Source organism: Semicossyphus pulcher, unplaced genomic scaffold (genome assembly GCF_022749685.1).
Source record: "Semicossyphus pulcher isolate SPU_LCO1_2020_fin unplaced genomic scaffold, fSemPul1.0.p SCAF_14, whole genome shotgun sequence".
Lineage (NCBI taxonomy): Eukaryota > Metazoa > Chordata > Actinopteri > Labriformes > Labridae > Semicossyphus > Semicossyphus pulcher.
Window position 1 is genome coordinate 15,206,936 of NW_027211648.1, and position 72,089 is coordinate 15,279,024.

Consider the following 72,089-nt stretch of genomic DNA (forward strand, 5'->3'; position numbering starts at 1 on the left):
AGGATGACACATCAGGACAACAGGTATAATGACGCAGTAGGATGACACATCAGGACAACAGGTATAATGACGCAGAATGATGACACATCAGGACAACAGGTATAATGACGCAGTAAGATGACAACCAGGACGACAAGTATAATGACGCAGTAGGATGACACATCAGGACAACATGTATAATGACGCAGTAGGATGACACATCAGGACAACAGGTATAATGACGCAGTAAGATGACAACCAGGACGACAGGTATAATGACGCAGTAAGTTGACACATCAGGACAACAGGTATAATGACGCAGTAAGTTGACACATCAGGACGACAGGTATAATGACGCAGTAAGATGACAGCCAAGACGACAAGTATATTGACGCAGTAGGAAGACACATCAGGACAACAGGTATAATGACGCAACAAGATGACAGCCTATACGACAGGTATAATGACGCAGTAGGATGACATATCAGGACGACAGGTATAATGAGACAGTAAGATGACAGTCAAGACGACAGGTATAATGACGCAGTAAGTTGACACATCAGGACAACAGGTACAATGACGCAATAAGTTGACACATCAGGACAACAGGTATAATGACACAGTAAGATGACATCCAGGACGACAAGTATAATGACGCAGTAGAATGACACATCAGGACAACAGGTATAATGACGCAGAAAGTTGACACATCAGGACAACAGGTATAATGACGCAGTAAGATGACAGCCAGCACGACAGGTATAATGACGCAGTAGGATGACACATCAGGACAACAGGTATAATGACGCAGTAAGTTCACACATCAGGACAACAGGTATAATGACGCAGTAAGATGACAGCCAGGACGACAGGTATATAGACACAGTAAGATGACAGCCAGGATGACAAGTATAATGACGCAGAAGAATGACACATCAGGACAACAGGTATAATGACGCAGTAGGATGACACATCAGGACAATAGGTATAATGACGCAGTAAGATGACAACCAGGACGACAGGTATAATGACGCAGTAGGATGACACATAAGGACAACAGGTATAATGATGCAGTACGATGACAGCCAAGACGACAGGTATAATGACGCAGTAAGGTGACAACCAGGACGACAAGTATAATGACGCAGTAGGATGACACATCAGGACAACAGGTATAATGACGCAGTAGGATGACACATCAGGACAACAGGTATAATGACGCAGAATGATGACACATCAGGACAACAGGTATAATGACGCAGTAAGATGACAACCAGGACGACAAGTATAATGACGCAGTAGGATGACACATCAGGACAACATGTATAATGACGCAGTAGGATGACACATCAGGACAACAGGTATAATGACGCAGTAAGATGACAACCAGGACGACAGGTATAATGACGCAGTAAGTTGACACATCAGGACAACAGGTATAATGACGCAGTAAGTTGACACATCAGGACGACAGGTATAATGACGCAGTAAGATGACAGCCAAGACGACAAGTATATTGACGCAGTAGGAAGACACATCAGGACAACAGGTATAATGACGCAACAAGATGACAGCCTATACGACAGGTATAATGACGCAGTAGGATGACATATCAGGACGACAGGTATAATGAGACAGTAAGATGACAGTCAAGACGACAGGTATAATGACGCAGTAAGTTGACACATCAGGACAACAGGTACAATGACGCAATAAGTTGACACATCAGGACAACAGGTATAATGACACAGTAAGATGACATCCAGGACGACAAGTATAATGACGCAGTAGAATGACACATCAGGACAACAGGTATAATGACGCAGAAAGTTGACACATCAGGACAACAGGTATAATGACGCCGTCAGTCGACACATCAAGATGACGGGTATAACAAAGCAGTCAGTCGACACAACAGGACGACAGGTATAACGACGCCATCAGTCGACACATCAAGACAGCAGGTATAATGACGCAGTCAGTCGACACAGCAGGACAACGGAAAAACGACACAGTCAGTCGACACAACAGGACGACAAGTATAATGACGCAGTCAGTTGACACATGAAGACGACGGGTATAACAAAGCAGTCAGTCGACACAACAGGGCGACAGGTATAACGACGCCATCAGTCGACACATCAGGACAACAGGTATAATGACGCAGTAAGATGACAACCAGGACGACAGGTATAATGACGCAGTAGGATGACAGCCAAGACGACAGGTATAATGACGCAGTAGGATGACATATCAGGACGACAGGTATAATGAGACAGTAAGATGACAGCCAGGACGACAGGACGACACATCAGGACAACAGGTATAATGACGCAGTAGGATGACACATCAGGACGACAGGTATAATGACGCAGTAAGTTAACACATCAGGACAACAGGTATAATGACGCAGTAAGATGATAGCCAAGACGACAGGTATAATGACGCAGTAAGTTGACACATCAGGACAACAGGTATAATGACACAGTAAGATGACAGCCAGGACGACAAGTATAATGACGCACTAGCATGACACATCAGGACAACAGGTATAATTACGCAGTAGGATGTCACATCAGGACAACAGGTATAATGACGCAGTAGGATGACACTTCAGGACAACAGGTATAATGACGCCGTCAGTCGACACATCAAGATGACGGGTATAACAAAGCAGTCAGTCGACATAACAGGACGACAGGTATAACGACGCCATCAGTCGACACATCAAGACAACAGATATAATGACGCAGTCAGTCGACACAGCAGGACAACGGAAAAACGACACAGTCAGTCGACACAACAGGACGACAAGTATAATGACGCAGTCAGTTGACACATGAAGACGACAGATATAATGACGCCGTCAGTCGACACATCAAGATGACGGGTATAACAAAGCAGTCAGTCGACACAACAGGGCGACAGGTATAAAGACGCCATCAGTCGACACATCAGGACAACAGGTATAATGACGCAGTCAGATGACAGCCAGGACGACAGGTATAATGACGCAGAATGATGACACTTCAGGACAACAGGTATAATGACGCAGTAAAATGACAGCCAGAATGACAGGTATAATGACGCAGTAGGATGACACTTCAGGACAACAGGTATAATGACGCAGTAAGATGACAGCCAAGACGACAGGTATAATGACGCAGTCAGTTGACACATCAGGACAACAGGTATAATGGCGCAGTAAGTTGACACATCAGGACAACAGGTATAATGAAACAGTAAGATGACAGCTAGGACGATAGGTATAATGACGCAGTAGGATGACACATCAGGACAACAGGTATAATGACGCAGTAAGATGACAGCCAAGACGACAGGTATAATGACGCAGTAAGTTGAAACATCAGGACAACAGGTATAATGACGCAGTAAGTTGACACATCAGGACAACAGGTATAATGACACAGTAAGATGACAGCCAGGACGACAAGTATAATGACGCAGTAAGATGACACATCAGGACAACAGGTATAATGACGCAGTAGGATGACACATCAGGACAACAGGTATAATGACGCAGAAAGATGACAGCCAGGACGACAGGTATAATGACGCAGTAGGACGACACTTCAGGACAACAGGTATAATGACGCAGTAAGATGACAGCAAAGAAGACAGGTATGATGACGCAGTAAGTTGACACATCAGGACAACAGGTATAATGACGCAGTAAGTTGACACATCAGGACAACAGGGATAATGACACAGTAAGATGACAGCCAGGATGACAAGTATAATGACGCAGTAAGATGACAGCCAGGACGACAGGTATAATGACGCAGTAGGATGACACATCAGGACAACAGGTATAATGACGCAGTAAGATGACAGCCAGGACGACAGGCATAATGACGCAGTAGGAGGACACATCAGGACAACACGTATAATGACGCAGTAAGTTGACATATCAGGAGAACAGGTATAATGACGCAGTAAGATGACAGCCAGGACGACAGGTATAATGACGCAGTGAGATGACAGCCAAGACGACAGGTATAATGACGCAGTAAGATGACAGCCAGGACGACAGGTATAATGACGCAGTAGGATGACACATCAGGACAACAGGTATAATGACGCAGTAAGTTCACACATCAGGACAACAGGTATAATGACGCAGTAAGATGACAACCAGGACGACAAGTATAATGACGCAGTAGGATGACACATCAGGACGACCGGTATAATGACGCAGTAAGATGACAGCCAGGACGACAGGTATAATGACGCAGTAGGATGACACATCAGGACAACAGGTATAATGACGCACTAAGATTACAGCCAGGACGACAGGTATATAGACGCAGTAGGATGACACATCAGGACGACAGGTATAATGACGCAGTAAGTTGACAGATCAGGACAACAGGTATAATGACACAGTAAGATGACAGCCAGGACGACAAGTATAATGACGCAGTAGGATGACACATCAGGACAACAGTTATAATGACGCAGGAAGATGACAGCCAGGACGACAGGACGACACATCAGGACAACAGGTATAGTGACGCAGTAGGATGACACATCAGGACAACACGTATAATGACGCAGTAAGTTGACATATCAGGAGAACAGGTATAATGACGCAGTAAGATGACAGTGAGGACGACAGGTATAATGACGCAGAATGATGACAGCCAAGACGACAGGTATAATGACGCAGTAAGTTGACAGCTAGGACGATAGGTATAATGACACAGAATGATGACACTTCAGGACAACAGGTATAATGACGCAGTAGGATGACATGTCAGGATGACAGGTATAATGAGACAGTAAGATGACAGCCAGGACGACAGGACGACACATCAGGACAACAGGTATAATGACGCAGTAAGATGACAGCCAGGACGACAGGTATAATGATGCAGTAAGATGATAGCCAGGACGACACGTATATAGACGCAGTAGGATGACACATCAGAACGACAGGTATAATGACGCAGTAAGTTGACACATCAGGACAACAAGTATAATGACACAGTAAGATGACAGCTAGGACGATAGGTATAATGACGCAGTAGGATGACACATCAGGACAACAGGTATAATGACGCAGTAAGTTGACACATCAGGACAACAGGTATAATGACGCAGTAAGATGACAGTGAGGACGACAGGTATAATGACGCAGAATGATGACAGCCAAGACGACAGGTATAATGACGCAGTAAGTTGACACATCAGGACAACAGGTATAATGACACAGCAGGATGACAGCCAGGACGACAAGTATAATGACGCAGTAGGATGACACATCAGGACAACAGGTATAATGACGCAGTAGGATGACACATCAGGACAACAGGTATAATGACGCAGTAAGATGACAGCCAGGACGACAGGTATAATGACGCAGTAGGATGACATATCAGGACGACAGGTATAATGAGACAGTAAGATGACAGCCAGGACGACAGGACGACACATCAGGACAACAGGTATAGTGACGCAGTAGGATGACACATCAGGACAACACGTATAATGACGCAGGAAAATGACAGCCAGGACGACAGGTATAATGACGCAGAATGATGACACTTCAGGACAACAGGTATAGTGACGCAATGAGTTTACACATTAGGACAACAGGTATAATGACACAGTAAGATGACAGCTAGGACGATAGGTATAATGACGCAGTAGGATGACACATCAGGACAACAGGTATAATGACGCAGTAAGATGACAGCCAGGACGACAGGTATAATGACGCAGTAGGATGACACTTCAGGACAACAGGTATAATGACGCAATAAGTTTACACATTAGGACAACAGGTATAATGACGCAGTGAGATGACACATCAGGACAACAGGTATAATGACGCAGGAAAATGACAGCCAGAACGACAGGTATAATGACGCAGAATGATGACACATCAGGACAACAGGTATAATGACGCAGTAAGATGACAACCAGGACGACAGGTATAATGACGCAGTAGGATGACACATAAGGACAACAGGTATAATGATGCAGTACGATGACAGCAAAGACGACAGGTATAATGACGCAGTAAGATGACAACCAGGACGACAGGTATAATGACGCAGTAGGATGACACATCAGGACAACAGGTATAATGACGCAGTGGGATGACATGTCAGGATGACAGGTATAATGAGACAGTAAGATGACAGCCAGGACGACAGGACGACACATCAGGACAACAGGTATAATGACGCAGTAGGATGACAGCCAGGACGACAAGTATAATGACGCAGTAGGATGACACATCAGGACAACAGGTATAATGACGCAGTAGGATGACACATCAGGACAACAGGTATAATGACTCAGTAAGATGACAGCCAGGACGACAGGTATAATGAGGCAGTAGGATGACACTTCAGGACAACAGGTATAGTGACACAGTAATATGACAGCCAGGATGACAAGTATAATGACGCAGTAGAATGACACATCAGGACAACAGGTATAATGACGCAGTAGGATGACACATCAGGACAATAGGTATAATGACGCAGTAGGATGACACATAAGGACAACAGGTATAATGATGCAGTACGATGACAGCCAAGACGACAGGTATAATGACGCAGTAAGATGACAACCAGGACGACAGGTATAATGACGCAGTAGGATGACACATAAGGACAACAGGTATAATGATGCAGTAAGATGACAGCCAAGACAACAGGTATAATGACGCATTAGGATAACATATCAGGACGACAGGTATAATGACGCAGTAAGATGACAGCCAGGACGACAGGACGACACATCAGGACAACAGGTATAATGACGCAGTAGGATGACACATCAGGACAACACATATAATGACGCACTAGGATGACAGCCAGGTCGACAGGTATAATGACGCAGTAAGATGACAGCCAGGACGACAGGTATATAGACGCAGTAGGATGACACATCAGGACGACAGGTATAATGACGCAGTAAGATGACAGCCAGGACGACAGGTATAATGACGCAGTAAAATGACACCAAGGACGACAGGTATAATGACGCAGTAGGATGACACATAAGGACAACAGGTATAATGATGCAGTACGATGACAGCCAAGACAACAGGTATAATGACGCAGTAGGATGACATATCAGGACGACAGGTATAATGACGCAGTAAGATGACAGCCAGGGCGACAGGACGACACATCAGGACAACAGGTATAGTGACGCAGTAGGATGACACATCAGGACAACACGTATAATGACGCACTAGGATGACAGCCAGGTCGACAGGTATAATGACGCAGTAAGATGACAGCCAGGATGACAGGTATATAGACGCAGTAGGATGACACATCAGGACGACAGGTATAATGACGCAGTAAGATGACAGCCAGGACGACAGGTATAATGACACAGTAAGATGACAGCCAGGACGACAGGTATAATGAGGCAGTAGGATGACACTTCAGGACAACAGGTATAGTGACGCAATGAGTTTACACATTAGGACAACAGGTATAATGGCGCAATGAGATGACAGCCAAGACGATAGGTATAATGACGCAGAAAGTTGACACTTCAGGACAACAGGTATAATGACGCACTAGGATGACAGCCAGGTCGACAGGTATAATGATGCAGTAAGATGATAGCCAGGACGACACGTATATAGACGCAGTAGGATGACACATCAGAACGACAGGTATAATGACGCAGTAAGTTGACACATCAGGACAACAAGTATAATGACACAGTAAGATGACAGCTAGGACGATAGGTATAATGACGCAGTAGGATGACACATCAGGACAACAGGTATAATGACGCAGTAAGTTGACACATCAGGACAACAGGTATAATGACGCAGTAAGTTGACACATCAGGACAACAGGTATAATGACGCAGGAAAATGACAGCCAGGACGACAGGTATAATGACGCAGAATGATGACACTTCAGGACAACAGGTATAGTGACGCAATGAGTTTACACATTAGGACAACAGGTATAATGACACAGTAAGATGACAGCTAGGACGATAGGTATAATGACGCAGTAGGATGACACATCAGGACAACAGGTATAATGACGCAGTAAGATGACAGCCAGGACGACAGGTATAATGACGCAGTAGGATGACACTTCAGGACAACAGGTATAATGACGCAATAAGTTTACACATTAGGACAACAGGTATAATGACGCAGTGAGATGACACATCAGGACAACAGGTATAATGACGCAGGAAAATGACAGCCAGGACGACAGGTATAATGACGCAGAATGATGACACTTCAGGACAACAGGTATAATGACGCAGTAAGATGACAGCCAAGACGACAGGTATAATGATGCAGTAAGATGACAGCCAGGACGACAGGTATAATGACGCAGTAAGTTGACAGCCAGGACGACAGGTATGATGACGCAGTAAGTTGACACATCAGGACAACAGGTATAATGACGCAGTAGGATGACATGTCAGGATGACAGGTATAATGAGACAGTAAGATGACAGCCAGGACGACAGGACGACACATCAGGACAACAGGTATAATGACGCAGTAGGATGACAGCCAGGACGACAAGTATAATGACGCAGTAGGATGACACATCAGGACAACAGGTATAATGACGCAGTAGGATGACACATTAGGACAACAGGTATAATGATGCAGTAAGATGACAGCCAAGACGACAGGTATAATGACGCAGTAGGATGACATATCAGGACGACATGTATAATGAGACAGTAAGATGACAGCCAGGACGACAGGACGACACATCAGGACAACAGGTATAATGACGCAGTAGGATGACACATCAGGACGACAGGTATAATGACGCAGTAGGATGACACTTCAGGACAACAGGTATAATGACGCAATAAGTTTACACATTAGGACAACAGGTATAATGACGCAGTGAGATGACACATCAGGACAACAGGTATAATGACGCAGGAAAATGACAGCCAGGACGACAGGTATAATGACGCAGAATGATGACACTTCAGGACAACAGGTATAATGACGCAGTAAGATGACAGCCCAGACGACAGGTATAATGATGCAGTAAGATGACAGCCAGGACGACAGGTATAATGACACAGTAGGATGACACATCAGGACGACAGGTATAATGACGCAGTAGGATGACACTTCAGGACAACAGGTATAATGACGCAATAAGTTTACACATTAGGACAACAGGTATAATGACGCAGTGAGATGACACATCAGGACAACAGGTATAATGACGCAGGAAAATGACAGCCAGGACGACAGGTATAATGACGCAGAATGATGACACTTCAGGACAACAGGTATAATGACGCAGTAAGATGACAGCCCAGACGACAGGTATAATGACGCAGTAAGATGACAGCCAAGACGACAGGTATAATGACGCAGTGAGATGACAGCCAATACGACAGGTATATTGACGCAGTAAGATGATAGCCAGGACGACAGGTATAATGACGCAGTTAGTTGACAGCCAGGACGACAGGTATAATGACGCAGAAAGTTGACACATCAGGACAACAGGTATAATGACACAGTAAGATGACAGCTAGGACGACAGGTATAATGACGCAGTAAGATGACAGTGAGGACGACAGGTATAATGACGCAGAATGATGACACATCAGGATAACAGGTATAATGATGCAGTAAGATGATAGCCAGGACGACAGGTATAATGACGCTGTAAGTTGACAGCCAGGACGACAGGTATAATGACGCAGAAAGTTGATACATCAGGACAACAGGTATAATGACACAGTAAGATGACAGCTAGGACGACAGGTATAATGACGCAGTAGGATGACACTTCAGGACAACAGGTATAATGACGCAGTAAGTTGACAGCCAGGACGACATGTATACAGACGCATTAGGATGACACATCAGGACGACATGTATAATGACGCATTAAGTTGACACTTCAGGACAACAGGTATAATGACGCCAGTAGGATGACACATCAGGACAATAGGTATAATGACGCAGTAAGATGACAGCCAGGACGACAGGTATAATGACGCAGTAGGATGACACATAAGGACAACAGGTATAATGATGCAGTACGATGACAGCCAGGATGACAAGTATAATGACGCAGAAGAATGACACATCAGGACAACAGGTATAATGACGCAGTAGGATGACACATCAGGACAATAGGTATAATGACGCAGTAAGATGACAGCCAGGACGACAGGTATAATGACGCAGTAGGATGACACATAAGGACAACAGGTATAATGATGCAGTACGATGACAGCCAAGACGACAAGTATAATGACGCAGTAGGATGACACATCAGGACAACAGGTATAATGACGCAGTAAGATGACAGCCAGGACGACAGGTATAATGAGGCAGTAGGATGACACTTCAGGACAACAGGTATAGTGACGCAATGAGTTTACACATTAGGACAACATGTATAATGACGCAGTGAGATGACAGCCAAGACGATAGGTATAATGACGCAGTAAGATGACAGCCAGGACGACAGGTATAATGACGCAGAATGATGACACATCAGGACAACAGGTATAATGACGCAGTAAGATGACAGCCAGGACGACAGGTATAATGACGCAGTAGGATGACACATAAGGACAACAGGTATAATGATGCAGTAAGATGACATCCAAGACGACAGGTATAATGACGCAGGAAAATGACAGCTAGGATGATAGGTATAATGACGCAGTAGGATGACACATCAGGACAACAGGTATAATGACGCAGTAAGTTGACACATCAGGACAACAGGTATAATGACGCAGTAAGTTGATACATCAGGACAACTGGTATAATGATGCAGTAAGATGACAGCCAAGACGACAGGTATAATGACGCAGTAGGATAACATATCAGGACGACAGGTATAATGAGACAGTAAGATGACAGCCAGGACGACACATCAGGACAACAGGTATAATGACGCAGTAGGATGACACATCAGGACAACACGTATAATGACGCAGTAGGATTACACTTCAGGACAACAGGTATAATGACGCAGTAGTATGACACATCAGGACAACAGGTATAATGACACAGTAAGATGACAGCCAGGACGACAAGTATAATGACGCAGTAGAATGACACATCAGGACAACAGGTATAATGACGCAGTAGGATGACACATCAGGAAAACAGGTATAATGACGCAGTAAGATGACAGCCAAGACGACAGGTATAATGACGCAGTGAGATGACAGCCAATACGACAGGTATAATGACGCAGTAAGATGATAGCCAGGACGACAGGTATAATGACGCAGTAAGTTGACAGCCAGGACGACAGGTATAATGACGCAGTAAGTTGACACATCAGGACAACAGGTATAATGACACAGTAAGATGACAGCTAGGACGACAGGTATAATGACGCAGTAAGATGACAGTGAGGACGACAGGTATAATGACGCAGAATGATGACACATCAGGATAACAGGTATAATGATGCAGTAAGATGATAGACAGGACGACAGGTATAATGACGCAGTAAGTTGACAGCCAGGACGACAGGTATAATGACGCAGAAAGTTGATACATCAGGATAACAGGTATAATGACACAGTAAGATGACAGCTAGGACGACAGGTATAATGACACAGTAAGTTGACACATCAGGACAACAGGTACAATGACACAGTAAGATGACAGCCAGGACGACAGGTATAATGACGCAGTAAGTTGACACATCAGGACAACAGGTATAATGACACAGTAAGATGACAGCTAGGACGACAGGTATAATGACGCAGTTAGATGACAGCCAAGACGACAGGTATAATGACGCAGTAAGATGACACATCAGGACGACAGGTATATAGACGCAGTAGGATGACACATCAGGACGACAGGTATAATGACGCAGTAAGTTGACACATCAGGACAACAGGTATAATGACGCAGTAAGTTGACACATCAGGACAACAGGTACAATGACACAGTAAGATGATAGCCAGGACGACAAGTATAATGACGCAGTAGGATGACACATCAGGACAACAGGTATAATGACGCAGTAAGATGACAGCCAGGACGACAGGTATAACGACGAAGTAGGATGACACATAAGGACAACAGGTATAATGATGCAGTAAGATGACAGCCAAGACGACAGGTATAATGACGCAGTAGGATGACATATCAGGACTAAAGGTATAATGAGACAGTAAGATGACAGCCAGGACGACAAGTATAATGACGCAATAGAATGACACATCAGGACAACAGGTATAATGACGCAGTATCAAATTTCAAATCAAATCAAATCAAATCAAATCAGATCAAATTTTATTTGTATAGCGCCAAATCATAACCAGGGTTATCTCGAGACACTTTACAGAAAGAGCAGGTCTAGACCGACTCTTTGTTAAGTTATTCAAAGAGAGGCCCAACATCAATCCACCATGAGTAGCACTTAGCAATTCGGCACATTGGCAAGGAAAAACTTCCTTTTAACAGGCAGAAACCTCGAGCAGAACCAGACTCATGTTGAACAGCCATCTGCCTCGACTGGATGGGCCGAAAATGGGATAGAAGGAGATGCAGGATAGAGACAGGCAAAGAGAGCAACAACAACATATGTTCTTGTTACCACAACAACATATGTCCTTGTTACATGAACAACAACAGACACATACTTATGGTTACAATGCCAATAATAGTGGTAGACTAGGGTGAAGATTGGCTAAATAAATAAATAAATAAATAAATTAGCGAGAGAAGCAGAGTAATGATAAAGGCTGAGGTAATCGTAATAGTAACAGTTGAAGTCAACAGGTCTACTATTAGCATTAGCAGCAACAATAATGATACTATGGGGAAGGCTGATGTTAGTAGTTGTTGCAGTCGAGCAGGTCCACAGCAGCAGGTGGTCTGCAGCAACGATCCTCAGGAACCTTCAAGACAAGGGAGCACAAGAACTCCCGGGAAGATATGTGGTTAGTAATGTTAATGGGACCAGAAAATACAGAGTTAATGAGCTGCATTAATATGACAGATAGAGAGAGAGAGAGAGTCAGAGAGAGAGGAAGAGAGAGAGAGAGAGAGAGAGTCAGAGAGTCAGAGAGAGAGAGAGAGAGAAGCTTGGTGTGTCAGATCCCCCCGGCAGTCTAAACCTATAGCAGCATAACTATGGGCTAGTCCAAGCCTGAGCCAGCCCTAACTATAAGCTTTATCAAAGAGGAAAGTTTTAAGTCTACTCTTAAAAGAAGAGAGGGTGTCTGCCTCCCGGACCTTGACTGGTAGATTGTTCCAGAGGAGGGGGGCCTGGTAATTGAAGGCTCTACCTCCAACACTACTCTTAGAGACTTTAAGAGACAGAGACTTTACTAGAGACAGTAGTATGACACATCAGGACAACAGGTATAATGACACAGTAAGATGACAGCCAGGATGACAAGTATAATGACGCAGTAGAATGACACATCAGGACAACAGGTATAATGACGCAGTAGGATGACACATCAGGACAACAGGTATAATGACGCAGTAAGATGACAGCCAGGACGACAGGTATAATGAAGCAGTAGGATGACACATAAGGACAACAGGTATAATGATGTAGTACGATGACAGCCAAGACGACAGGTATAATGACGCAGTAAGTTGACACAACAGGACAACAGGTATAATGACGCAATAAGATGACAGCCGGGACGACAAGTATAATGACGCAATAGGATGACACATCAGGAGGACCGGTATAATGACGCAGTAGGATTACACATAAGGACAACAGGTATAATGACGCAGTACGATGACAGCCAGGACCACCGGTATAATGACGCAGTAGGATGACACATCAGGACGACAGGTATAATGACGCAGTAAGTTGACAGATCAGGACAACAGGTATAATGACACAGTTAGATGACAGCCAGGACGACAAGTATAATGACGCAGTAGGATGACACATCAGGACAACAGTTATAATGACGCAGGAAGATGACAGCCAGGACGACAGGACGACACATCAGGACAACAGGTATAGTGACGCAGTAGGATGACACATCAGGACAACACGTATAATGACGCAGAAAGTTGAAATATCAGGAGAACAGGTATAATGACGCAGTAAGATGACAGTGAGGACGACAGGTATAATGACGCAGAATGATGACAGCCAAGACGACAGGTATAATGACGCAGTAAGTTGACACATCAGGACAACAGGTATAATGACACAGCAGGATGACAGCCAGGACGACAAGTATAATGACGCAGTAGGATGACACATCAGGACAACAGGTATAATGACGCAGTAGGATGACACATCAGGACAACAGGTATAATGACGCAGTAAGATGACAGCCAGGACGACAGGTATAATGACGCAGTAGGATGACATATCAGGACGACAGGAATAATGAGACAGTAAGATGACAGCCAGGACGACAGGACAACACATTAGGACAACAGGTATAATGATGCAGTAAGATGACAGCCAAGACGACAGGTATAATGACGCAGTTGGATGACATATCAGGACGACAGGTATAATGACGCAGTAAGATGACAGCCAGGACGACAGGTATAATGACGCAGTAAGATGACAGCCAGGACGACAAGTATAATGACGCAGTAGAATGACACATCAGGACAACAGGTATAATGACGCAGTAGGATGACACATCAGGACAACAGGTATAATAACATAGTAAGATGACAGCCAGGACGACAAGTATAATGACGCAGTAGAATGACACATCAGGACAACAGGTATAATGACGCAGTAGGATGACACATCAGGACAACAGGTATAATGACGCACTAGGATGACAGCCAGGTCGACAGGTATAATGACGCAGTAAGATGACAGCCAAGACGACAGGTATATAGACGCAGTAGGATGACACATCAGGACGACAGGTATAATGACGCAGTAAGATGACAGCCAGGACGACAGGTATAATGACGCAGAATGATGACACTTCAGGACAACAGATATAACGACGCAGTCAGTCGACAAAACAGGACGACAGGTATAATGACGCAGTAAGTTGACACATCAGGACAACAGGTATAATGAGGCAGAAAGATGACAGCCAGGACGACAGGTATAATGACGCAGAATGATGACATTTCAGGACAACAGGTATAATGACGCAGTAAGATGACAGCCAAGACGACAGGTATAATGACACAGTAAGATGACAGCCAGGACGACAGGTATAATGACGCAGTAGGATGACACATCAGGACAACAGGTATAATGACGCAGTAAGATGACAGCCAGGACGACAGGTATAATGAGGCAGTAGGATGACACTTCAGGACAACAGGTATAGTGACGCAATGAGTTTACACATTAGGACAACAGGTATAATGACGCAGTGAGATGACAGCCAAGACGATAGGTATAATGACGCAGAAAGTTGACACTTCAGGACAACAGGTATAATGACGCACTAGGATGACAGCCAGGTCGACAGGTATAATGACGCAGTAAGATGACAGCCAGGACGACAGGTATATAGACGCAGTAGGATGACACATCAGGACGACAGGTATAATGACGCAGTAAGATGACAACCAGGACGACAGGTATAATGAAGCAGTAAGTTGACACATCAGGACAACAGGTATAATGACGCAGTAGGATGACACATCAGGACAACAGGTATAATGACGCAGTAAGATGACAACCAGGACGACAGGTATAATGACACAGTAAGATGACAGCCAGGACGACAAGTAAAATGACGCAGTAAAATGACACATCAGGACAACAGGTATAATGACGCAGTAGGATGACACATCAGGACAACAGGTATAATGACGCAGTAAGATGACAACCAGGACGACAGGTATAATGACGCAGTAAGTTGACACATCAGGACAACAAGTATAATGACACAGTAAGATGACAGCCAGGACGACAAGTATAATGACGCAGTAGGATGACACATCAGGACAACAGGTATAATGACGCAGTAAGTTGACACATCAGGACAACAGGTATAATGACGCAGTAAGATGACAGCCCGGACGACAGGTATAATGACGCAGTAAGTTGACACATCAGGACAACAGGTATAATGACACAGTAAGATGACAGCTAGGACGATAGGTATAATGACGCAGTAGGATGACACATAAGGACAACAGGTATAATGATGCAGTAAGATGACAGCCAAGACGACAGGTATAATGACGCAGTAGGATGACATATCAGGACGACAGGTATAATGAGACAGTAAGATGACAGCCAGGACGACAGGACGACACATCAGGACAACAGGTATAATGACGCAGTAGGATGACACATCAGGACAACACGTATAATGACGCAGTAAGTTGACATATCAGGAGAACAGGCATAATGACGCAGTAAGATGACAGTGAGGACGACAGGTATAATGACGCAGAATGATGACACATCAGGACAACAGGTATAATGATGCAGTAAGATGACAGCCAGGACGACAGGTATAATGACGCAGTAAGTTGACAGCCAGGACGACAGGTATAATGACGCAGTAAGTTGACATATCAGGAAAACAGGCATAATGACGCAGTAAGATGACAGTGAGGACGACAGGTATAATGACGCAGAATGATGACACATCAGGACAACAGGTATAATGATGCAGTAAGATGACAGCCAGGACGACAGGTATAATGACGCAGTAAGTTGACAGCCAGGACGACAGGTATAATGATGCAGTAAGTTGACACATCAGGACAACAGGTATAATGACACAGTAAGATGACAGCTAGGACGATAGGTATAATGACGCAGTAGGATGACACATCAGGACAACAGGTATAATGACGCAGTAAGATGACAGCCAGGACGACAGGTATAATGACGCAGTAGGATGACACTTCAGGACAACAGGTATAATGACACAGTCAGTCGACACAACAGGACGACAGGTATAATGACGCAGTCAGTCAACACAGCATGGAAACAGATATAACAACAAAGTCAGTCGACACATCAAGACGACAGGTATAACGACGCCGTCAGTCGACACATCAAGACGACAGGTATAACGACGCAGTCAGTCGACACAACAGGGAGACGGATATAACAACACAGTCAGTCGACACAACAGGACGACAGGTCTAACAACACAGTCAGTCAACACAACAAGACGACAGGTATAATGACGCAGTCAGTCGACACAATAGGACAACAGATATAATGACGCAGTCAGTCAACACAGCATGACAACCGATATAACGACACAGTCGGTCGACACAACAGGACAACATGTATAACGACGCCGTCTGTCCACACAACAGGACGACAAGTATAATGACGCCGTCAGTCGACACATCAAGACGACAGGTATAATGACGCCATCAGTCGACACATCAAGACGACAAGTATAACGAGGAAGTCAGTCGAGACAACAGGACAACAGGTATAATGACGCCATCAGTCGAACCATCAAGACAACAGGTATAATGACGCAGTCAGTAGACACAGCAGGACAACAGGTATAATGACGCCATCAGTCGAACCATCAAGACGACAGGTATAATGACGCCGTCAGTCGACACATGAAGACGACAGGTATAACAATGCCGTCAGTCGACACAACAGGACAACAGATATAACGACATAGTCAGTCAACACAAAAGGACGACAGATATAAGAACGCCGTCAGTCGACACAGCAGGACGATTGGTATAACGACACAGTTAGTTGACAAAACAGGACGACAGGTATAATGACACAGTCATTCGACACAACAGGACGACAGGTATAATGACGCAGTCAGTCAACACAGCATGGAAACAGATATAACAACAAAGTCAGTCGACACATCAAGACGACAGGTATAACGACGCCGTCAGTCGACACATCAAGACGACAGGTATAAAGACGCAGTCAGTCGACACAACAGGACGAAAGGTATAATGACGCCGTCAGTCGACACATCAAGACGACAGGTATAACGACGCCGTCAGTCGACACATCAAGACGACAGGTATAACGACGCAGTCAGTCGACACAGCAGGACAACAGGTATAATGACGCCGTCAGTCGACACATCAAGACAACAGGTATAATGACGCAGTCAGTCGACAGAGCAGGACAACAGGTATAATGACGCCGTCAGTCAACACATTAGGATGACATGTATAACGACACAGTCAGTCGACACAACAGGACGACATGTATAATTATACAGTCAGTCGACACAGCAGGACAACAGGTATAATGACGCAGTCAGTCGACACAACAGGACGACATGTATAATGAAACAGTCAGTCGACACAATAGGACAACAGATATAATGACACAGACAGTCGACACAGCAGGACGACATGTATAATGAAACAGTCAGTCGACACAATAGGACAACAGGTATAACGACGCCATCTGTCGACACAACAGGACGACAAGTATAATGATGCCGTCAGTCGACACATCAAGACGACAGGTATAATGACGCAGTCAGTCGACACAATAGGACAACAGATATAATGACGCAGTCAGTCAACACAGCATGACAACAGGTGTAATGACTCCGTCAGTCGACACATCAAGACGACAGGTATAACGACACAGTCAGTCGACACAGCAGGACAATGGGTATAACAACGCCGTCAGTCGACACAGCAGGACAATGGGTATAACAACGCCGTCAGTCGACACAGCAGGACGACAGGTATAACGAGACAGTCAGTCGACACAACAGGACGACAGGTATAATGATGCCGTCAGTCGACACATCAAGACGACAGGTATAATGACGCTGTCAGTCAACACAGCAGGACAACATATATATCGACACAGGCAGTCGACTAAACAGGACGACAGGTATAATGACGCAGTCAGTCGACACAACAGGACGAAAAGTATAATGACGCCTTCAGTCGACACATCAAGACGACAGGTATAACGACGCAGTCAGTCGAGACAACATGACGACAGGTATAATGACGCCATCAGTCGACACATCATGACAACAGGTATAATGACGCAGTCAGTCGACACAACAGGACGACAGGTATAATGACGCAGTCAGTCGACACAGCAGGACAACGGATATAATGACACAGTCAGTCGACACAACAGGACGAAAAGTATAACGAGACAGTCAGTCGACACAGCAGGACGACAGGTATAATGACGCAGTCAGTCGACACAGTAGGACAACAGATATAACGACACAGTCAGTCGACACAACAGGACGACAGGTATAACGAGACAGTCAGTCGACACAACAGGACGACAGGTATAATGATGCCGTCAGTCGACACATCAAGACGACAGGTATAATGACGCTGTCAGTCAACACAGCAGGACAACATATATATCGACACAGGCAGTCGACTAAACAGGACGACAGGTATAATGACGCAGTCAGTCGACACAACAGGACGAAAAGTATAATGACGCCTTCAGTCGACACATCAAGACGACAGGTATAACGACGCAGTCAGTCGAGACAACATGACGACAGGTATGACGCCATCAGTCGACACATCAAGACAACAGGTATAATGACGCAGTCAGTCGACACAACAGGACGACAGGTATAATGACGCAGTCAGTCGACACAGCAGGACAACAGATATAACGACACAGTCAGTCGACACAACAGGACGACGTATAATTATACAGTCAGTCGACACAGCAGGACGACAGATATAACGACACAGTCAGTCGACACAACAGGACGACGTATAATTATACAGTCAGTCGACACAACAGGACGACAGATATAATGATGCCGTCAGTCGACACATCAAGACGACAGGTATAACGACGCAGTCAGTCGACACAGCAGGACAACAGGTATAATGACGCCGTCAGTCGACACATCAAGACAACAGGTATAATGACGCAGTCAGTCGACAGAGCAGGACAACAGGTATAATGACGCCGTCAGTCAACACATTAGGATGACATGTATAACGACACAGTCAGTCGACACAACAGGACGACATGTATAATTATACAGTCAGTCGACACAGCAGGACAACAGGTATAATGACGCAGTCAGTCGACACAACAGGACGACATGTATAATGAAACAGTCAGTCGACACAATAGGACAACAGATATAATGACACAGACAGTCGACACAACAGGACGACATGTATAATGAAACAGTCAGTCGACACAATAGGACAACAGGTATAACGACGCCATCTGTCGACACAACAGGACGACAAGTATAATGATGCCGTCAGTCGACACATCAAGACGACAGGTATAATGACGCAGTCAGTCGACACAATAGGACAACAGATATAATGACGCAGTCAGTCAACACAGCATGACAACAGGTGTAATGACTCCGTCAGTCGACACATCAAGACGACAGGTATAACGACACAGTCAGTCGACACAGCAGGACAATGGGTATAACAACGCCGTCAGTCGACACAGCAGGACAATGGGTATAACAACGCCGTCAGTCGACACAGCAGGACGACAGGTATAACGAGACAGTCAGTCGACACAACAGGACGACAGGTATTACAATGCCGTCAGTCGACACAGCAGGACAACAGATATAATGACGGCGTCAGTCGACACAATAGGACGACAGATATAAGAACGCCGTCAGTCGACACAGCAGGACGATTGGTATAACGACACAGTTAGTTGACAAAACAGGACGACAGGTATAATGACACAGTCAGTCGACACAACAGGACGACAGGTATAATGACGCCATCAGTCGACACATCAAGACAACAGGTATAATGACGCAGTCAGTCGACACAACAGGACGACAGGTATAATGACGCAGTCAGTCGACACAGCAGGACAACGGATATAATGACACAGTCAGTCGACACAACAGGACGAAAAGTATAACGAGACAGTCAGTCGACACAACAGGACGACAGGTATAATGACGCAGTCAGTCGACACAGCAGGACAACAGATATAACGACACAGTCAGTCGACACAACAGGACGACAGGTATAACGACACAGTCAGTCGACACAACAGGACGACAGGTATAATGATGCCGTCAGTCGACACATCAAGACGACAGGTATAATGACGCTGTCAGTCAACACAGCAGGACAACATATATATCGACACAGGCAGTCGACTAAACAGGACGACAGGTTTAATGACGCAGTCAGTCGACACAACAGGACGAAAAGTATAATGACGCCTTCAGTCGACACATCAAGACGACAGGTATAACGACGCAGTCAGTCGAGACAACATGACGACAGGTATAATGACGCCATCAGTCGACACATCAAGACAACAGGTATAATGACGCAGTCAGTCGACACAACAGGACGACAGGTATAATGACGCAGTCAGTCGACACAGCAGGACAACGGATATAACGACACAGACAGTCGACACAACAGGACGACAGGTATAATGACGCAGTCAGTCGACACAGCAGGACAACAGATATAACGACACAGTCAGTCGACACAACAGGACGACGTATAATTATACAGTCAGTCGACACAGCAGGACAACAGATATAACGACACAGTCAGTCGACACAACAGGACGACGTATAATTATACAGTCAGTCGACACAACAGGACGACAGATATAATGATGCCGTCAGTCGACACAACAGGACGACAGGTATAATGACGCCGTCAGTCGACACAGCAGGACGACGGGTATAATTACGCAGTCAGTCGACACAGCAGGACAACAGGTATAATGACGCAGTCAGTCGACACAATAGGACGACCTGTATAACAATGCTGTCAGTCGACACAGCAGGACAACAGATATAGTGACGCCGTCAGTCGACACATCAAGACGACAGGTATAACGACGCAGTCAGTCGAGACAACAGGACAACAGGTATAATGACGCCATCAGTCGAACCATCAAGACAACAGGTATAATGACGCAGTCAGTCGACACAGCAGGACAATGGGTATAACAACGCCGTCAGTCGACACAGCAGGGCAACAGATATAGAGACACAGCCAGTCGACACAACAGGACGACAGGTATAACGACACAGTCAGTCGACACAACAGGACGACAGGTATAACAATGCCGTCAGTCGACACAGCAGGACAACAGATATAATGACGGCGTCAGTCGACACAATAGGACGACAGATATAAGAACGCCGTCAGTCGACACAGCAGGACGATTGGTATAACGACACAGTTAGTTGACAAAACAGGACGACAGGTATAATGACACAGTCAGTCGACACAACAGGACGACAGGTATAATGACGCCATCAGTCGACACATCAAGACAACAGGTATAATGACGCAGTCAGTCGACACAACAGGACGACAGGTATAATGACGCAGTCAGTCGACACAGCAGGACAACGGATATAATGACACAGTCAGTCGACACAACAGGACGAAAAGTATAACGAGACAGTCAGTCGACACAACAGGACGACAGGTATAACGAGACAGTCAGTCGACACAACAGGACGACAGGTATAATGATGCCGTCAGTCGACACATCAAGACGACAGGTATAATGACGCTGTCAGTCAACACAGCAGGACAACATATATATCGACACAGGCAGTCGACTAAACAGGACGACAGGTATAATGACGCAGTCAGTCGACACAACAGGACGAAAAGTATAATGACGCCTTCAGTCAACACATCAAGACGACAGGTATAACGACGCAGTCAGTCGAGACAACATGACGACAGGTATAATGACGCCATCAGTCGACACATCAAGACAACAGGTATAATGACGCAGTCAGTCGACACAACAGGACGACAGGTATAATGACGCAGTCAGTCGACACAGCAGGACAACGGATATAACGACACAGACAGTCGACACAACAGGACGACAGGTATAATGACGCAGTCAGTCGACACAGCAGGACAACAGATATAACAACGCCGTCAGTCGACACAGCAGGGCAACAGATATAGAGACACAGCCAGTCGACACAACAGGACGACAGGTATAACGACACAGTCAGTCGACACAACAGGACGACAGGTATAACAATGCAGTCAGTCGACACAGCAGGACAACAGGTATAATGACGCCATCAGTCGACACATCAAGACAACAGGTATAATGACGCAGTCAGTCGACACAACAGGACGACAGGTATAATGACGCAGTCAGTCGACACAGCAGGACAACGGATATAACGACACAGACAGTCGACACAACAGGACGACAGGTATAATGACGCAGTCAGTCGACACAGCAGGACAACAGATATAACAACGCCGTCAGTCGACACAGCAGGGCAACAGATATAGAGACACAGCCAGTCGACACAATAGGACGACAGGTATAACGACACAGTCAGTCGACACAACAGGACGACAGGTATAACAATGCCGTCAGTCGACACAGCAGGACAACAGATATAATGACGGCGTCAGTCGACACAATAGGACGACCTGTATAACAATGCTGTCAGTCGACACAGCAGGACAACAGATATAATGACGCCGTCAGTCGACACATCAAGATGACAGGTATAACGACGCAGTCAGTCGAGACAACAGGACAACAGGTATAATGACGCCATCAGTCGAACCATCAAGACAACAGGTATAATGACGCAGTCAGTCGACACAGCAGGACAATGGGTATAACAACGCCGTCAGTCGACACAGCAGGGCAACAGATATAGAGACACAGCCAGTCGACACAACAGGACGACAGGTATAACGACACAGTCAGTCGACACAACAGGACGACAGGTATAACAATGCCGTCAGTCGACACAGCAGGACAACAGATATAATGACGGCGTCAGTCGACACAATAGGACGACAGATATAAGAACGCCGTCAGTCGACACAGCAGGACGATTGGTATAACGACACAGTTAGTTGACAAAACAGGACGACAGGTATAATGACACAGTCAGTCGACACAACAGGACGACAGGTATAATGACGCCATCAGTCGACACATCAAGACAACAGGTATAATGACGCAGTCAGTCGACACAACAGGACGACAGGTATAATGACGCAGTCAGTCGACACAGCAGGACAACGGATATAATGACACAGTCAGTCGACACAACAGGACGAAAAGTATAACGAGACAGTCAGTCGACACAACAGGACGACAGGTATAATGACGCAGTCAGTCGACACAGCAGGACAACAGATATAACGACACAGTCAGTCGACACAACAGGACGACAGGTATAACGAGACAGTCAGTCGACACAACAGGACGACAGGTATAATGATGCCGTCAGTCGACACATCAAGACGACAGGTATAATGACGCTGTCAGTCAACACAGCAGGACAACATATATATCGACACAGGCAGTCGACTAAACAGGACGACAGGTATAATGACGCAGTCAGTCGACACAACAGGACGAAAAGTATAATGACGCCTTCAGTCGACACATCAAGACGACAGGTATAACGACGCAGTCAGTCGAGACAACATGACGACAGGTGTAACGACGCAGTCAGTCGACACAACAGGACGACAGGTATAATGACGCAGTCAGTCGACACAACAGGACGACAGGTATAATGACGCAGTCAGTCGACACAGCAGGACAACGGATATAACGACACAGACAGTCGACACAACAGGACGACAGGTATAATGACGCAGTCAGTCGACACAGCAGGACAACAGATATAACGACACAGTCAGTCGACACAACAGGACGACAGGTATAATTATACAGTCAGTCGACACAGCAGGACAACAGATATAACGACACAGTCAGTCGACACAACAGGACGACGTATAATTATACAGTCAGTCGACACAACAGGACGACAGATATAATGATGCCGTCAGTCGACACAACAGGACGACAGGTATAATGACGCCGTCAGTCGACACAGCAGGACGACGGGTATAATTACGCAGTCAGTCGACACAGCAGGACAACAGGTATAATGACGCAGTCAGTCGACACAATAGGACTACCTGTATAACAATGCTGTCAGTCGACACAGCAGGACAACAGATATAATGACGCCGTCAGTCGACACATCAAGACGACAGGTATAATGACGCCATCAGTCGAACCATCAAGACAACAGGTATAATGACGCAGTCAGTCGACACAGCAGGACAATGGGTATAACAACGCCGTCAGTCGACACAGCAGGGCAACAGATATAGAGACACAGCCAGTCGACACAACAGGACGACAGGTATAACGACACAGTCAGTCGACACAACAGGACGACAGGTATAACAATGCCGTCAGTCGACACAGCAGGACGATTGGTATAACGACACAGTTAGTTGACAAAACAGGACGACAGGTATAATGACACAGTCAGTCGACACAACAGGACGACAGGTATAATGACGCCATCAGTCGACACATCAAGACAACAGGTATAATGACGCAGTCAGTCGACACAACAGGACGACAGGTATAATGACGCAGTCAGTCGACACAGCAGGACAACGGATATAATGACACAGTCAGTCGACACAACAGGACGAAAAGTATAACGAGACAGTCAGTCGACACAACAGGACGACAGGTATAATGACGCCATCAGTCGACACATCAAGACCACAGGTATAATGACGCAGTCAGTCGACACAACAGGACGACAGGTATAATGACGCAGTCAGTCGACACAGCAGGACAACGGATATAACGACACAGACAGTCGACACAACAGGACGACAGGTATAATGACGCAGTCAGTCGACACAGCAGGACAACAGATATAACGACACAGTCAGTCGACACAACAGGACGACGTATAATTATACAGTCAGTCGACACAGCAGGACAACAGATATAACGACACAGTCAGTCGACACAACAGGACGACGTATAATTATACAGTCAGTCGACACAACAGGACGACAGATATAATGATGCCGTCAGTCGACACAACAGGACGACAGGTATAATGACGCCGTCAGTCGACACAGCAGGACGACGGGTATAATTACGCAGTCAGTCGACACAGCAGGACAACAGGTATAATGACGCAGTCAGTCGACACAATAGGACGACCTGTATAACAATGCTGTCAGTCGACACAGCAGGACAACAGATATAATGACGCCGTCAGTCGACACATCAAGACGACAGGTATAACGACGCAGTCAGTCGAGACAACAGGACAACAGGTATAATGACGCCATCAGTCGAACCATCAAGACAACAGGTATAATGACGCAGTCAGTCGACACAGCAGGACAATGGGTATAACAACGCCGTCAGTCGACACAGCAGGGCAACAGATATAGAGACACAGCCAGTCGACACAACAGGACGACAGGTATAACGACACAGTCAGTCGACACAACAGGACGACAGGTATAACAATGCCGTCAGTCGACACAGCAGGACAACAGATATAATGACGGCGTCAGTCGACACAATAGGACGACAGATATAAGAACGCCGTCAGTCGACACAGCAGGACGATTGGTATAACGACACAGTTAGTTGACAAAACAGGACGACAGGTATAATGACACAGTCAGTCGACACAACAGGACGACAGGTATAATGACGCCATCAGTCGACACATCAAGACAACAGGTATAATGACGCAGTCAGTCGACACAACAGGACGACAGGTATAATGACGCAGTCAGTCGACACAGCAGGACAACGGATATAATGACACAGTCAGTCGACACAACAGGACGAAAAGTATAACGAGACAGTCAGTCGACACAACAGGACGACAGGTATAATGACGCAGTCAGTCGACACAGCAGGACAACAGATATAACGACACAGTCAGTCGACACAACAGGTCGAAAAGTATAATGACGCAGTCAGTCGACACAGCAGGACAACGGATATAATGACACAGTCAGTCGACACATCAAGACGACAGGTATAACGACGCAGTCAGTCGAGACAACATGACGACAGGTATAATGACGCCATCAGTCGACACATCAAGACAACAGGTATAATGACGCAGTCAGTCGACACAACAGGACGACAGGTATAATGACGCAGTCAGTCGACACAGCAGGACAACGGATATAATGACACAGTCAGTCGACACAACAGGACGAAAAGTATAATGACGCCTTCAGTCGACACATCAAGATGACAGGTATAACGACGCAGTCAGTCGAGACAACATGACGACAGGTATAATGACGCCATCAGTCGACACATCAAGACAACAGGTATAATGACGCAGTCAGTCGACACAACAGGACGACAGGTATAATGACGCAGTCAGTCGACACAGCAGGACAACGGATATAACGACACAGACAGTCGACACAACAGGACGACAGGTATAATGACGCAGTCAGTCGACACAGCAGGACAACAGATATAACGACACAGTCAGTCGACACAACAGGACGACGTATAATTATACAGTCAGTCGACACAGCAGGACAACAGATATAACGACACAGTCAGTCGACACAACAGGACGACGTATAATTAAACAGTCAGTCGACACAACAGGACGACAGATATAATGATGCCGTCAGTCGACACAACAGGACGACAGGTATAATGACGCCGTCAGTCGACACAGCAGGACGACGGGTATAATTACGCAGTCAGTCGACACAGCAGGACAACAGGTATAATGACGCAGTCAGTCGACACAATAGGACGACCTGTATAACAATGCTGTCAGTCGACACAGCAGGACAACAGATATAATGACGCCGTCAGTCGACACAACAAGACGACAGGTATAACGAGACAGTCAGTCGACACAACAGGACGACAGGTATAACGACGCCGTCAGTCGACACAACAGGACAACAGATATAACGACATAGTCAGTCAACACAACAGGACAACAGGTATAATGACGCCGTCTGTCGACACATCAAGACGACAGGTATAGCGACGCAGTCAGTCGAGACAACATGACGACAGGTATAATGACGCAGTCAGTCGACACAGCAGGACAACAGATATAATGACACAGTCAGTCGACACAACAGGACGAAAAGTATAACGAGACAGTCAGTCGACACAACAGGACGACAGGTATAACGACGCCGTCAGTCGACACAACAAGACGACAGGTATAACGAGACAGTCAGTCGACACAACAGGATGACAGGTATAACAACGCCGTCAGTCGACACAGCACCACATCAGATATAACGAGACAGTCAGTCGACACAACAAGACGACAGGTATAACGAGACAGTCAGTCGACACAACAGGACGACAGGTATAACCACGCCGTCAGTCGACACAACAGGACAACAGGTATAATGACACAGTCATATGACACAACAGGACTACAGATATAATGACACTGTCAGACAACACAACAGGACGACAGGCATAACAACAATGTCACACATCACAACAGGACGACAGATACAACGACACAGTCAGTTGACACAACAGGACGACAGGTATAATGACGCCATCAGTCGACACAGCAGGACGACAGATATAACAACGTCGTCAGATGACACAACAGGACGATAGATATGACGACGCAGTCAGACGACACATCAGGACGACAAGTATGACGACACTGCGGGGCGACAGGTATGACGACAGGTATAACGACAGGTATAACGACACGTCATGACACCTGTCGCCTTGTTGTGTCGACTGACTGTGTCGTTATACCTGTCGTCTTGTTGTGTCTTCTGACTTCCTCGTTATACCTGTTGTCTTGTTGTGTTGTCTGACAGCGTCGTTATACCTGTTATCCAGGGGTCCGTTTCACAATGAAGGTTCAACAAACTCTGAGTTGATCTACTCTGAGATAGGAAACTCTGAATTTTCGGTTCCATAACAGCCGATCAGAGTTAGTTCAATCAACTCTGAGTAGGTTCAGCCAGAGTTAAGTGCGTGCACGCTGACTGTAAAAAGCCAGCATTAACGGAGCCACGACACCGCGATTCACCATGGCAACGGTGGTGAATGGCTCACGTGGACGTTCAGCGAATACGAGCATGTTTTTAGAAAAATAAAGTAACACGGCTGCAGCTGCAAAAGAGAGAGAAGCGGCGTGGGAAGAAACTGCTGCTCCAGTAAATTTGCAAGTTTGAACTGGTCTATTTATTTAATACTTAATCACGACCGGAAGCTAAAATTTATATTAATTTAGGAGCAATCCAGCGGGAGAAAAAAACATACATGGAAGCACTTCAATCATATTTTAAATATTAAACTAATGAAATATCATTCAGTGGCTGTTTTAATGTGCATTAGCTTTATCCCTAACATGATGCTGACGTCACATACATTATAATTCATGTTGATTAAACTGAATGTGTTAGTTTAAAAAAAATAAATCCAATAACGGCGTCTTATCTGAGTGCTCTCAGCAGTGGTGGTGGAAAATCTAAAAATGATGACTTTGACACAGATTTGTCTTTTGATTTTTTTTTATCATAAATATAAAAGACTTTTGCAAAGCGGTCAGAGCACCACAGAGACGCAACGTTTCTTCTTTTAATTCGGTAACACACGCGTGAGACGGGCTGAATGAATGAGGAAGTCGAATGAGGGTTTTATATTCTAGAGGGAGGAGACAGAGCGAAACTCTGAGTTTCCTGAAGAAAACCTGCTCCCGACCAGGTTAGCTTCATAGAGTCTGTAACTACAGTAACTGACCGAGAGCTTAAGTTACCTCTCTCTGTGAAACAGGCTAGAGTTACCCCTCTTTCTCTGGTTTGAGTTACCTCCCTTTGTGAAACGGAAAACTCAGAGTTTCCCTCATTTCAGGGTTAACAGACTCAGAGTTTTCAATAAACCTGCTTTGTGAAACGGACCCCTGTTGTGTCATCATACTTGTTGTCCTGTTTTGTTGACTGACTGCGTCATGATACCTATCGCCTTGTTGTGTCGACTGACTGTGTCATGATACCTGTCGTCCTGTTGTGTCTTCCCGTCTGACTGCATCATTATACCCGTCAGCCTGTTGTGTCTTCTGACTTCCTCGTTATACCTGTCGTCTTGTTGTGTCGACTGACAGCGCCGTTATACCTGTCGTCCTGTTGTGTCTTCTGACTTCCTCGTTATACCTGTCGTCTTGTTGTGTCGACTGACAGCGCCGTTATACCTGTCGTCCTGTTGTGTCTTCTGACTTCCTCGTTATACCTGTCGTCTTGTTGTGTCTACTGACAGCGCCGTTATACCTGTCGTCCTGTTGTGTCTTCTGACTTCCTCGTTATACCTGTCGTCTTGTTGTGTCTACTGACAGCGCCGTTATACCTGTCGTCCTGTTGTGTCTTCTGACTTCCTCGTTATACCTGTCGTCCTGTTGTGTCGTTATATCTGTCATCCTATTGTGTTGTATGACTGCGTTGTTATACCTGTTGCCCTGTTGTGTCGACTGATGGCCTCATTATATCTGTCGTCTTGATGTGTCAACTGACGGTGTCATTATAACTGTTGTCCTGTTGTGTCGACTGAAGGCGTCATTATACCTGGACAGGTATAACGACGGAGGCACACACAGCAAAAATGGGAAATTGGTCTGTAGGAAAGCATTCAATTCATCAAGCATATAGATACAGGTTTATTAGGTACGCTTAGCAGATGTACGTCGCTGTGGACAAAAATGTCTGCTAAATGAAATGATAACATTGTAATATAATCTGCAAAGTTGCAGTATTATACAGCAGACCTGCAATAAATAAAGTTCTGTTTCTTTTTTAATGGAACTGTCATAGAGATGTGTGACGTTAATGATCTCCTTTTACCCACTGGTGTTGAAACAAATCAAAAGCTTTACTTTCAAGGGGGAAATGATTGTGATTTTTACTTAGTCCAAATTGTCTCCAAAAAATTGGTTTAAAAGATGTGCAAAAGTAACCAAGCAAACCCTGTCTCAAAATCATGAATTGCTGTTTCATAACTTTTACTGGGTATATCAGAATTGTTATAATTATGAGAATGTTTTTAATTATTTGTATTATTTATCAGTGGCAGAAATAGAATTTCAAAAGAAAATGATTGACAATACAGATTTTTGTTCATATTTTAGGAGTCTGTATCTAGCAATGGATATCGTGAAAAAAATTCAAGGGGTTCAGACTTTTATTTTGAAGTATCGTAATACGCCGCCCATCCCTTCACCGGAATTTCGGTTTATTGTGTGCAGCAACTTCCTGGTTCCTACCATCGACTGTACATGGTTCCCACCTACAGATTCATGATGTCCAAATTCAAAACAATAGTTTGGCCTCAAGTTATTTTATTCGGGGACTCTATCACACAGGTTAGCCCGTTTATAAAACAAATATATGGAGAGTGAATATTAAGCTTTTTGTTTGCGACTCAGTTACTTTGCTAACATTAGCTGCTAGCTTGTTAGCTTAAGTTTGGAAGTAATATAACAGTGCTGTTGCTTCTTTCAGTATTCTTTTCAAGTCAATGGCTGGGGTGCAGAAATTGCCAACAAACTAGCAAGGTAGGTAGTTTAAACATGCTCATGTAATTTACCAGAAAATTTAACGAGTTGTGAACAGAAATGCTGCTGATATGTGTTTTTATTTAATGCGAGCAAAACTAAAATGCCTTTTACTAATATCGGAATCTGATTCACATTTTCTCTTCAGAAAGTGTGATGTTGTAAACAGAGGACTGTCCGGCTACAACTCCAGATGGGCTAAGATACTTCTTCCTCGCCTCATTGACTGTCAAAACTCAGCAGCAGACAACAACATAGCTGCTGTCACTGTCTTCTTTGGAGCCAATGACTGCGCACTGGCAGGTACAGATTCACTGACAGAACCTGTAATGACAATATATATATGCTATTTGATTAGCATAGATGTTTTGTTTTTTCTTGCCTAAAGGGGCACTCTACAGATTTCACCCTCAGTACTTTACTGATTGGGCTTCGAGAAATAATCCAACATTTCAACACATAATTGAAAAACATAAAAAATTCTTAGCCATAATTCATAAAATTTCCCTCATGTTTCTGTGTGATTTTGCCTCGTTACATCTCTTCATATCATGCAGATAAAAACCCCCAACAGTACGTCCCCCTGCAGGAGTATTCAGAGAACCTGAAGAAAATCTCCAGGCTTCTGGCTTCAGCTGGAGTGTCAGCAGACAGAGTAATCTTCATCACTCCTCCACCTCTTTTTGAGCCAGCCTGGGAGAAAGAGTGCATTTTGAAAGGTAACACTCGCACACTCGCATTCACAATATTACTTCCATCTTGTTCTTGAATGTTGACATCACACAGAGCATTATACAGACACAGGCCAGCAAAGATCATGCCTTCCTGCCTTTTCTAGGAAGTCCTCTCAATCGTCACAACTCTGTAGCGGGGCAGTATGCTCAGGCGTGCGTCCAGGCTGCTGGTCAGTGTGGTTCAGACGTTCTGGATCTGTGGACGCTCATGCAGAAAGATGGACAGGTGAGGTTGCTGTTACTGCTGTTGTGTTATTAAAGGCACACTGTAGTACGAAATCCCTACACATCACAGAGGAAAAACACTTATTTTTGAAGTCCTTAGTTTGCATATTATATCAAAAAACCTCCAGGGAACAAAAATGTAGGTTAGAAAATATTTAATTTGCTTCTAAATTATGTTACTTTAACTTAGATATTGTGAAATAGTCAGCCTAACAAGAAATCCATCTGCAGGCAAGCATAGAACTCAACATATATGGAGTATAATATTTCAAAAATTATGGGCTGTTTTTTTGTTGGACATTTTCAATTAAAGGGTTTTATATATAGTAAATTTAGTGGTTTAAAAAATCTTATCTTTCTCTACATTCATCATTACCTGAAAGCCTTCCTGCAGCCTCATGTTTTCTCCTCTGCTCCAGGACTACTCAGTCTACCTGTCTGACGGGCTGCATCTCTCAGAGAAGGGAAACCAGTTTGTGTCTCAGCACTTGTGGGAGCTGCTGGAGTCCCGTGTGGCCGACCTGCCTTTCATCCTGCCCTATTGGGCCGACGTCGACACCAAGAGCCCAGAGAGCTGCCTCCTCTGTGAGCAATGAAGAAAACACTCGCCAGCATTTGTGTGCTGCACTCAGAGCCAGACAATGGACTTCATTCCTGCTATGAAAGCATGAAAAAAAACAGATTTGTATTCCAGTATATCAAACAGGAGACCACATGTTCATGTTTAAGCACAATAAAGATGTTTTATTTTGGGATGTGTGTCTGATACAAGCAAGAAGCTTTTAAAAACATTAATATACACATTGTCATGACACAGGACAGCTGCTTGTTGTGTAACAGTTCATATCTATCCAGTAATCAATGTTAGCTCCACAGCCTACTTTTCCTTGACCTACAGTTAGATACATATTTTACAGTTTTAACATGTGACAGCAAGCGATGGTGTGAGACAGCATTAAATAAAAGAAAGAGGTGCTTAACTCGCGTTGGCACAAGTACAGAAAAAGTAGAAAAATAATAGAGCACCTCATACAGTTCATTTTGAAATTAAATTCAAGATTGTCAAAATTCATGTTTTTTCTATATAAAATTTTCCATCTTTTTGTGCAGATATAAGTCAGAACAATGAGGCACAAAATCAGAAAAGGCACCGTGTTGTTTCATACAGGGATCGACCACACAGGGAGAATACATGATCAATAAACACGTGTAACACTGATAATGACCACAACTTGATCCTTACTCAGTATTAACATGTTGCAGTTCAAGTAAAGAGGTGTCAAACTGTCTTACAAGCCTGGAATTTAAGAGAACAAACACATCAATGACACACAGCACATCGACAATATGTAACTTCTTTTCAAGTCTCCAGTGATGTGAAAAATACTTCAAGTGCAGTTATGACACAAAGATTCACGTCATTTTAAAGTCAAAGTTCAGTGTTTGCTGCTTAGTATATCACAAAATGTTTCCTTTTATCATAAAGTAATTACAGCTACAACATCTATAATATAACGTCGTTGTTCTCCTGCCTCTGCATTATTAACTGGATGACTGATTTGTGCGACTGGCCCAGTGTACATTTGACTTCAGGTGACACTAGATGTGGATATTACTCAACTGGATTAAACCAGCATGAAGAGAAATCATGTTAAAATACATATCTGGTAACAGGTAAGCCTTTACCTTTTAACAGTTAAAGCCTGTGATTTGCAATGAGAAAAAATATGATGCAGCGTGAATTTTCATGTTCCCTAAAGCACGTATCAGTACTGGCTGTTCGCTCTCAGCACTCTGTCTCTTTTGTGTCAATGCACTCCTGCCTCTTGAGGCGCCGCCGGTCCTTTGCTGACGGGCTCTGTTCTGTCAGATCCTCGTAGGAGGATTTCGTAGCCGACAAGGAGGCTCCTGCGGTTGTGAAATCGTCCGACAGGCCCTCCTCTCCCAGGTGAGAGTCGCTGCTGGTGTCCTCCTGGATGGTGGCCATCCGAAGGCCCCCTGCGCTGTCCGGGGTGGGGACGTAGCTCGGGCCGGGGGCCTGGGTACTGCTGCTGCTGGCCGCGAGAGGGGCCGCGGCCTGGCTCAGCTGCTGAGGCTGCTGGGGCAGGGAGGAGGGCGCGGTCTGGCCGCCGAAGGAGGAGGGAGGTTGAGGAGGTTTGACGATGCGCATGGACGTTGACTCGAAGTTGCTCAGCATTTCTTGACTCTGAAGAGCGAGAACAACATGTAAGACCAGAGCACATTGAAGCTGCCTGTCTAACACTGAGGTGGGACCCATTCCCTTTTTTCCTTTAGCAGATATTATATATATATCATCTGTTCTTTATAGTATAACATCCTTTATCGCCGTTTCTATTTTAACTTAAGAGATATTATATAACTCTCTGCTCTCTCTAACCCATTATCACCCCTTTAAAAGTGGGAATGAGTAAAACCTCTCTCACAAAGGACATGTTGTGTTGTCAAACAGAGGTGTAACCAATATCAATAATGGCTGCAGTACATTTAGAAGCACAAGGACCCTGATATTGTGCATGCTGGCTCACTTGTAGGACTTACTGTCACACCTAAATGGAATTCAGCCATTATCCATGTAATTAGTTGCTACACTTCTCCTGCTACCACATATCAGAATGTCTGCAGTGAGAAAGGTCTTACGAGGAATGTTCTCATTAGTTTCCACTTTTTCCCGATTAAAGCTGAAAAAGACTGAACACAATGCAGACAGCCATTACAAAAAGACAAAAGAAAGGTGAATCAAAATAACATCACCTAAAAGGACATTACTCTCTTCATGTTGCAGCTCTGAACAGCAGCAGATGCAAACTTAAAAATGCTGACACACACTGCCTCAGATTTCACAAACGACAACAAGGTGCAACCTGCTCAGTCCTCTCTCTGTTTGAATACTCCCAAAATGCAATCTTGCTTTCTTGAGGTAATTTCTGATCAGTTGTGACTCTGCATGGATGACACACACACACACACACACAGTCGTTTGAAGCTATTTACTTTGAGCCTTCTCTTTTCATCACGTGGATTAAAGAGAGCTTGAGGGGGCCGAATATTTGCAACTAGATCAGTGATTACATCAAGCAGTAAGTGACTGCAGGAGTATCCCAAACGTGGGCCACCGACCATGCATCATCATGGACTCAATGGCAACGCATCGTAACACCAAAGCATGGCACACGCACTCACCTATGGCGGGAGCTCTACTACAAACTTCCACCATCTGCTGCAGTTCCAATGAGAACGGAGAGGGCCAAGGCAAAGAGGGATGCACAGGTAAATTGAAGCTTGAACCGAGCAGTGACAGTGAGGCCGTTACTGAGGAATAACCTGACCACTAGTTCACACTAGATCCATCTGCGCCCTGCTCTCACCTCGTCATTTTCAAGACTGTGCGAGACATCAGACTTTCTCGGCTCTCAAATGAAGTTACTTTCATGTTTGTGTTGTTAAAGAATATTTATGTTTGCACACATTAGGGATGGGCATGGATATTCAAATATTCAACTATTCTAAATGACGTGGTTATTCGATTATAGCTGTAGTTTATGTTTTGTTTTGGTTTTTTTGCCTAAAAAGTTCATGAAATATTATTTATTAGCTATATCAGTCACATATTGTTCATTAAACATGTACACCAATGTCATTTAAAATATGTAAAAAGAAGAAATAAAGAAAAATCGTGGCTGGCACAGAAGCCTAACTTCATTAATTATTTAAATCTCCAGACACGCCGTCAGGATCGGACAGGATCACACGCCTGTATTCTCCAGTGTGTTCTTGGTGTCGGTCTCTGGCTGTTTTTGGCCCGTGCGTGGCTCGAGCAGGAATCTCCCTGAGGTGAAGCAGGCGAGTGTGGAGGCAGCGGCGAGCATGTCCTCGTCTTCTGGCATCACCAGATCAGCACCAAACCGAAAGCAGTATCATGGTGTGAGGAGACGAGGGAAACAAAAGCTCGCCGTCTCTGTCCCATAAACAACTTCATTTCACTGTGTCAGCAAAAACACGGCCGCACCCTCTGCCTCCGCGGTTGGTCCGCTACAGGCTTCATTATGAGTGTGCTACACTTTTTTTTTTGTAGTGAGGTTAACCGGATATCCGATTTGTTTTTTATAGAATATTTGAGTATTGATATGCCTTCATATGCCCATCCCTAATACACATAATGTGTAACGTGTGTTTTGCACATTTTGCTCACTCCTCAAGGCCTTAAAAATCTTTTAAAAGGATAACAACAGCCCTTTTTGTTTATATTTTATTTCTAAATTATTATGCTTTTTAACCAATAAAACATACGTATGGATTTATTGTTTGTAATTTTAATCCCTGTTCTGAATTTAAAAAGGTAATGTATTTTAAAAGTGCCCAACACCTGACGACCTGAACAATCTACCTCCAGTCTGCTCCAGTCTCCCGCTCAGTATTAAAGATGTCAGTGTGTTTAAACAAAGCAAGAAGGATCAGTATTAGTTTGTTAGTGAGGCCGCAAGGCTAGTGCACAGGATCATACTGTAAGAGGGCATTTAAGACATGAGAAACTTACACTTGGGGGGTAGTAGAAACACTTTGTGCTCTCCTCGTACTGCTGGTCGAGTCGTTTGTCCTGTAGAAAGAAACACAAAAAAGGGCGGGTCTTTAATGTGGCTTATGAAGAATCCAAAAAGTAGCAGTAAATGTCAGACTGAAGACACTGGGATCTTGTGTAAATTGATGTCCAGGAGTTTCTTACCACACAATGAACCAGGATACTGAGAGGAATCCAGAAGATGAGTGAAAAAACCACCACAGAGCCCACTATGTTATCAGCCAGGAACTTCCCTGATAAAGAATTGGCGTTGAGGATTGGCAGTGTGAGAAACAAAAGAGAAACAAAGTTAAGACTGCTTTGGGAACCTTTTCACACACTCTCATACGTCTGATTTTAAAGCGGCGTGTTGAACTTACCAAATGTGTTGATGTCCAGCTTGTCGATAAAATCCCACAACCTCTCGATCACGTCCTGCACCTGCTTCATGCACTTTCCCTGTTTTAACGAGAGGAAGTTAACTCTCGCTAAACAGCCAAATACGACAAAAACTCACTGTAGCGTTCATACAATTCTGAGAGACCTTTAAAAACATGATGGGAAAATGTCAGGGTCAGCTGGAATTCTGTTTATAGAGTGAACAGAAATAAAACATTTGGTGACTCACGCCCTCGTCGCAGAAGCCGACAGTGCAGGGTTTTCCTTTGCGAAGGAAAAGGAGGCTCCCGTTGGACTGGATGAAGGGGGAACAGGTGCCATCTTTTCCCCTGCAGCACACTTTACACGAGTCCTCCGTCTCTGAAAACAGAAGGAGGAGTAGACTGAAATATAAAATCGTAATAACTATACTCTCCTTTAATAGTGACAGTGTACGCAGTTACAAAAAAACCCCTCACAATCCTTTTTCTAATGGAAGATGAACAATCATTAAACTTGAATTTTACCTACATGTATGATGTATGATGCTTTCTCTCTGACCAATAAAATTAGATATTCTACTTCAAACCTTTATAACTTATTTTTCTGATAAACCATCGGCCCTTTACCGTTGCAGGCACAGGACTGACGGTTCTGCATGGCCTCACAGAAAGGGTTGCACTCTCCATTGTTGCACCGGCCATTGTCGACACACACCGTATTGTCTGCAGCATTTTCAGGAGGTGGGCACCGACTGCTGTTGCCTAACGTGATGTAAAGGTAGAAGGATGTCATTTATTGATGCATTTCTAATTTGTCGCCTCAGCAAACAGCCTTTGCAGTGATTACTGCAGTTCTTTTAATTCGCCAGCAGGGGGTGCTCACCTGTGCAAGATGAAATGCCTTTACAGGTAGCACTGATGGGTTCCTGGCACCTTACCCCTGCCTGCTCAAACTTGCAGTTCTTACAGCATGGGCTGTTTCTGTCGCTGTGGAAGGAAGAGAAACGTGTGAAGGTATGTGTGCCTCAAACTAAAACCACAAAGATAAATTAAATCCTGTGTTTGACTTGTAATTAGACTTAATGAGTGTGTTTTGTAAACTTTATCTCGTACCTGCACTGAGAACCATGTTTGAATTTGCAGTCGGATGAGCAACAGAGGTCGTCGTTGATGTGGAGCAGCCCAGGGTCGCACTCCTCCCCCTCCTCCACCCTGGAGTTCCCACATACCTTACTGTTCCTCTCCTTAAAGCACACGGGAGCCTTGAAACGTAACGTCTTTCCTACAGAGATCTTGCTGCAGTTGGAGAAACGCTTGAGGGGGGAAGGAGAAGATTATAAGGGGTTACATTTGAACTTTGAGTGCATACTGTGACAAAGGACGGCTAAGAAGTGAACAGATTATTATGTGCAGTTGCAGAAGTAAAATGTGCACAAAGGCAGTGACAGGATGGTGTTTCTACCTGCAACAAGGAGTCTTTTTCAATAAAACTAAGCATGAATTTACAGTCACACACACTTTCGTAACCTTTGTATGCATTTTTTTTTGGTTTTAACCCTTAGAAATCTCTCACAGCGGGTCGAGCGTCAGCTGCAGAATGAGTCACAACAGATAAACAGCAGCACTTCCCCCCTTTAAACTGCAGCAACAGTCATATTAACTGTTAGAGCCAGTGAGGAGGAGGTACAGTACATTTACTGTCTGTCATCACATTTCACAGGAACAACTGTGACTCACATTCATCCAACACTCTGTAGATTAAGCAGCTCACTTAGAAATGGCCTTCACACCTTAATATCAGCATCACACTTTGCATAATTAACTCAGTGTTTGTTATATACATAGCAGTTAATAAAAGATAGAGGCTTCTGTGGTGCTTTAATATATAATGTAGTTGAAGTTGTTCACTATTCAGTAGGGTACCTTATTGTTGATGTGGTCTCCGCTCACAGCAATAGGGTACATGACAAACTTCCCCCCCTCGTCATCACTGGGAGCGCAGTACGCAATGTTGTCAGGATCATGCTCCGCTCCAAAGTTGTGACCCAGCTCATGAGTGGTCACCAAATCCGCCTCCTGTTCAGGTACATTTGTATTATCAACACAGTTAAGTACAGTTTTCATTAAATAAGAACAAATTGCACAAAAACAAAACTCTCTGACACTAACATGTATTTTATCATAAGATGTTTTAAGACCAAACTGTTCTGGGGGCGCAGAAAACTAGTTACGTTCAAGAGGTGTTTTTTATATTCGCATTCACACCACAAATAGGAACCCTAAAGCCTACCTTTGCAAGCTATTAGCCGTTTTTCTTCTTTGTTTTAATTGGAGGTTGCTGGTGCTGCCTATGGCTCATGTTTTGACCAATGAACACACACTTACATCCAGACTCATCACGTCACTCAAGGTTCCTCTTGTGCTCCTTTTCTCCCTCTTATTATCATTCTAAGAGCTATGATTGTACCTATATCTTTCAGTGTGAACACAGGCCTCCAACTGTTCTGTGTCTGAAACCACTACAGAGGCTACAGTTAAACTCAGCCGGTATCTGTTTAAATTATCATCCTGGTTCAAATTCCTTTTGAAACTTAGCAGTACACTGCAGAAGAGCAGGCAACAAACTGTGATATGAGGTGTCAAAATACAAGTTATTACTCATCACAACACCCACACAGCAAGGTGTGTCTGCTTTACTTAGAGCCCAAACTTGGCAGGATGACATGTTGCATAACATCCTGGCTCAAACGGAGTGCACGTAGTGATTATGTCAAAGATGAAAAACAGAGTAAAACAGACCTTTGTGAGGATGGTTTTGCCGTAGTTCTTGGTGCTGGTCAGGCCTGTGTTGAGGTAACTGGGCTTCTTTACAGAGTGTGATGGATAGTATGCTACGAAATGAAACAATCAAAGAGAGAAGACAATGTCTGTTTTGCTTTACAACAGCCTGGTGCTCCAATATACAGCTTTTCCATACATCCAGGTCTGTATTCATTAGAGTCTAACTCGTGGAGAGATCTAAAAGCTGCCTTCTGCCAGGCTCACACTTTGGGAGTTTTGGGCCAATGCTCAGCCCAGATTATCTGATAATGAGTGTTTACAGATCGAGTCCTAAAACTCCCAAATGGCTCGCAGCATCAACGGCGCTGCCCTGGTTATATTAAACAGGTTGTTTTTTTTGTATTTAAAATCTGGATGATTAGGTCAGTACTGTCAGAGCCATACTACAACAGCCAATGAGAAAGAAAAGACAGAAATGCTCACCGTTGCAAAGCAAGGGTAAACATTCTGGCCCTTGAGGCTAGTGTTAGCTAGCATAATGTTGACAGATATTCATCTGTGTTTTCTCACTGCAAAGCATTACTACAGCAAGTTGTTTGCTTGTGCTTACCCGTGAGATTAAGTTCATACAAAATCATGTGAGGTGTCCGTGGCTCCGTCTGATAATCTTTATAATATCCTGTAGGGTGTGATGCTGCATTTTTTTTAATATCTTTTAACGTCTGCATGTTTGATATAAGACACAAGAATATCTGGGAAGTTTGTCTTTATGTGCGTGACACAACCACATTTTTAAATTTGTTCGGATTCTAACACTCCTGTAGTCTGAGCCCGGCCTGACACACAACTTTCACATGATTGTAACAGATTCTCATTGACACTTGGCATCTTTAAAACATGACACAACAGTTACACAACAGAGCAAAGTGTTAAGATAGTTCAAAACATTTCCTTGATATACAATGCATTGAAGTCAACCTGCATTAACGTACACTGGTGATATAGCTGTTGCAGATGAAGATATAAATACACTTTAATGCTTAGGTTATCAAAAGAAAGAAATTTAGTTTTCTGTCCTCACGTTTTGGGCAGAGACCACCCAGCGCCTGAGGTTTGGAAGGGGCCACGTAGGCCAGCCCCAGGGTGCCCTCATCGAAATCCTGGTAGGTGAACAGGTGGGCCAGACACACTGTGGAGGCGTTGTCAGCGATGTCTGAGCTGAATTGCTACAAGGGGAGATGATATGTACAAGCAATTGTATATGTCAAAACTTGATTTCTATCTTTAACTCTACTAGAGTTTTAATCACTGTCTCACAAGGACTCAGAACACTGTAGAATGATCCCTTTAAAACATCCCTCTTTTATTTACTTCACACAATGAGGATGAATGAAATGTTGCTCAAACTACTCAGATTGTACAGAACAATCAGGCAAACGTTTGTGGGAATCTGATCACAATATAGGCCGATGCATTTCTTCTTCCAAAATAATACACAAAGAATTCACTTCTCTGATAGAGATATTTTCTTTCCTCTGTCTGTCACATCTTTCTCTCTGTGTGTCTCTCCTACCTCCAGAAGTCTCTTCACATCCCAGACCTCCCTCCCCCTCATAGGGCTGTTCTCCATGTTATAGTGGACCCAGCTGGTGCCAACATGGCCAGCAGGAGGCTTTGTAGGCTCCTTGTTGATGATGATCTGAGAAAGGTGACCAAAGACACAATGTATGCACATTTCATTTAAACAAATCTTTACATAATGGTCTAGATTTTAAGATGAATAAAAAACATTACATATATTTTAGCATCAAAACATTGATTGATTAAAAATAATTTGACATTTAACTGCAACATTGTTTGTCAACAGTATCCCCGGATCAGTTCATTCAGCAAAAATAGTTTTAACAAAGCTTTAATTTGTAGGTAAGTGTGACTCTCTGTCAGTCAGCATCATATTTTGGAGTTTTTGATTCAATCCATAACATTTTTCTAAAAGTATTGAGGTTAAACGCAGCATATTAAAAGTTATTTTTTACATGTAACATGAAGAAAATAACTCTGAGCTGCCAAGTGAATGCATATCTTTTCAGTGAGAAAACCAGCGACTCACAGTATGACAAACAGTGACTCCATTCATTCCCAAAGCCTGTGGAACAAATTAAATTACCCCACGAGGCTGACACAAAAGCGTTCAGTTCCTCCTAAAAATTCTGCTCTCAAACTTGCTAAGAGCCAGTGTTGTTCTCAGCTTCACTTCCGGGACTGAATCGATGTAAAACAAAGCTACCACGCTGCTGGGAGCAGTGATGTCTGATGCTGAAACGCCACAAATTGTTTCAGGAGTAAGACTTTGAACTATTTAACTATAAAAAAACACAAACACCACACCTGATTGATCTGGACACCATAGCCTTTGAATTCATCGTCCCAGGTTGTGTTCCTGTAAATGTCATCAACTCGATCTATCAGTTCAATCTGAGGAAAGAAGAAACATAGGGGAAAATTGAGTGAACAAATATCTTTCCGTACTACTTAATGAAGTTTTTGCACAACAAGACAGACCAGGTAGTTGAGAGTGACGCTCTCTTGTCCGCGGCCCATGTGTTTAAAGAAACGGTAATCTGCAACCAGCAGCAGGGGGCAGGTATTCTTCTTGTGATCGTGGGCCTGTCTCTTCTCTCTGTGGTGGTACCCTATGAGTAAGAAGCAGGACAGAGGTAGATGAAGATGAGACCAAAAAAATAACCACAGGCAGACAAAAAGACAGAGGGAAAGACTGAACAGTTAGTTTAATTTTAACCTAACAAAATTATAGATACCTACGGAAGCCCTTAGCGACTCATGTCTGGTCGTTTTCTCGAGATCTCGACTTATTTTTCTAGTTATCTCGGGATAAGAAAGCTGGTTTTCTCGTGATAATGGGATAATTTTCTGGCGATCTAAAAAACAAAACAATAGGCACATTCCATGCTGCCATTGCCCACACTAATGAGGTAAGTTAAGCCTATTTCTATGTACGATTTGTACCTTTGCAACTCTGGGGATATGAGTTATGATCATCTGATGTGACAGTGGTGCCGCGTCATTATCTCGTGATAATTAAAGTCAACCAGAGAATAAGAAAACGACCAGAAATGACTCCCTATCACGGGAAAAACGTAGTAAATAAAATGTATGGATGCATGTCCGCTAAGGGCTTCCATAAATACATAAAAGAGATCAAGAAGTTTAACAATGAGGCCGTGCTCCAGTATCCCTCTGTAAATTGCCCTCATTTTCACATTTAGAAGCACGTCTTTTTTTACTGTTTGAACTCATTTGGCTCTACCTCTGTTCCTAAAGCTGCCAGGAGCAGCAGTATCTTTATACTAGAGTTCTAGAGACAGTATACTAAAGCCAATTCCACACAAGAATACAATGGTAGGTTCAGTTAACAGGCTATAGACAAGGCTTTTATTTCATCAGTGTTTTTTCATTCGATACAAAAACTGGCTCCACATAACTTGTGAGTTTTGAGTTTTAACTTTTAAAGACTTACGAGTACAAAAAACAAGTATTTTCTTATGCAGATAATCTATTTTTTTTTTTTTAATAATTAGCTTTTCATTTAGTCTATAACAGTGTTTTGGTGATGGAGATGCACTCATTACTATTATCAAATAGCCCAAAACTGTCTCAAATAGCTGTAATTGCTATTAGTGATGACAGAGCTGATCTATTCATTTTAACTCTATGTTTGTGTCTACGTGCAGTTATTACATCAAGCTTCAGCAGTGTGTCAGGCGGCCATTTTGATTGAAGGAGGAAGAAGGGAGCTAGAGTGTCAGTATTTTATGCTTGCTACGCTAAAAAGTTCTGCGGCTACTGGCAATATCTGCAAAGCTAAAAGGCAGTCAAGCCTGACGGTGCCTTACACATGAAAGAATGATTGTAGTCCCTTTCACACTCCAGGCATACAGATATTACTTAAACCCTGATAGTGTGTTGACAACACAGTATCAGCAGAGCAAAGGTTTCAAAGCTGACTAAGCTAGATAGGTGTATGCATGACTGAAATAATATATTGTGAAACATTATCATCACTTTATTTCACATTTCTCAAGACTTACTTTTGTACAATTTTTTTAAACCTGGCTCAGTTGTTTTTGTTTAAGACACACATATCTCACTAGAATTATTATAAACCTAAATACAAAGTCATTTCAAGTTTATGAAACTTTTTAAGCCATCCATATTTTTTCCGCTGGGCATGTGGTTTCCCCGTGGTTTGGCTCTTCACTCCCAGTTGAGAACTACTCTAGTGAAAAATGCCCATCAAATTTTAAGAGCCCAAAGTGATGTCTTAATATTGCAGATTTTGTAGTTTCCAAATAAATTAGTCACAAAACCATTATTTAACCATTAAATAATAAAACCATAAAATAATACATTATTTAAAGACATAATCTCAAAGATTTTCATCTAAATAAATCTCTGTTAAGTCACTATCTATCGCCACAACACAACAGTGATTGAGCCTATGGCTCACTGATGAAAGCCTTTGCATTGGCAATATTAGGGACCGGGTGTCTGTGGCGACTTTCATGGAAAAAATCTCAAGCAGCGCCGTGTTAGTGACGCGTTTTCGATTACCCAGCAGTTGTTGGTCTGCCAGAGAGGGTAGGCGGAGCTGAACAGCTGATTTCCAGTTTCTGTAAGTGTTGTGAGTAAAAAGTAATCTACTATGGCTGAACAAACAAAGAAAAGATGGATGACTACAGATACAACTTCAAAAATAAGTGAAAATCCAGAGAAAAAGAAACAAATTTGACGCTCAGATGAAGGCAAACAGTCTGAAAAGGAAAGCGACCGTCAGCGAGGAAAATCAAGAGTTACAACCATAACAAAGGGAGCCAACCGTGGACATCAGGGATGTATTCATCCGCAATTGCCTTTTATCGCCATAAGGTGCTGCCAACTAGAACAAAACTGAGAACTTTAAGATTACCACTCTAAGCTGTACATAAACTGTTTTATCTCACTATATAGAAAGAAAAAACTGTAGAGATAGCTCATAACCTTGTAAACCCGAAACTCTTTTTAGAAGTTGAGGAATGACAGAAAAGGACAACAGGAAGTCATCCCATTTGAGCATTACATCATACACTTGGCTATGCACTGTTCGAAAGTGTGGGTGTGCGCTGCCCTGGCTTCCACAACAAGCAGTGGGAGACCAGTGACGACTCAGAGTCATCTCATTGGGCGGCAGAGCCTCCATGAATTTTAATGCCTCCTCCATAAGAACCTTCACCTCGACTCGTATCCCAAATGAGTGCTTTCAACTAGCAGCCGGTGAGAGGTGTTTCAGATACCTCCTCTGACACATTATCACTGCTATATGCTTTACATTTCCAGAGCAGCACAAAAGAACCAAAAGCATTTGGTTGTTACATAATACCCACTTGTCGGCAGTGTGTATGAGCATAACATGAGCTCGGTTTTACAGATAGAAAGGCTTTCATTAAAGTGACTGTTCTATCTAACACCCACCTCCTTTGTCTCACTACTACAGCCTACTCATTCCTTCTCTCCACCTTCAACTTTGTTATCCTCCTACTCTTTATCATCCACAAACAAGAGCGCAGAGCCTAAGCTGAACCTGATTTGTGATCTACAACACCTTAAACACTCCATCCTCCAACACACTTCCACTACACACCCACAAATATGAACACACTCATTTGCAAGACTCCCTGCCCCTCGTGAGGGAAACAGACAGCAGTGCTTACCCTTCTCCTGGTCCACCTCCTCCTGCCCGTCCCAGTCCCTCTTTGGCAGCAGGTCCTTTGCTTCAGCGTGGACGTAACCACACACTTTTGGAGAGGCGATGCGGCTCAGATTCCTGATGTCCTCAGAGCGATACACCAGCAACCTGCCATCAGTTGGGGAGTCTGTGAACCTCCACAGGGGCTGGAGAGCCATAGAACGAGAGGTGGCATTAGAGAGCAGAAGAGGGAATGCAACAGGATTGAACAGAAAGAATTGCAGTGTAGATATTCAATTTCTTGTCATTCTTCGCTGATATAAATGTACAATATAGTCCTTAAATATTTGGACACTAACACACTTTGTTTTGACTCTGTAAAACAAAAGTTGTTGGGATTAAAAGGGCTCCTTGAGGGTATTTACATCCATGTTAGATTGATGGAATAGTGGTGGGCCTGTCAAATCCAATGTTTCCCAAATCTTTAAAAAGTTCAGAGGAAAAGTAAGAGCTAAAACTCATACTTTTTCACCAATCTGGATGTAAAACAACATCAGAATTAAGCCTAAGTACTTTACCCTTGCTATAATGTTTCACTGTTAAAATGCTTTCATTTACACTGCATACTTTGCTGATAATAGCTAATGATGCAGGTAATTTGAATGGTTACAATTATCTCTCTTCCTCTAGCATCTTTTACATCAACTACTACAGATGTCAGTGAATCAGAAACTAATTTATACCACTATAGTGCCAATATGAGTGAAATTAACAGAACTGTATGAATTACAGAGAAGAAGAAGAGCCTGTGTTGTCTCTTTGGTTTTAATTCTGAGAAGCAATATCAAGAAATAAGGCGCCCACACACTGAAAATCGACCCACAGTTAGAGTACAGCACTCTGGCACTGTATTCAATTAATTTTTTTGGGAGCACTCAGTGTTCAGCTGCTTTTCATTCTTGTTTTTTATTGTGGCTTTGGAAATGTTGATAAGGGAATCAAAGTCTTCATCATAGAGAGGCATCGTCTCTACGTCTCTCTGCTGTTAAGCTTAAAGTAATAATCTCTAAGATTTTCATGTAAATAAATGTGTGGTAAGTCACTATCTCTCGAAAATCAAGACTTACAACCGTAAAAGAGGGAGCCAAGTGTAGACGTCTAGATATGTAGGAAGTGTACTCCCCACAATTACCATTTATCACCATTAGGTGCCGCTAAAGAGAATGTAACTGAAATCTTCGAGATGATATCTTTAAGTTAAATGCCTTTGATGTGATGGCAGAAAGGTAGGTTTCACTACATGGTAGTGGTTCTATACCCCCTTTATTTGAGTTATACACCAAAACTAATTTCTTTCTTCTAACTTCTTACCTCTATGTTGTACTCCGCTTCATCGGTTAGAATGTGAGCAGAAAACTCATCTCCATCTATGTGTGCCTGCACACGCGAGTTCTCCTCTCCTGCAGCCACAAAACAAACAAGAAAACATTGAAATGTGGAGACATAATCTAGTAACCTATTAAGTGACAAAGTGTGTTTGCAATAATTGTATGTTTTTTTTAGATCAAGTAGATGAATGTTCGATGATGAATGAAATGTTCAAAAAACAATTATTTGTCTGTTAAGATTTCCTCGTTTTCACATTCAAAATAAGACTCTTGTAAAAGGTGTAAAGAGGGAAAATATTGTATTTTTAAAAAAAAAACATGTTGGAAGTTCGTCACTCACCAACAACATGTCCAGTGAAATAGCTCTGAAGCTGAACATCGTAGTTTTCCTCCTTCCCATTTTTATCAATAAAGACAGCTTTGAAGTTGTCAGTGAAAAGGTCCGTGTTGGTGGTCAGGTAAAGCTTGAAATGCCTGAAATAGAGAAAACGAAAAGATATTTACATTAACACAAGCAGGAAGACATGGCTGCTTTAAAAACTGTGAGGAATCACATAGAATTAAGCATTGGCCTATTCAGAGTCAAAAACAGGAACTACTTTAAGAATAACCTCTCTTAAAAGTATGATATATTTAAATCTGGTCAAAAAAGGTTAAAATTATAGCTGATGTATTTTAAGGTCCATCCTTATACTTTATTAGAGTTATTGGTCAGTGTAATGCAATTGTATTTCCTGTTCATATTTGTCATAAAGCCCTTTCTCAGCCTGACTTAATTTTAAGTGTTTGGTGGGACTGCCTTTAAGATATTGACCACATAACCCAGTATCAAGTAGTTTTAAAACTGCTCAAATCAAACTATACCTACATTTGATCCTTTTGGCGCCACAACTGATTGGCAGACTTCAGCAGCTACATCCTATGCAATCTTTGGTTGGTGCAATCCAGCATGATGTACTTGGCAGAGTTGGCAGTTATAATGTAATTGTATTGTGTACGTGTTGGTAGCATTAATGCAACTGAATGCTTCCATTCAGTACTCTATTTGTATAGATATTAATTTAAGGTAATAGGTAGTGGTATTGCTCATTTTTAAACAATACCCAGCCCTACAGGTGGCGGTTAAAATCCACAGGCCTTGTTATGAGCAAGACAAATTAAAAGGAACTCTTTGTGTTTGCAGTGACAGTGTTTCCTTGCTGACTTGCAGTTCACTGATTTTCCTGTTTAAAATGCTGTAATTTTGGAAGATATACACTTTATCAGACTAACTCATAACAAACTACACCTTTGAGTGAATCCACTCTAGTCAAACATGCTTCATATTTCCAATGCGTCTCTGATCTTGTCATGGTTGACAAAGAGATTTCACAGCTCATTCGTCCCTCCAAGTCCAGTATGGACTGAATGATTAGAGTTACTCGGTACCATTGCTACCCCTGCTTATAACTATAATGACAGTAAGTGGGATGCTTATATCAGACAGAAGGGTTCTGCTTTACCTGTGCAGGGCACTGAAGCTCACCAGGCGCTCCAGGTGTGACTGGGTGTGGACGTCCCTCTTCCTCACAGAGTGCAGCTGGAGGCCCGACAACGGCACCACCTCAAAGTCCGACAGGATAGAGTTCAAGGCATCTGAAAGACATAGAGAAGCGACAATGGAAATGTTTGTGTACGTAGAATACAGAATAATACACACATATACTAAAATCTTGACCTTCCAATCAACTCCCCTGGTGATGTGGTTATATATAGCAGCTCTCTATAACCTAATGCCTTAACATGTTTGAATTTGGACACATTTCAGTGTTATACATCACAGTAAATTCACAGTAAAAACATAGATGGCACCAAGTTACAGAAGCCACCACTTACGCCCTTATTCAAAAGTCAGTTCCTATCAAAATATAAGCTAACGTTAGCTTGGGTTAGCATGCTAAGCTAACGTTACTTACCGAACTCGGGGTTTTCTTCATGTTTCTCCTCCGTCGTAACTCTTGACTTAACTGCGCTGTTCACCCAGTAAGGAGCCAGAAAAACAATTAACAGTAAGCTCCTCATATTCCGGCAGCTCTATAAACTATGCTAGCGCTGTCATTGTTAGAAGTTAACGTTAGTAGTCTACAAAGCTAGCTTAGCTACCCGGAAGTGCGCCCAGTGGAAAACATCCGCTCTGAATACATGACCCCATGATACACAGTGGTAGATCATTTTTGACAGAGGTGGAAGAAAAGTTCTAATATACTTTATTGAAGTAAAATAACAATACCTTTATTAAATTATACAGATGGAAATCTTCGAATTCAAAAGCATTCATTCCCATTACACACCAAAGCAATGGGCATTTTAATGTTTTATTGTAATCTATTTATTAAAAACATGAAGAGGTCTAAGTATGTATTACTTATGTAAAAATAGCAATACTACATTTTAAAAATACTTCATTACAAGTGAAAGTCCTGCAGCAAACTGCTGTGTCTTAAAGTACTCATTATGCAAGATAATTTCCAAAGAATTGTGCATGATGTATTTTAATGAAGCTGGATGCAGAGTTCATCAAGTAACTTTTTAAAATGTGAGCAGTTTAACCCTTAACACTCCATGTTTTTCATCTGTAAAATATTCAGATACTATAGCTGTAAAGTACAGTACAAAAGTACAGTATTTTCCTTAGCAATGTTGTATTCTACAACTATACTGTAGCATAAAATAAAAGTTCTCAAGAAGCTGACTATCGTGCAGTACTTTTACTATTTTTCAACCACTGTCAATCTAAATCTTTATACTCCACTAGGAGGGAAAGTATTTGAGTAAATGTACTTTGACTTTTATGTATCCAGCTGCCTATAACCCATAGGTAATAACTCAAACAGGAGTTTTCCTCATTAAAGAAATGTGTAATTTATTTCCTTTCACTTAAATAACCCAAGATTGTAATCCCATCACTAGGCCAACTGTTCTTTACTGACAACTTGCCATATCACTGAAGAGAAAGCCAGTAGTAAATTTGGGGAATTTTATAACAGAAATTGCCATAATTTTACTACCAGACATCTGCTGAATGACTTTGATATAAAATATATCAATCCCCTTTTCAATAAAGTTACATTTAAAAAAAAAAGAAATTAAAAATATGAAATCTCATTCTTGTCAGAGTCAAATATCATATGTTGCTATAAAAGAAGAGATGCAGGAAACAAACATCCAAGAACATTATTAAGCAAATAAAATAAACACAACATATTGAACTTGGTTTATAAAATGTTTTATTCATGTTAACATAGCTGATACATAGGGATTCAAACAGTTCCACAAGGCTTTTGGGGACTACAATTGAATGAATAGCAAAACAATAGTGGTCCAAATCTCTACTGACAATCACTGGACAGACTAACAAATCACCCTCTTTTCAGGTGTGTACAAACCTGCATTGAAATGACTAAACTTGACACTTGGACTTGTGTGTTTTACAGCATTTGTTCCCATTCCAGTGTAATATCTCATAACATGCATGAAAGAATTTTCTTCCTCCCATTACAAAGATCCCTGCGTTTGGTCAGACAAGCCCCACCAATCCCCCCCATCCCCAGACAGGCATGCTTTAGTGAAAGAGTGGCATCATAACCAGGGCAGAAAGTGAGGATTTAACCAATTGGCACTACTTGGCTGTATTTTAGTTTTGTTGCCAGCATGTAAAGTGCACAAGCTTTCCCTGCAGTATGAAAATCTGTTTGTAATTGAACTTCAGCTGCTATAACCGTACCAAGAAACTGTGTAGAGACAGACACACTAAAAAAAAAAGGTAATGGGGCAACTAGGTTTTGTTTCTAACATTTCTCAACTGGAAACAAATCTACAACTTTCTTTATTGATGGGATTTAGGCTTCCAGTTTTTCAATGACGGAGCAAAAGTTTTTGTGTCTTTAAATTGAGCTAGGAGTCTGAGATCATGTCAAGCTAGCAATCACTTCTCTACAGCTGAGACTGCACAAATGAGAAGGCCAGGACAAACACAACTCAAAGGAATGGAGGGCTTCTCTTTTCACCACTTTTCCAAATCTACATTTTGAAAATCATTATTTTTTTTTTTTATCCTTACACAACTTTTTTTTTAACAATGGTTTCATTGGTAGAATGTTTAAGTGGAGCAATAAGGAATGAAGGATGTGTAAAAAGTTTTTTTTTTTGTCCCTTTTCTTGTTTTTAGAGATGACCCACAACGTCGAGGGCTTGCGTCTTAATTCTCATTCTCGCCGCACTCTCCTGCTTCTCCACCATCCCCCTCCTCAGCACAGTTGTCCGATGTCCATAACTGGAAGACAAACAGATATTTGTTTAAAATACATCCAGAACGAACCATTTCTGAATTTAAAAGCATTACACAGTTTGTTAAAATGTACATTCAATGCCAGAACTACTGTAAAAACAGGGCCATTCATTTGTAGGGATTTCTGACTGGACGCCGTTACCCAGCAAACTTAGTACACGTGAGGAACTGGGTTAATTGATAAGCCTCGCCTACTATCAGACAGCCAAATTAGTTGTTTTTTTTCCATCATCACAACATTGGAGTCTATAATAGTGATCTGTTCTAAACATTGCTGTTTCTTTTGCTGTGAATAATTGTTTATTTTACATTTCAGAAAATAAAGCAATCTTAATTCTGTTCTTAAATTTCTTCATTTTTTCTTTCTTAAAAAATAACAAAAAGAACCGATAAGCATACCGTTAAAGTACGGGATTGCTAAGCAGTATCGATAAGAGTAGTAACACCGTTAAAATCTTAACGATACCCATCCCTATTCATTTGTGCAGATGCACAAAGACATCCAGAGAGTTGTTCTGTTGTTGCCAATAACTTCCAGTCATGATGATCATTTTTGTGTCATGTGGGAGAGGGAACACTCACTGTCAGGTTGTCTCTGAGGAGCTGCATGATTAGAGTGCTGTCTTTGTAGGAGTCCTCATTCAGCTTGTCGAGGTCAGCAATGGCATCATCGAATGCCTGTAAGCAACAAGTAAAATGTTAAGGCATGCATCATAGCACAACCAGAGCTGGGTGATCAGTAACCAACTGATCAAATAAATCAATGTCTAATTCACTTTAGACACTTTTTACCCGATATGGATAGCTCTAACAGCCTATCATAAAACCCAATATATTGCCATATCACCCAGCTTCAAGTACAACTGAGGAAGTCAAAGTGGCAAAGTGACACTTTTGTTTGAAAGTCTGCAGACCTTTTTAGCCAACTGACAGGCTTTATCTGGGGAGTTGAGGATCTCGTAGTAGAAGACCGAGAAATTGAGGGCCAAACCCAAGCGAATGGGATGTGTGGATTCCATTTCCTCCTCGCTGAGTTCAAACGCTTCCTTATAGGCCTCCTGTGAGTTCGCAATGGTATCTGCAAGCAGAATGAGGAATCATACAGAATATATGGTAGTCATTGTAAGCATTTGTCAAGGTTGAGATACAGCACTAGATGTATTTATTTATCAGCTAAATTTATACCAGTTCTTAGTCAAAGCTTTTAAAATAAAATAAAAATGTGACCAATTGGAACACACATAACATGTTAAAGCAAAAGTTTGTGGTGTTATGAGCAGTTGTTGGCCGGACTACAACAACACAGGCAGTGGTGCTAATTTAATGTTTATTCAGTTTTTCAAAAGTTGTTTGCTTGCTTAACAAGTCTTTTAAGATCTGGAAGACTGTAGAAATCAAGTGAAACTAAGAACTCCAAACTAATTCCCCTTAGTTAAGCCAATCAGTGAGTAATGCTCTATTTCTAGGAAGTTCTGCGGTAGATAAAGTCACTCACAAGGCTCCTTATTGCTGTTACCGCTTAATTTTCTTTGAATTAAAAATAGTCATAAGTCTCAAGTAGGCCATAACCTACATCATGTTAGTAAAAAATGAATTAATAATAGGCTGCGGACGTAACTCCGGCGCAATCTCTCTCCCCCTCCCCCTAGCTCCCCCTCTCTCCGTCTCGGCTTATACGGTTGTTTTGGCTGTGTGTTAATTAAGGTCCCATTTCTAATGTAAATACGATCGTTTTCTGTGAAGACCAACCCCCGGAAACCTTTAAAACAAAGACCCAAAACTACCCCTGGATATGGCAAACAGCCAGGTAAAGTAAAGAGTGATTAATGTACATTTTATTTACGTGTATTAATTATTATTTACAGCTGAGCAGACGCCTCTTCATTCTTTCCTGTATAATAAATACAAATAACGTTTATAAAGCAAACATTTTGAAATAGTTTATGGCCTTTAATAAGGTAAAATTCAAGTAAAAAGACAGGGCTGGCTGGATCAGCCCAGCTGCCCCCGCAGCCACACACACAGTTAACATGCACCAAGCGGTCACGCTCCGCTGGTTTTGCTACAGCATTATAGAGACGAAATAGAAAAACACATACGAAAGGCATTTTCTTATCGCCTAGCCCTACTCTACGGTGATAAGAAGACAGTGAGGGCCAGTATTCCATCACTATACATTCTTCACTATAGGAAAACTGGAGGCCTTCGCAATAAGCTGCCACCCATTCTTGTTACACCCTCCAATGAAAAGGGGCCTGTGGTCATATGACTGATGCACTGCTCTACTTGATATCAATGTCAGCTCTTAGCTCTAAGATAAAATCTTTCCTATTCGGAGTGAGAACGGGGCAAGATTAAAAGAAGATGAGCTATACGACAGCGTCACAACTTTAAGACTCATAACATACATACAAAGAGCAGCAGGTTAAAGCTCCTGTGAGGAACTTTCGGCTTGTGTGGAATTTGGCGCCCCCTGTGGACAAAGCCGTACCTCTTATGTCTTAGCTGATGTTGTGCTGTACATGCTGAAGTGGGACAACTGTAAACTCACCTGCTCTTTTATCTCCACTGGCCACTTCAGCAAGGTATCTATAGTAGTCCCCCTTCATCTTTAGATAGAAGACTTTGCTCTCAGCAGATGTGGAGTTTTTAATTAAGAAGTCATCCAGCAGTGTCTGTGAAGACAAAGTCATTTTAAGTTAGATGCACTGAGTAAATAATAAAAAACAAGGTTCTTCAGAATAATCAATGAAACCACAAGCATGCAGTTAAATGTAACTGAGAGAGACAAATCTGAAGAATGCCATAAAATAATTTACTGAAACAGCAGTCGCTGTATGTAGTCACAAAATACAAAATTAAGCTGTATGGTAAATCAGTAATCCTAGGTGAGGCTCACCCATCATAAGTGTCCCATTATCCTCCATCCACCAGAGAGCACCACTCCCTTTGTTTAACGTAGCGGCTCAGCTCAATGATTGATTGGAACAGTTCTGTTCTATCAGGAGGCAAGGGCCTATGCTCACCCACTGCCATTTAAAAGAAACATTTTGCTCTGTCAGTTCAAGCTAAAGTTGCTCCAAAATTGTCTACAACCAGGCCAGGCCTCTAGTGTATCCCCAACTGCTCCAGCTTACACACTTGATCAATAAGCAGTATCCTCCTGTCAGCACTGTGTCGCACAGTTTAACTGATTTGGTCCCCACTGAAATGTACTCACTAATAAGCAGCTTTATGAAAGTTGAGGGCAATGAACAAGTCCAGCACTCGCTGCATCATACTCCAACTTTGACTATAAATCGCTCATTGACCACATCTGCAGCATGTGCATGTATATGGGCTTGTAAGTTCAGGAACTGCCTCGTTCTTGTCTTTTCAATTAGCCCACCCACTAGTTTTATACTTAAACACAATATAGAAAAGACCAGTTAACAAAATGTAAACTTTACTTCCCCACTACAAATGCGAACCACTGCTTTTAAAAGGCTACCTTCTCCGAAAACTAAAATATACAACACATCTTTCCATGGATATTAAGATTACCAGGGCGAATCTGGGTTTGCTGACACATCAACCCAAATTCTAATCCTGACTTAAGGTTGACATGTTTGGAATACATTCAATTATTTGTATTGACTACGGCTTGAATAAATGTAGTTTTAATATAAGATTAATGAAAACCTTTGAAAACCTGCAAAGGGGGTAAGCTGCCCTTTTCTGAATTATACCCACCCATGCTGCCACTCCCCAGTCATCTACTAACAATGATTGGCTCAGCCAAAACACGCGCATGTCTCAAGTGCTAAGCATTCCTCTTTAGCTGGACAGTCTGCACAATAGACAAGAAGAGTCACCCCGCTCTCTGTGCGTTCACACAGAGCTCTGATTTCAGACACCAGCGCTCACAAGAAAGCACAGTGTTTCTGGATTACAGCCTGACTGTGGGTGCACTAGTGCCTTTGCATGTCAGCAATTGATAATCCTTCATTATCAATTAAATTAAAACACTGCAATGACGTGGTGCTTGTTCTTTTTTTATACTGCAAATGTGATCTAATGTAATTAAAATTATCTAATGTATACTACCTACCACCAGCACACAAGACAAGGCTGTGCTAGAAATTCCGTTTGAAGACCAACCACATTCACAAGCTTGAAAAGCCTTGGATGTAAAGGTACAGTCTAAGATGTCATGTTCTGAAGAGGAGTGAATAGCCTCAATCTGCTCTGCTGGCACCCTGTCTGGTCGACAAGCCCTAGATTCACATCCTGTGTGGAGACTGGAACCCAAAATCCGCAAGCCTCTGTTGCCTCCTAACTGAGACCCGATTTCAGCCGAGATGCAAGTCTGGTTTCACAGTTTACTGTGCAGGAAATTACGACACAAGGCCGCACAGGCAGCGTACTTGTCTATTGCCTTCTTGCACTTTGCTTCCGTGGATGCATAACTAACCTATTTGGCTTCTGCAGACATGTTAGCAGGCTAGCTGTTATGCTTAAGGACGGAAACACCCTTCTCTGCTGAGAGACCCTTAGTCAACGCTCACAAGCAAAGATACTGAAAGCTGAGTCACAGCTATGCAAGTACATATTCTCATGAACACACTAGGAAAGCTGTATGAACATGAATGGTCTCAGGCTTTTTAATGACAGCAATTAGGGGAAATTATCTCAATCTTACAGCTAAACTCCCAACCAGATCTCCTCTAATCCATTATCAAGCCAGGCTAGAAATAACGTATAGCATCAATCTGTGCTGTTGCATTAGATTTAACAAGAGGTGAAAGAAGTATTCAAGTAAAGCTAAGCCTTGAAATGTGGAGAGTATTGTAAGAGAATGCATTTGGATCAACTGTCATGCACAAGTCCAACTGGTTTCAATAAATGGCTCTGCAGGAGGGTGTCATTTTTGGTGATCTGTACCAACTATGCCCTTAAGGAGAATGAAAGAAGTTTATGCATGTGAATTCTTGCACTTGGATAACCATGTTAGGCTTTTGTCTGCCAGATGGGACAGCATGCTTGCAGAACATAATGCAGCCTCTCTTTCTCCACCCATTCAGACACACCTTACTGGTGATATAGTCACGATAACCTTTCAGTTCACACCCCTCACAAGCTTTCAAGCCTATTGTTCTGTATCCAGATTCCCAAAAGGCAGGAACAGTGGGAGGACTACATAATACTTCCTTGTCTTCCCTGGCTTTAGACGCCATATTTGTACAACAGAGGAGCTCACAGGAAACGGGGCAGATGCCATTTGACACACATATTTGTACTGAAATAATTAAGTGCCAGTCTTGTGAGTAAAAGACTGAGTACATTTTTAGCCAGCTCAGTTAAATCCTAATAATGCAGTGAAACAATAAAGCTTTGAATTGGCCACTTTACCAAAACGCTTTGGCAGATATCTTGCAGCTCGTTCTCCACCTGCTCCCGATACTCCTTGACCGTCTGCTGCTTCTTCTCACAAGTCTCGGCCTTCAGTCCGATGCTGGACATCACCCTCCACGCGGACCGCCTCGCCCCAACCACGTTTTTGTAGGCGACGGACAGCAGGTTCCTCTCTTCGTTTGACAGCTCAACTCCCATCTCTGTAACTGCCTTCATGAACTCTGCCATGTCGTCGTAGCGCTCAGCCTGCTCTGCCAGCTTGGCCATGTTAATATGATCCCCTCTTTCCATAGTTTGACTGTTTTTGGGGATTGCGGAATCCATAATCCGGGGGGTTGAGAGAGTGAAGGAGTGTTGAATTGAAGAGTTGGTTTAGAAAGGAGTCGGTGACGTTATTCCCAACAGTAACGTGAGAAGCTGCAGATAGAAAATTGATCAAAAAAATTAGTGGTGTACGTGTAATAAATTAATACATAACACGATTATCGTCGTGGCATGAAAGAGCACGCATCCGCCCGGTACGAGCTGAGCAGTGGATATATCTGATTAACAGCAGTCATTGAACTAACCAGACACATTAACCAGCACGATACATCTAATTCCGAAATCGCCAACACGCTTTACGATTAACGCTTAGATTGTAGAGAAATGTAAAACAAGTAACAACCTCCGTTTTAATAATCAGTTTCTAAGCGGTGGTTTGCTGCACGCAGTGATCCGCCGGAGAGCCCTTTACACACAGCGACCCGCCACAAAGCTGTCTGGAGCAGCTAGCCAGCACGTTAGCAACAGCTAGCAGGCTACGGCTACATCGGCCACTCCTTTCAATAAAAATGTCACGTTACCTTATTCATATAAAACAATCGACGAACAGCAATTTGTCAGTAAAGCGATTAACCAGCGTTCATGCGCATAAAGAAAAGGTAAGAATACAATACTCATCGTTTCTGACCTAGTGACGTTCAAATGTACTCCACAAATTGATCAGACGTGAAAGGTTGGTCAGAAAGGCAAAGAACAGCAGTGGCAGCGATAATACAACGAAACTTGCTTATTTAGGGCGGTTCATCTGGAAGGGGAGTCTGAAATATTATACCTTATCTTGCTTGATAGACAGGCAGGTTTAACGAGCTAAACCAATAGATGTGCGTGGATGGGGAAATGGGCTGGCCTTACGGGCATTTTGTTTGACAGAGTTTGACAGACCGGAATACTGCAGCGGTTGGGGCCACGGGGTTTCTTCCAATAAGAGCAAGGAATGAATACGTCATCGCTTTGCCACCGTGATGCTCGTCCAATCAGTGCTGCTTTCTCGAGCTGTAGGCATTGTAGGCGGGTGTGGCACCCATTCCCTGTAGTTAGATATCTATCTTTGTGTATTCAACGAGTATCTGTTGACTTACTTCAATTATTTTCACATACAACAACGAATACAACAAATCCCACAAAAAAACATCAAACATCAAAAATGAAACATCAAAAAATGATTTTTATCTCTCCCACAAGTATTGCCTCAGTAGGCAAAGTCTGGTGTAGCTCACTCCAGCCTTGGCCTTTTATGGAGGACAGCATTCAAAATATGTTGTAATGACAGTTTGCTTTTTTTGTTATACTGGTTCGACAATATTGTGCTCAATCCTGTCCTCCTAGGTTTGTACTTTTACAAGTGATAAAACTGCACCACAGGGCTACCTGGTACAGACCCATGGGCCCAAGAGGTCTGTAGACCCTGAGGTCTAAGTATGAAGGAATGTTGGAAGCTCTTTCTGTAAGCTAGGAGTAGGGGAACTTTTGCATGCCTATTCCTAAGGGCCTTTTTGTCTCATAATCCACCACAAAACTCCTGAAACCTCAAGAACTTAAGAGTGATATCTATCAAGCATATCAAATATAATCCCATTTTCCAAACAGCAGTTATTTTCAGTTACATATCCTGTTGCTAATAGGAACCACCACTGGCTAAGTTCCAGGGCAGTTGCAGTTAAACTAACAGTATTACGGTCACCATTGTGTCACATCTGTGACCACGCAAATATCTACTGTCATTTTTTATCCATGCTACAAATGCCCTTGTGTAGGATTCATTGTAGGTACTCTTTATCATAGTTCTTTTTTTTATTATTGTTTGATATGCTAATTTATTTTAACCATTAGCTTACTGCTAGCCATTATAGGCCTACTGGCTGATGCTAATGTGTTGCTAACACAACATTCTAAGTATCTGTTGTCTTGCTGAGGTAACTTTGAACTAATGTACTTATTATTTTACTTGTGTAGGGTTTCTTATCTTCTTTTCAGCCCACTTTGTTGTTTAATATTCTATCACAACAGGGTACATAGGCCTAAAATGCAATCCTCTTAGCCCTCAGGGTAATTTTTCAGTTAGTTGCCTTTTGCACCAGCTGTAAGCTCTCTCTTAAAAACGTTTTCCTTCCTGTTGCCAAAACTGCATTGTCTCTTTTGCCCAATTGTCTTTGTCTATAAATAGCTAGTCACTTACAACAACAACAACAAAAAGGTATGTAAACTTGGACAAAGCATTATAGTACCCAACAACCTTAATATAAATGTAGTGCAAATTAACAATGTCATTTTTTGTAATTTGTAATCAAAGCTACTAAACAAACCTTGACATGAGATTGTTTTGTCAACTACAATGCCCTTGCTTATTGTAGTTCAGAAACATGTAATCCTAACTAAAGAATATCAAGATTAGTTTCTGTTTAAATCTTATTTGCAATCAGTCAACCTCCTCAAAGGTCTATTGTTAGCGTATTCCTTCTCTTTCTTGATTCAAACCTTCTCACTGTGACCTTTGTACTTGCCTGATCCCCGTCTTGCTCTACCTCTTAGTTGTGGGCTTACGTAATATATGGAAACTTCTGGCCGTTTCAAGTCTCAGCTGAAACCTGTTTATCTGGCAACAGCTCTTACTCAGTTCCCTATTCTATACTGACAAAATATGATTCTTTACCTAAAGCTATTTCAGATGAATGAATGCATATGTGTTATGTAATCTTAATAAAATATGTGCACATGTTCTTGTTGTTGCTGCCTATATCATCTTTATTCCTTCTTCTTTGAGCAAATGGTTGAATTGCATTGCTACAGTAGCACGATAGTCACTCAGAGACAACAGGCTAATGGGGAATAATTGTGAAGGAGAAATTGTCAGATTTTCTAGACTGCTTTCTCTTTCATGGTTGACTGCAGGCCTGGTCCTGCACCGACTCCCTGATGATGAATCCAGCTGTCTGTTGCAGTCTGAAGACTTGTTGGCAGTTAGGAGTTCCAAGCGATTTAAGGAAAAGTTCAGACTGAATCACAATTCATCATATAGGGACTACAATAAAAGTAACAGTTAACCTTTTTAAACATAAATATGATTTTCACTAGAAGTTTTTTTATTCGTAAAAAGACATTGATGTCCATTATATGCCATACTGGTCACAGGGGCATTATTGCCTTTTGGCACTGTAAAAAGAGCAGCATGTATTCAGATCATGGATGCACATAATATACAAGTATGGATTTTAAACTTTTAGTTAGTTTTAAAAGTTTTATTTGATAAAAATGTTACTATTCATGCCAAAGTTTTTTGCTAATGTACATTGATTGATTTAATGACTATAAAGAGTTAGATTTAGTATATTTGGACCCTATTGTGTATCAAAGCTGATGACTAACAGACCGTGCACAGACCCTCTTTAACAGCCACTAGTGTTGGTCTGGATACATTCTGAATGCTACCATTGCTCTCAACAGGAAACAACACTAAGGTTAACATCCTGTATACGGCAACAACTAACCACACACCAAGCCTTCTTTCTTGCCTTTGACGACTCCTAGACATTCACAGTAAACGACTACAGAAAAAAAGACCTATTTTTGTCTTGAACACGACGTTCTTTGCTGAACAGTCTCTTGTCCACAGTAGGTCAGATGGCTATAAATAATCATGGTTAATAGGTTGGGAAATCCCATGGCTTCAGCTCCAGTTCTGAGCTGCTGTTTGGATATTAGCAAACAGCATGTCATCTTCTACAGCTCAATACATGTGCTCAAATACAGAAGAGGAATAGGGATTTTTGTCACTGTAGAGTTCTGAATAAAAATCCGTCTTAAACTCGGGTTTTGTTTAATTCATTGTTAAAGATTCAAATTTCTTCCTGCATCTGACCTGAACCTGACCTGATGGGTTTAGCTTTTATTTTGAAAATGAACACAAAATTGAAAAATACAAGACTCTACGCTATGAATATAAGACTCACAAGGAAGTTCCTGTCCTGTTTTTTATATGCATTCTTTAGTTCTTCTTTCATTCTTTCAAACTGGTTTGTGACAAGTTTGTTAAATTTTACTTTGGAAACTACTTCCTCGGTATTGCTAGCATCCTTTGGAGATGCAGCTCTTGAAGAAAAAAAGGCTCTCAGCGTATTAAGTACTGACCCCATATTTAAACAAGGTTTTTTAGGGCTGCATCCTGCCACATCTCCAAAGTCTTCATCCTGCAGGTCCTCAATTATTTGGCTGACAATTTTTGATGCTGCAAACTGAGCTTCCAGAGAGGTGACTAAAGGCGGGAGAGCATTTTCAGCCTCTTCTGTGATGTCTGGGGTCTCACAGGACCATTTTTCAAGGATGTCCTTAACAGCTTTGGTCGCTGAATGGACAGCTCTAAGATGATAAAGTGTCCTTTAGATTCTGAGCTTTTCTTGGAGGCAACTTTGATGTCTTTTGGCCCCATACACAGTCCCGAGAACTTTGAATTTAGCTTCCTTAAAAAAGTTTTTAGACATTCAATAGCACGAGTCACCATGTGCTGAAGAGACGTGATGTTAGACAATGAACTGGTGACATAAACGGCAGGCTCTTCAGGCCACGAAGCGCTGGTGACGGCCACAATTAGAACAGAACTGACCTTGTGTGCAACTTCGCTCTCAACCAGATCTGTCAGCTTTTCTGCACTCTCACCTTTGCCTTGTGGCACCTGAAGAGCAGCAGCAAAGCTTTCTTGAAGTTGCCATTGCATGGATTTATGGCCGCCATAGCTGTAGCTATTTCAGACTCAGATGCACGCCTGAGCAGTTTCTCCTTAAACATTGGTATTACAATCTTCAGGACATCTGCAGAGAGTGTCTGTACGATTTCAATTAACATTCTGTGGCTGAATCCCACGTCCCTGCTGCTAAAATGCTCCATTGTCCTTCAGTAATTTTTTCAAAATGTTTGCCTACGATTGGCTGAAGAGACTCTGATGTGATCAGGATAGTTTTTTCCATCTTGACATCAGATTGTTCCATTTTGCACAATTCTTCTGTTACAAGGCTGCTTTGCTTTGAAGCTTTTTGTAAATTGTTGTCAATTGTCACTGTGCTTTCTGACAGTAGTCTTGAACGTAGTTGTGAAAAGTGAAAACTGAGAACTACCTTTGAAAAATAGCCAGAGGCAAAGAAGTGATATCTTTTTATGTCAAAAATATAGACTCTAAAACTATATCGATTTTATGTCTAATATCTCATTATGTATGTTCAAATTCCACAATATATTTTTGTTACGATCGAGACACCATTCACAAGAACTGCCGAAAGAGAACGGTTACAGCGTCACAATCATACAAAGTTCACAGGAAGGCAATGCTGTCACGTCGAAACTAATGGTTAATTAAATGCGCCCTTTATGCTAACCTGCGGATATGAGGACCAGCAGTCAGCAGGCTTTATGTAAGTACATTACACACCGGCATTACAATCAACTTGTGACCGTTTTTTTTTTAAAGTTCCCGGATGTTCTTCGTCTATTGTTCTGCCATTTACAAATGATCATCGCGAGGTGACATTTCCTTTTCAGTGTATTTTGTTGTTGGGAATGAGCTAATATGCCAAAAAAATAATGTACAAACCGAATTTATACGCCATACTTCATGATATATAATCCTGCAATAAATAATCTCTCGCGACTTGAGGGTCTGTATAAATGTTATACTAATGTTAATATATTAATGTTTATATTAAACTCCCATTGCAGCATAAAAACGTGCATTCACAATTGTATGCTTAAATTGATTACATTTCAGTCTTGCTAATATCTAATGACAGAAAACGGTTTGCACTGGTCTGTGTAACCGTAATTGCAATTATTAAAGTCTGACTTGCCCCGGTTATTGTTCTGACAATTTGTTTTTCTGAAATATAAATTGCAAGTTTTCCAGATCTCTTACATAACTGTAGCCTACATTTTGCTCTATAAAGATGTAAAAGTCGAGCTGAAACGGCATTTCCGAGTGAAACAGGACGTGCAGGCGGGACATATCATTAGAGGGATTTGATTTGATCGCTGAGAAGTGGGCGTAGACAGATGTTCTCCACAGCACAGTAGCTAGCTAACTGACGAGCGTTCTTGGTGCTCTGCGGCTAAATGTTGCAGATTGATTGGTTGAAATTGGTTGTTTCTAGCGTACGTAAGCACACAGGATATTCTTTTTTTACAGGACGAAAAAAATGATCGGATTTTGATATAAGAATACGAAGAAATGGATTTTCTGTATTATTTTTGGCCTATATTGTCAAATAGATGCACAATATTACCGGGGATGTGATCTAAAAGGATTAAAATGACATTTTAAATTTCACCTCGACTCTAAAGAGCTTTATGGTACTGCAAAGATTAAAAAGCATTTTAGAAATATATCAAATTGTATTCTTGACACACATAATCCAATAGAAAATATTAGTAAAATCGTATGTTATTTATGAACAGACAACAGGGAGCTCTTCAATACTTTCATTTTGCCCAGAAGGACTGTCGATGCGCTACTGCAAATGTTAGTTTCAACAGGATATTTACAGTGTGTGTGTGTGTGTGTGTGTGTGTGTTTGTGTATGTGGGAGCTGCTAAGAGGATGAATAATACAGAGATAAAGCTTTCTTTTCTGAACCTCATGAGATATTTTTTCTGTGTTTTAGAAGCTTCAACCTTTTCTTTAATACTCAGTTCATTTACTCATTTTTTTATGTAATCAAAAACTGATTAGAAATGTGAAGTTTAGATGAATTCAGTGACAAATGTAGGTGTTAATGCATGTTTTCCTGACTATTGTACCCCTCATTGTTTTTATTTAGTGCGTTGTGACTGCTAAACAGCTGAAGAGGCGAAGGTGGTCTCCACTCTACACCGCGCAGTGGTGGGAGGTCATCTCATGGCAATTAAGCCCCTGTGCTCCAGTTCACAGCCCATCTCTCGGCTCTAATTAGAGGTAATTAAAACACTTTCTTTCACTCTCCCTAACACTCACATAGCCTTCACCAGGCGCACACCAGGATTTCAAAAGGGTTTAGGCTCTAATTAAATCCAACAGAGAATGTCACAGAATTATTCAGTAGGATTTAGACTTTCCCTCCTGCATTTCAGTGTTCCTTTTTCTCGAAGCTTGTGTCGTGGTTTCGCCCTGTCCACACGCTGGTAATCAGCCTCTGCACATTTACATCTACTGCTCTCTAAGCAGGGGTTATTTGCTTGGCCTATGTGGAAACAGGCTGCATAAAGGGCTATGTGAGTGTGCAATAGTGAGTTTAGTACGCAGGTTTCATTCACAATGTAATTCTTTGACTGCTATTATGAATAACGCATCACCGTGCATGTGTAGAGATTCACCACAACACAGCTTTATATCTTTATACATCTCCGTGTACTCATGTTCATGTCCCCTCATGCAGCCATCAACATGAAGTCAGCTAAATTACCTTCCCCTCTCAGTTCTTTCAATAAGAGATTTATAGCCAGTCTTGTGCAGTTTGAGAAAATCTCATAGAAAGGAAATACAGCTCATGTTGTGGCACCCTGAGACAGATGAGTAATCATTCTTGGATGCCCAAAGGGTAGGGAGGACCTTCATATTTTGTGAAGTGAATGTTTTCCTTGACAAACAGAGTTGGGCATGTTTCATTTTGCTCTCCTGTCGGGAAAGAGAGCGGGCGAAAAGAAGGAAACTCAAAGACTTCTATTGGCAATTAATGTCAACACAAATGACCTCTGTAGTTTATATTAAGAGTAACAGAAGTATCACTACTGACAAAAGCAGAAAGTCTTCTGTACTTAAACAAATGCTATCCTCACTGATTGACATACTAAAGCAAATTCATCCAACATTAAATTGGTGAATGGCAGGCTTGTGGCACACCTTACATTGGGGAGTGAATTTAGAACCATCAATTAGATCAATGGTGCAAAACGTTTTTGCAGCACTGCTACAACAATCATTCTCCAAGCTAACAAATGTTTGAAAGTCAACAATTTTTTGCTGATTTTTTTTTTTTTGTCGGTTTTTATCCTGAATTTTCTTTGCAGAAAAATGGAAGATTACTAAGATTCTTCTGCAAAGATTTTTGAAAGGTTTATTGAGCTTTTCCCTTCCCACCTACTCTGCTTTCATAATGTATAGCCTCTGCTTCTTACCGCTTCTCCCTCCCACTCTCTTTTCACTCACGCTGTGTTTCCCTGGACTGACTCAGCCTTTCCAGGGATACTCGACAGTCAAACATGTTCCGGCGAACATATGCACTGGCTCATAACCGGCTGAAATGTGTGCTTCCTGTCCAGAGCTGTGCCCGTTTTCCCTGTTCATTCTCCACATCCATGCCTCGATAAAACGCCCAAATGATCGTGTCTGTGCACACACGCATAACATGCTGCAGCGCTGCCAGCTCCCAAAGCTGCAGCTGCCAAGCGCATCTTTCCACCTCGCTGCGGAGCGGAGTGGCAGTTGGCTGCTGGAGAGCCCTGAGAGAGGCAGATTCTTGCAGGATTTTCTGCCTCTCTGGTGGGCTGCTCCACCAGGGACAGAAAACATGGGGAGAGAAAGTAAAAGAAGGGTGAGACATAGGGTGTAGGATACTATAAAGGTTATCATTACCGCTGTGGTCAATTATTGAGGGTTTCTGTGGTTTGGATTAATATATTGCTAGGTGAAAAATTCTGTACATTATTAATCCTTAAAAGGCCAAGGCTGAAATATAGTAATTTCTGTGACAGTGTAGATGTACTGGGTAATGTTATCAGTACAAAACAAACATGCTTCTATCTTGATTTCATGAAAATAGGTTAGCTAGCAAAGTAACAAAACTAGCTCATTTAGCAAAACAACCAGTATAAATGCTTAAAACATGCAGCATCCATAAGTCATGCTAGCTTTCTCAAGGTATGTTAAGGTGCATAAATCAGTAGATACGTTCCCTGATTTTGTAACCCCAAGGATTTCTAGAATAATAATAACATTTATAAATATAACCACAATTAAGTGATTTTTGAATGAAAAATATGCAGCCTTATAATTTAAATGTATTATAATATCTGTTTTTTTTTTTATATCATAACACTTAACCAGTTACTGTGTAATTTATTTTGTCTGATAGATTTATTCTCATTTTCACACACTCAAAACATCATAGCCTACATCAAAAAGGAGAGCAACATAATGAGCTCAACATATGTTGGCATGTTCAAATTATTATTCATTTATGTAATACATGTATTAAGTTGGCAACAAATACAATGTAGCATGACAGGTTTCCTTAGTCTGCAGTCAGCTGAAGACGTCCAACAAGGTATATTTTTAATTGTTCTATACATTTACATTTACGTTTTAAATTTGTGATCTATGATCTGTATTCGATAAGAGAAACTTTATTGTCCCCAAAGGGAAATGTGCCTTTAGTGGAGCAGATAAGTCACATAATCGTGCATTTGGTGATACAAGCATAAAAATTGGCATGAGCAGTCTCCATGGGTCACTTGACAAGAAAATTGTCCCAGCCACTTGGAATTTCAAGTTGGCAGCCATTTTTCAAGATGGCCACCACCTTGGTCGAACAATTAAGTGATGTAATCATTCAGCTGGTGATACACACATGAAAATTTGCATGCGCAGTGTACATGGGTCACTTGACCAGAAAATGCTCACAGCCAATTGAGATTTCAAGATGGCGGACATTTTTCAAGATGGCTGCCACCTTATTGGAGCATTTAGGCTAATACAAGCATGGAAACTGGCGTGAGCCACCTAATGGATCTTCAAAAGGTCCATTTTCTCATATAAATATAGTTTTTTTTCAGTAAAAAGGATTCATTTTATGACCTCTAAAACTGATGCATAAAAATACACTTCTGTTGATTTGGTGATTACAGGTAATTTAGACTAGAGTGAATATCTGCACTACCAGGGCACATTGGTGATATATCACTGCTGTTAAACTCAGAGTGGGGTTCAATGTCAGCTAATTGAAAGTTAGTATCCCAAATGTTATCTAATTTACCCCAAATCAGTTAGATAGCCGCACCTGAATTGACAGGTTGTGCCAGCGCGGCAGAGCCGAGCCAAGGTTAACGGGGTTTTAGTTAACCAGATCGCACAGGATTTAAATGGCATTGGATGAACGATCGGACTAGGTGTAGGGCGAAAGCATGAACCTAGTTGTATCCCATACAAGAATGTGTTTGGTAAAAGGTGGTAAAAGGATGAACCCTCGGCCTTTGCCTATACAATTGCTGCAGACATGGCAGAGGTTATCATAACAGTACAGAAAACCAACTGGGACAGATGTTGTATTTGTCAACAGGACACAAAGGAAAAACTCGTTCAGAAAACATGGGACGTGTGTGATGAGGTCTCAAACACATTTGCAAAACTCAGTGAATGCCCCTCTGCAGTTGATGACAGCGACCTGCAAGCTTTGAAGAGATTTGCTGTGCTAATTTATGACAGATCCAGCGATGTCACAACTGTGAATGAGGCGAGGCTTGATCTCTTTGCCAGAAAACAAAGACCATATGACCTGATCCCACCAACTCAAGAAGCACTCAAGGAGCATGCCAAACGTGCATTTTATGAGGCTGGATACGTGTGGGGACCGGCATTAAAGCAACAACCGGAAATGCCAAGCCCATTCGACTGGGGATGTATGAAACAAGATGAGGAGTGGAAAATCTTTTGGACTCCTCTTCCACCTATTGCAGAGAGTTGTTGGGAGTTGACCAAATGCGCGTGCACCAAGGCATGTACTGGAAGGTGTAAGTGCTTCAGATACGGAGTCACTTGCACATGTCTGTGTAGTTGCAGCCGCTAGACCCTATGTGTGTATTCTTTTGCCAGGGTTACTCCCCCTTGGCCACCTGTGTTTTCTGGTGTAGACCTATGGCTCGGCTCCCCATCACCACATCAGTGTGTCTTCAGTTCTAACAGTGAATCACATTTTTAGTTTAGTTCTTTAGTATTGTTTTCCACTGGCTAATTACCAGTGAGAGATATTTTTAGTTGAGGAGTTACTTTGTAATGTCAGCACCTCTACCTTTTATTTGTGAGAGATATTTTCAGTTTGTCATGGTTCCACGGCTGTGTCAGTCAGAGCTGCTGTTGCCTCTGGATCTGCCTATATTGCCATTCAGTACTAATTGCTCAATTATTTTTTGGAGCGCTGTCCATTCAGCACCAAAGCTGTGCTATTTTACTAATCTTCCTTTTTGTTTTCCCATCCCTTAGTATTTTTTTATTGACAACGTAACTGTCTGTTTGTTTAAGCCTTAAAAAAAAAAACCCCAAAAAACCTCCCTTGTGACTGTTACCTTTTCGTGGTAAGGGAGCTTGTGTACTTCACTGAACCCTGAGAGCTATGCCGTTAGGAGGCAACTCCTGGCAGGTTTTACCACATCGGACAGGTCAAGGGTGAGAAGTTAAATAAAACACAATCAAAAAAACACTCTTGGCCTTTTTAGGAACTCAAATTAACATGAGAAAATATATTATTTAAAGATCCTGGTGGCAATCTCAAAGAATAGCTGCCATCTTGAAATCTCAATTGGCTGTGAGCAGTTTCTGGTCAAGTGACCCAAGTACACTGCTCATGCCAATTTTCATGTGTGTATCACCAACTGAATGATTACATCACTTAACTGCTCTACTAAGGTGGCAGCCGTCTTGAAAATGGCCGCCATCTTGAAATTTCAAGTGGCTGGGACAATTTTCTTGTCAAGTGACTCATGGAGACTGCCCATGCCAATTGTCATGCCTATATCACCAATCAAACAATAACATCACTTAATTGTTCGATCAAGGTGGCGGCCATCTTGAAAAATGGCCGCCAACTTGAAATTTCAAGTGGCTGGGACAATTTTCTTGTCAAGTGACCCATGGAAACTGCTCTTGCCAATTTTCATGCTTGTATCACCAAATGCACGATTCTGCCTAAAATCAGCTCTTAGCCGCTCCACTAGTTGGGCAAAAGTGCAAAAACACAGTTCACTGCAACAGAACATAAAACAGTTGCACTGAACATAACAACCTGAGACAACACAACAACCTAAGACTAGCAGCTATACACACAATCCAGTACACCATAAAAAAATACAGAAAGCATAAAAAATTCAAGATACAATAAATATGATTCATAAATATGCACAGATGTAAAACATCATAAAAACACTAAGGAGACTAAAGAAATTTGCTGTGTGCTTGGGACTGGATCAGCAGGTCTCAGCTTTAGCTGGTTGTTTGTTCGGCAGTGTGACTGCGGTTGGGAGGAATGAAAGCTTAAAGTTGCTTTTGCACTTACAGGCTCTATACCGTCTGCCTCAAGGTAACAGTTCGTATTCAGGGTAAAGCATGTGTGACGGGTCCTTTGAGATTCTTCGTGCCTGCCTGAGGACAGAGCCTTCGTAAGTGGCCTTTAGATATTGCTGTTCCTTTCTCCACTTCAATCACTTTCATGGCTGTTGTAACCAAACTATCAAGTTTTGATTTTAGCTGTACAGTAAACATGCTGTACCAAGCTGCCAGTCTCTGGGCTGACCTTGCACGCAGATAAGCAACAGACCAGTTCAGTTTATTATCCAAATGAATGCCAAGAGACTTATAGGAGCACACTTGCTTAATTTAAATCCCTTCTCAAAGTTATTACTTATTTTAAAGTCGTAACAAAGTTGTGATTACTTACTCTGACCTGCCGGCACACAGCTGAATGTCTGATGTGCCAATTAACTTGATTCTTTTGATTTTTTTAACAGTATTTTTACGGTTTTAACGCGGCAGCCATTGTTCTCTGTCGTCGCGTTCAGGGCAGGAAGTTATAAAGTCATACTGCTGTTTTCCAGACATGGCTACCGGAATCATCTGCAACTGAAAACACAATTGAGAGTGAAAATCAGGAGGGACATTAGTTAGATAAAATAGCATTTTTGATGACTCACAACAGCTAACAATTGCATTCAACTAGGTTACAAGCTAACATTACAGTTTCATAGTGTTACATGATAGGAAAGGCATCCATTTCTAGCTAGCGGTAATGTTAACCAGCCAACCGTAATGTTAGCCGTGTTGTGAATATGGTAGGGGGGCTGGCGGGGAGAGGAGAAAGCACAAAGTCAGCATAAAAAACTTGAAATATCCCAGACCTTAAGATGAAAGCTGTTGTGATTCAACCTTGTTGTAGCAGAGTTTGGCGAAAGTGTGGAGGAGGGAAAAGGTGTTACACAACAAGTGGGCTTCTAATCCTCCCACCTCGGGTGCTACAGCAGCAGAGACTCAGCCAAATGAAACAGTGATAGGAGTAGGCTGAAGTGCTCCTGTTTCTCTCTCATATGCCATCTGTCTCTATCACATTGTTTCATCTTCATTCCCTCCTCAATATTCCCACAACGATGTATGTTTGTGCTGCTTCTAGCTTAATTTACCCCCTCTTCCCATAAATAACACATGGCATAAAAACACTGCAATTTCCTTTATCTTTTTGTACTTAGCATAGGTGTTCTGTGTTTGCAGGGTACACACCCAAATACCAGCTCTGCGCATGCTGCCAGGAGATCAGACAGGAGGGTGGATGGGCTCCTGTGTCAACATGCAGAGATGAGAGGTACAGCCAGCTCTGCAAAGGAATGCGGACAAGACTGAAGGTAGAGAAAACCTTAAAAAGAGTGAGTACTTTCTCCCAGGGTGTGCACACAATAATCACATGTGTCTCCTGAGGGGAGTAGCGTTGGTGTGCTGGTAGGTGTGCACTTTGTAATAGTAGCGGGAAGCAGAGCCAGTGCATAAAAGTACTTCCTGTAAGCATTCATTATATGGGTGTCACTTTAAACTAGGAATATGGGCATTTGTATTTTTTTGCAATTCATCACAGTTAACCTCAAGTGTGTATTCATTTTTGCCATGCTGCATAATTGACCCTTCGCTATGCCTCTCCCTTGAACGGCGATTGTCCAATCCTACGTTAGCAACCGTAACTAGGCACGGGAGGCCTGTCAAGCTTCTATGCCGTAATGGTGTGCATAAGGAATCTACAAGTCTGACAGCAGATTTCCTCAAAGTTTAGAGGGGTGTGTCATATATTTAGCTTTTCCTGCCAAAAACTCAAGCAGAGAGATGTCGGTTGCAGATTATAAATTGTGAAAGACCTCACTTGCAGCTTAACCCATCGAATATCGTCAAAAACTCATTTGTTTATGCTCCAAGTTAAGACGCTAACTAACTTTGCTAGGTTAGCATGTTAGCAAACAAAGACAGTTGAATATTAGTTATAAGTTAATCCAGATCCAGTGTATGGATCAAGCTCACGATAAGCGAGCAATGTCCTGACACTCTTTAAACAAAATTAAAAAGTGTGATCATTTTTTTTTACTACCAGTGGGCTGAAACATATTAGATAAGGAAAGTTTGGGACCAGTGAGCTTTAGCCTCGATTTTTATGTCCTCTTCATTCTCAAAACTCCAACTATTTTTCCAGAAATTTGCTATAATTTCCCTTGAATATCTCTCACTGTTATAGTTGAAAACGGCATAATATTTACATGCCGGTGTGAAAGGTTGACAGGCGTAGCAACAGTAACCAAGGGGGGCTGGACTTAGAGAAATATCAGTTGTTGCATGATAATGCACTTGAAGCACTAATTTATACAACTAGTCTCCCTTACCTTATCACACAACAATAAGGTTAGTTTCACAGAATTGTTAATGAAGATTTGAATGTAGATTTCATAATCCAGTCTGCTCATTGATTTAAGTTCTGTTAAAACAATAGTAAAAAATAAACTACACATAATTAACAGTAAAATAAAATACCAACTCACTGGTTTGGTCCTTTATTTGACATTATGAGGTTTATGTGTTCATCTTAACACAATTAAAACTTCCTGTCCGTCAAGCATGGACTGGCTTTCACACAAGCCTCTCCCTTCTTCCTTCTGTGGTGAGGTGAAATGGAAAGTTACAAAAGCAGCTTTTATGACGCTTCGGCCACTCCCTG

General features: G+C 42.4%; 3 protein-coding genes across 5 annotated transcripts; 1 reads left to right on the forward strand and 2 right to left on the reverse strand.

The window, feature by feature from the left end:
* The first annotated feature begins 30,967 nt into the window (after window positions 1-30,967).
* Window positions 30,968-33,703, forward strand: iah1 (isoamyl acetate hydrolyzing esterase 1 (putative)). The gene is made up of 6 exons (XM_069661437.1): window positions 30,968-31,062; window positions 31,202-31,254; window positions 31,403-31,557; window positions 31,812-31,973; window positions 32,093-32,214; window positions 32,633-33,703. The coding sequence occupies exons 1-6, from the start codon at window positions 30,976-30,978 to the stop codon at window positions 32,807-32,809; spliced, it is 756 nt and encodes a 251-aa protein (XP_069517538.1). The 5' UTR covers window positions 30,968-30,975; the 3' UTR covers window positions 32,810-33,703.
* Window positions 32,937-49,211, reverse strand: adam17a (ADAM metallopeptidase domain 17a). 3 transcript variants are annotated; one of them, XM_069661434.1, is made up of 20 exons: window positions 49,037-49,211; window positions 48,584-48,716; window positions 47,422-47,555; window positions 47,065-47,153; window positions 45,719-45,899; window positions 42,513-42,643; window positions 42,339-42,425; window positions 41,524-41,649; window positions 41,032-41,176; window positions 39,969-40,060; window positions 39,093-39,245; window positions 38,283-38,482; window positions 38,053-38,156; window positions 37,797-37,931; window positions 37,418-37,548; window positions 37,170-37,248; window positions 36,955-37,043; window positions 36,769-36,828; window positions 35,415-35,448; window positions 32,937-34,419 (listed from the first exon to the last, which is right to left on the reverse strand). In XM_069661434.1, the coding sequence occupies exons 1-20, from the start codon at window positions 49,140-49,142 to the stop codon at window positions 34,022-34,024; spliced, it is 2,607 nt and encodes an 868-aa protein (XP_069517535.1). In that variant the 5' UTR covers window positions 49,143-49,211; the 3' UTR covers window positions 32,937-34,021. The 3 variants fall into 3 exon arrangements, with proteins under 3 accessions (XP_069517535.1, XP_069517534.1, XP_069517536.1); XM_069661433.1 differs by having other exon boundaries at window positions 35,415-35,451; XM_069661435.1 differs by lacking the exon at window positions 35,415-35,448.
* Window positions 49,212-50,330: 1,119 nt separating this feature from the next.
* Window positions 50,331-57,858, reverse strand: LOC138590978 (14-3-3-like protein). The gene is made up of 6 exons (XM_069661436.1): window positions 57,755-57,858; window positions 56,800-57,219; window positions 53,960-54,083; window positions 52,323-52,486; window positions 51,991-52,086; window positions 50,331-51,393 (listed from the first exon to the last, which is right to left on the reverse strand). Exons 2-6 carry the CDS (start codon window positions 57,124-57,126, stop codon window positions 51,319-51,321), a joined length of 786 nt encoding a protein of 261 aa, XP_069517537.1. The 5' UTR covers window positions 57,127-57,219; window positions 57,755-57,858; the 3' UTR covers window positions 50,331-51,318.
* Between the last annotated feature and the right edge of the window lie 14,231 nt (window positions 57,859-72,089).

Excerpts from the sequence above, each read along its gene's own strand:
- iah1 (XM_069661437.1), top strand. The coding sequence starts at position 30,976 with ATGGTTCCCACCTACAGATTCATGATGTCCAAATTCAAAACAATAGTT. Across the intron at positions 31,255-31,402 it reads ATTGCCAACAAACTAGCAAG|AAAGTGTGATGTTGTAAACA; the intron begins GTAGGTAGTTTA and ends TTTTCTCTTCAG. Across the intron at positions 32,215-32,632 it reads TCATGCAGAAAGATGGACAG|GACTACTCAGTCTACCTGTC; the intron begins GTGAGGTTGCTG and ends CCTCTGCTCCAG.
- adam17a (XM_069661433.1), bottom strand. The coding sequence starts at position 49,142 with ATGAGGAGCTTACTGTTAATTGTTTTTCTGGCTCCTTACTGGGTGAAC. Across the intron at positions 42,426-42,512 it reads GCGTCACTCTCAACTACCTG|ATTGAACTGATAGATCGAGT; the intron begins GTCTGTCTTGTT and ends TTCTTTCCTCAG. Across the intron at positions 36,829-36,954 it reads GTATCCTGGTTCATTGTGTG|GACAAACGACTCGACCAGCA; the intron begins GTAAGAAACTCC and ends TTCTTTCTACAG.
- LOC138590978 (XM_069661436.1), bottom strand. The coding sequence starts at position 57,126 with ATGGATTCCGCAATCCCCAAAAACAGTCAAACTATGGAAAGAGGGGAT. Across the intron at positions 52,487-53,959 it reads CAGTGGAGATAAAAGAGCAG|ATACCATTGCGAACTCACAG; the intron begins GTGAGTTTACAG and ends TTCTGCTTGCAG. Across the intron at positions 51,394-51,990 it reads TCCTCAGAGACAACCTGACA|TTATGGACATCGGACAACTG; the intron begins GTGAGTGTTCCC and ends TTTGTCTTCCAG.